A 70,605-nucleotide genomic window follows, 5' to 3' on the forward strand; every position below is an offset into this window, starting at 1 on the left:
GGAGTTTCTACTGAACCAGACAGAACTAGAACTATTTCCTTCTCCAGATTGCTTGTGCATGTCCAGTCAAGCTCAGCTGAATTAATAGCAACCGGCTTGTTTCCCCCACACACCCCTTCCCATTCACCTCTTGCAGCGGAGATACGGGAAGTATGTGATAATTTTGCTGCCAGGGCAAGTGCCTCAGGAGCTGGGATGGTCCCACAACCTTGGGCAAGTCCCGTTCTTTCTCTGGTCCACCTCTTGTATTCTGGAGAAAGGATGTCCTAACAACCAGCCTCCTGCCCTACCGATTTCCTACATGACCCTGGGAAAGTCACTTAACCTTTGCCTGCCTCCGCTTTTCATGAAATGGAGAGGAAACTAGCAGGAGGTTTGCTCACCCTCCTGCCACCAGCACTATTAAACCAGGGCCCATGAGGACAGAAAGCAAGAATCTCTCCAGTTTAAACTTAAAGACCAGTTACTATTACCTCCTGGAACAGTGCAGACCTGTGCTGGATCACAAGAAGTAAGGGAAAAACAGCCCTGCTACCTCCCACACTCCCACTGCCAATTGATTTATTAATCCCTTGCCTGCAACATCCCAGGAACCACGAGTTTCCTTCACACCCGTCGCTGAATGCAACCAAAGCTCCTTGGGAAGGCCAATGCTTCTCCAGGCTCTTGTTTTTCTACCAAAATTCTAGGTTTCACCAAAGTGGTCTAAGCTAAACCCCAGAAAGGTGTTTTCATCTATAATAAGAGCATCCACATAGGGATGAATGTATGTCTAGCTAAGTGAGATCCTATAGATCTCATCAAGAACAAATCAGAGCTGGGGGCAGAGATCTACCCCACATACGGCTTCTGGATTTCCTGGCTTCCAGTGGTGCCAGGTCAAGTTGTTTGAGGTTCAGCTGGTAATCCAGAGGCTTCATGGTCAAGGTTCAGACGAAGGTGGGCAAGCTGCCTTCCCTCAGTCGATTTTCAGCAGCACCTTTCGAAAATCCTTCCCAGGTTAAACAGCAAAGTCACTCCAGCCAAAAGAATTGAAGAATTAGGGGGGTGGGGGGATGTTTGTTGGATGTTTGTTTGCTGTTGTTGTTGTTTAAGGTTGTTTTGGTTGGTTTATTCTCATGAAACCAAGAAGGAAACTCCTCTGAGGCACAGAGACACTTCTGAGTTCCGTGTTTCTCACCTTTTTCCGATTGCTGTCTCCACATCAGCCTGTCAGTCACAGTGCTTTGCTGGGTACCTGTGTCACACCCTCTCCCCTCCAACACTGATAGTATCATGTCCTCAGGATGTGTCTACGCTCCCAGGTAGAGCTGGTTAGGCAGAATAGTCCTTTCCTTAGGCCTGGCTAAGTCTGGAGGCCTGGGTGTGAGATAGAAAGTAGGCACTGCTTCTTATCATACAAGGGAGATTATGCAAGTATGTCCTTTAATGAGGCTCTTTGAATAGGTATGTGGGGTTGGCTGCAGGTAAATTCTGGCAAGGAACAGGGTTCTTGCAGCATGTACTGGCCCAGGTTCCCAGTGCCAGATGAAACGGGGCAACGTGGCACCCTCCACCAACCTCCTTCATCAAAAAGAACAAAACTTGAGGACCATAGTGTCACTGAATGAACTATCAACAGAACATAAAACTCAAAATATTTACCTATTACTGTTATTTAACCTCCTTTCTGATTGCTGGCTTGCAGGTGTGGCAATGCACTGTGTATAGTTTCATTTTTTTGTATTATAATTGCAATAATTTTGCAGACCACCTTCAGGCAGGCTGGGGACCACCAGTAGTGCATGGACCGCATGTGAAGAAGCCCTGCCCTAGGAGACCCATCCTGCCTTCCCTGATGTGGTTAAAATACCATTCCACGTTGCGGTGCCTGCGAGGATTTAATCATGTTCTCAGCCCAGAAGAAAGCCCTGGACTGCGCCATGTGCCTGAGAAAGCTTCAGCTGTGTAGGAGGGCAGCTGGAAGAAGTATCTACAGTATCTACAGCACTTGGTAGTGATCCTTTTATAACCTCCCCCCTCTCTCTTACATGCAAATGCAACCTCTTAGTCTCCGGGCACAGTTCTTTCTGTTCTGAAGTCTCTTCGGTGGCTATTAATACCTGGGGAATCTGTGTAGTAGGCAAACAAGGTTTTGATGAGTGTGGGAAAAAGCAAGGCGTTACCACGTATGAGTGAACTTCAGTTTCGCTCATGTGCTGAATTAGTCAGTGCCTTCAAGTGAATTCCAAGTGCTGGTCCAGGTATTAAATGACTCTTCTTGAAGGGGTAAGTGCTCCATTTTGAGCCTTTCCTGGAGGAAAAGCTAACTTGATAAATAAAATCTGAATCAGAAGTATTGCATAGATTTTTTTAAATATCTTTTTTCAATTTATCTCTCCCAGAAAGAAAATGTATCCACTAATCAATGCACAGCAGCTTCTGGGGCCGCTGCAAGCTGGAGAAACCCAGGTCACTTGTAGTGCAGGTGAACGCGATGCCGGTGACTGGAAAACTCATCCAGATGTTGAAGCCCCAAAGGAACATATTGTGATGACCGCTACACCAAAGGAACACGTGCACATAGTCAAGACACAAACTCCAGCGGCTGAGAATTTGGTGAAGTTGTTCAGTTTAAACAGTCAGTGGATGGGAAGGAGGCATGGGGGTACTAATGGACAGGAAGCTCAACATGAGCCACCAGTGTGCCCAGGTGGCCAAGAAGGCCAATAGTATCCTGTCCTGTATCCAAACTAGCGTGGTCAGCAGGACAAGGGCAGTGATCCTTCCCCTGTACTCTGCATTGGGGAGGCCACACCTGGAGTATTGTGTTCAGTTCTGGGCCCCTCAGTTCAGGAAAGAGATTGAAGTGCTGGAGCGGGTCCAGAGAAGAGCAACAAGACTGGGGAAGGAACTTGAACACAAGCCCTATGGGGAGAGGCTGAGGGAGCTGGGCTTGTTTAGTCTGGAGAAGAGGAGGCTTAGAGCTGAGCTCAGCGCTCTCTAGAACTACCTGAAGGGCAGTTCTAGCCAGGTGGGGATTGGGCTCTTCTCCCAGGCAGTCAGCAATAGGACAAGGGGCCATGGGCTTCAACTCTGCCAGGGGAAATTGAGGCTGGAGATTAGAAAGAAATTCTGTGCAGAGAGAGTGGTCAGGCATTGGAATGGCTGCCCAGGGAGGTGCTGGACTCACCGGCCCTGGAGGTTTTTAAACTGAGATTGGCCATGGCACTTAGTGCCATGATCTAGTCAATGGACTGGAGTTGGACCAAGGGTTGGACTGGATGATCTCTGAGGTCTTTTCAAACCCAGTTGATTCTGTGTTTCTGTGTGATTATTCTGCAACATTTACACTTGAAATACCAAGAATCCTTTTTTTCACTTCCTACCCTGGAGGAGTGATTCCTCCTGCAACATTTCCAGCCCAGAATTATCGCTTGTCTGCTGCTTTCCTCTCTAACACAGCAGCCGTGAGAAGCATTGTCTGCAGGTGGCAAAAAAGGAGGGTAATTTTTTCCATGAGTTCGGTGTTAATGGTGTCCTGGCTGGAAGAAAGCTGCATTTGGCTGAAATAGAAATGACAGAGGGGGTAGGAAAGGATCATGAAAAAAAAAAAAAATATACAGAAATTCAGACAAAGCAGTTGCATGTGTTGCGTTTTCATCCTTTCTGCAAACATGAAAGCTGCGTGGGCTTGATCCAGGAAAGCGTCCTAGCTGCAACACAAGCACTTTGACAAGCGCACATTAAAACATGGCCAGGCCTCCCACTAAAGCAAATACAGCCCTCTGGGATTAGTGTCTGCACAGAGGTTACCATCCTTCCACATTGCTTTTCAGTGCATTTTGCTGGAAAACATGCTCGAGGATGCTAACATGCACAAGAGATTGTCAATATTTGTGCTGAAAATCCATTCAAATTGGGGAAATTGCAGCTAACATGAAGCTTATTTGATCCTCTTAAGGCAGTGACCTGATTGTTGAAACACTCCTCTCTGCCTGTTTCTCTAAAATACAGAGAAGTGAGGTTAGGGCTTGACTTGGAGATGGATTCAGGCTTGCCGGGAGACCTGAAGGTGTTCCCCAGTTGCGTCGCGCATCAATTTTTAATGACTCCGTTTTCCCTCCCGCTTACAACAGACAGAAGTTCCCCTCCCAAACAGCAGCAGCAGAACTGGTACGAATTTACACCCTCAGCTGAGAAGCGATGCCCTGAGGCACCACAAGCCTTCGGCCTCACCCATGCAAGCAGGATCAAGCTGGGTTTGTCGGCACTTTGTCGGCGGAGCCTCACGCTGTTGCCCCTTTTTCTGTTGCCAGAGCTGTCAAGCTGAGATGGTGCTCCAGCGCTGGAATTCGCCGTGTGACATTTCGAATGGTAAGCAAAGCGCGGCTTGCCAACCACTGCTCTCAGGTTCTCGGCTAAATAAAAACAGATTACTGGCATTCGCTGCATCTGGGAGAAAGGCGGGTCTATCATGTTCACAAACAGAGAAGGATACAGAAAAACAAACGTCTTCCCCCAGAGCCAAATGCGGTTCCCCATCATGCCTGGGAATCCCCGTGGAAGGAAAAGGGGTCATGCTGTTTTAACGAGAAAGGATTTGACCGAAAATACCCAACCAACTAGAGAAGCTGCGAAGTTGTTTTTTTTCCTTCATGGTGGATTTTTTTGTTTGTTTCTTTCAGTTTTCAATTTTTTGCTTTTAAAGAAAGCATTCACAGACGGGTTTCTCACTCGGTCCTACCATCACCAGCAATAGCAGGAGGGCTTCTGCCCTCCAAAGCTTTCCCTAAGATTTGTCAGACTGATTCTAGCACTACCAAAGGTCACACCCTGAGTATTTAATTAAAAATGTTAATTTGAGTAGCAGGTAATTTCCTCACTTCTAAAAAGTAGCAGGGAGTCGAGCGGCAAAACCTAAATGTCAATAGCAAGGGAAGTAACAGTTTTCTTTCTGCTTTCAGCCAACATCTATTGCAAGGTGTGAATTTGCTGGTGTCTAACCAAGCTTGTGCTATGCCATAGAAAGAGGAGAGGGAAGGAGAAAGTCCCTTTTATCCTGCTGCCTGCTCTCAAACTTGCAGGAATAGAATGCCCCTAATATCCTTCGAAATTGGTCAACAGATTCAAAAGGTTTAGCAAAGGATCCACTTTATGTATTTACACGTATACACTGTGTAATGTTCATCGTATTAAGAAAATACGGTAAAATTGACTTGTTCCCTTTACTATTTTTGCACGATGCATTAAGAAGTTCCAAACTTTTCTTTCCTTTTTTTTTTGCTCCTCTTCCGTTTTCTCTTGGAAACACTCACTATGCCAAATCGACCTTTCTAAACTTCTGCTGGAGGACTTGCTGTAGGTCATGACAGGTCAGCTGGTAACCAAAGACGAGGCCTCACGGTCCTTTTAACAAAGTATGTTCTCAGAAACATAAAGCACTGTCAGATGGTCCTGGTGTAGAGGGTAATGATTTAGCGCCTTTCAGAAAAGACGAAAAACAATCCTTGAAATGCAAACACATCCGAGGATTTCCCGATATTCATCTGCCGTCCCTTCATTTCTACGTATTTGTGCACAACTCCTGAGGAATCGCCTCATCCTTGTCACCCCCAACAGCTCTATCCTACTATATCTTTAATGTCTGTGAAGCTCTTGGCTGCCTCCACAGTGATTTCTGCTGAAAAAGTCCTCAATAAATCAGAAATAAATGGAAAGAGGCAGCTCGTGCTGATGTCAGGTGCTCTGTTCCTATTCCTTTGAATTTATGGCAGTTCTTTATGCTGCAGATCTAGACAGGGATTTATAGCCGCAAAGGTCAACGACACATGGTGTGGCCCTTGGCCAAAAAGGCTGAGGAACGGCAGGTCCCGAATCGTGCCAACCCCTGGGGCAGCGACCTGCTGGGTGACACCGCTGCTCCTCGCACGTACCCAGCTCTCCTAATGGCAAAATGTTGTTAAATATGTCCCTTATATCGCTTCGGGAATGAGCGGCCTCCTCCCTGCACCCAGCAGGTTTAGGTTGGAAGGGACATTCAAAGCTCACCCAGTGCCACCCCTGCCATGAGCAGGGACATCTTCACCAGCTCAGGTTGCTCAGAGCCCTGTCCAGCCTGGCCTGGGATGTCTCCCCAGTCTGTCCCCATCTTTCTTATTGGCCCCTTTTAAGCACTGAAAGGCCACAATAAGGTCTCCCCAGAGCCTTCTCTTCTCCAGGCTGAACACCCCAACTCTCTCAGCCTGTCCTCCCAGCAGAGCTGTTCCAGCCTCGGGTCATTTCTGTGGCTCCTCTAGCCCCTCTCCAGCAGGTCCATGTCTGTCCTGTGCTGAGGAACCAGAGCTGGACCAGCACTGCAGGGGGGTCTCACCAGAGCAGAGCAGAGGGGCAGAATCACCTCCCTGACCTGCTGTCCACGCTCCTTGTGATGCAGCCCAGGACACAATTGGCTTCTGGGCTGCAAGTTCACATCACCGGCTCATGTCCAACCTTTCACCCACCAGTGTACCCAAGTCCTTCTCCACAGGGTTGCTCTCCAGCCCTTCATCCCCAGTATGGGTTGATACCGGGGGCTGCCCCGACCCAGGTCATCTTTGTCATCTTTTTCTTTTTCTTCTTCTTTTTATTTTTCTTCTTCTTTTTTTCTTATTTTTCTTCTTCTTCTTTCTTATTTTTCTTATCCTTCTTCTACTTCTCCACCCACCTCACCCCCTGAGCCCCCACCTCATACTCGCTCCTTACCTCGCCCCCTCCCCTGACCCTGCCCAATACCCGCCTGGACACGCCCACCCATAGCCCCGCCCACCACATAGCTCCTCCCCTCTCCCCTTATCCCCGCCCCTTTCCCCGCCCCACGCTTCGCTCCTCATCGGGGAGACTCCTCCTCATTGGCTCCCCGGCGCTACGTGCCGGAGCGCGGGGGGCGTGGCTCGACGTGGGCGGGGCCGGGGCGGGGGGCGCGGGCGGGCGCGGAGCGGCGGCGGCGGCGGCTGCATGTGCGGGGCGGGGAGCGGAGCGGAGCGGGGCTGGGCGGGCGGCGCGGAGCGGAGCGGAGCGGGGCGGCACGGCCGGAACCGGCGAGCAGGTCAGTGCACCGGACGGGCGCGGCGGCGGCGGCGGGGGGTGGAGGGGGAGGCGGAGGCGGCGGCACGTGGGGCCGCCCGCGCAACAATGCGGACGGGGTAGGGGGGGGAACCGTGTGCCGCTCATCCGCGGAGCGGGGTGATCCCCTTCCCCGGGATCGCGGCGGAGGGAGGCCGTGCGAGGAACGATCGCGGCGGCGTGCGGGGGAGGCCGCGCAGCTGCACGCTGCCGGCGCGGCGGGGGTGGGCGCCGTGCGCCGCCCTGCGCGGTGCGATGCCCCCGGAAGCCGGCGGTCCGTGCGGGGAGCTGGACGGTGCGATTAGCCCGGGAGCTGCATGGGGGCCCGTGCACGGGGTGCCCGGTGCAGTGACCCCCGTAGGTGCCTGGGGAGGGGGCTGTGCGCGGGGTCGCCGGTGCAAGAGCCCCGGGAGCTGCAGGGGCGGCCATGCCCGGTGCGAGAGTCCCGGGAGCTGCAGGGGCTGCTGTACGCGGGGTGCACGGTGCGATAACCCCGGTAGCAGCACGGGAGGGTCATGCACAACCTCGCACAGCGCCTTTACCCTGGTAGCAGCAGTGGGGCTCAAGCGAGGCTTTGCAGAGTAGCAGTGGAGGACGGGGTGGGTCATGCACGGTGCAATAACCCCGTGGAGGGGGCCGTGTGCGATGCTGCAGCCACCCACCCCATCGCGACACTGTGCAGGGTGCTGCAGGGCAGCTCTGAGCAGCCGAGCACCCACCAGGCACACAACCCCTGCTCTGGGTGCGACACAGGGTGCAAATCAGCGGGCATGAGCACTTGGAGGCTCTAAGGGGCCTCACCACCCTCCCCAGCCGGACGTAGGGGCCCAGGGGGGAAACACATACTCTGTGCTGTCCGGTCTTGCCATCCCAATGGACGTTTCCCACCTCTTTGCAAGGAAATAATGTTGAATGCATGGGGCTGCGCTCGCTGCATCAGCGGTTGCAGCGGTGACGGCCTGTCCTGGGCCATATTTGAGCGTGTTTCTGTTAAACTAATGAGCTTTTTGCTGGCCTGGCCATAGCGGGAGAGCTTTGGGAGGGTGATGGGCACCAGTACGCAAGCAGGGGGGTCCCATAGCAGGAGGGCACCCCATGTAATGCCTTCCTCTGCCATAGGTAAGGTGGATTTTGCACGCGGCTGGAATTACTAATCCGAGCAATTAGCTGGAATCTGGCAAGTTTGTGCTGCTGCCAATTTCCAGTTAATTCAGTTATGGCTTCAGCTTTCTGCTCAAAGGAACTGAAATGTAAATGGGATGACTGAGTGTCTGGAGCTGCTGGGTTGGTTTTAAGTGCATCCTTCTTGCTAAAGGAGGATCAGCAAGAAAACAGAGCTTTAATGAAGCCGTGTATTTATTGATAGCACTGGAAAAAGACTAACGTGGATTAATGGGGCTGGTGACTTGTTGTATACTCAATATCATTAATCTCCCTATCCTGTTGTGAGCTTGATTTAAATTCCACTCTTATCATGATTTCTAATTTTTTGGTCATATTGTTGCTAATAGCATATGTTGAAAATACTGCAGGTTGATTAAAAGCTGGAGGGGTTTGTACACGCACAAATATTCTGCACCGATATTTATATACATCCAGGAACTTAATAGCACGTTGTCACTAGGCTTCAGAGTTAACCAGGTGCCAGCTGGCCGGGACTTTTGCAGCACAGCCCCTGACACAGCTGCTTTTTGGGGGATGTCAGATGCTCATAGCAGCCGCCGTATTTGACACATGGGCAAGCGGAGGAAGAGACTTTTAACCTTTGGTATATGCTTCAACCTGAAATTCATTCCTTGGGGAAAGCGATACTTCTGGTAACTTTTCACGGGGCTGAAAATAGTCGAGTCACCGGAGCCCCACGTGTGGTTGCCCCATTGGCTCTGCTTACAGCCTGGTTGCTTGCAGGAGCAACAATCTTTTGTTGAAGCTATTTTCATTTTATTTTAATGTGTGTCTTGATAGCTCAACAAAATCACTCGCCTCCTTCCAGTCAAGGCCGGTCCCTGATGAGAAGCATCCGCTGGGTTCGGCCCCTTAAGTGCATTTCTTTGATTTGACGGCAGAAGCACTCACAGAAACGTCAAAAAAAACCTGGCATTTTAGGCGCATTTCCAGCTTAATCATCCCCTGCGAGCGATGGAAATCAGCGGCTTGAAACCCAACAGCGCTTGATATTAAAATAGCAAACAGTAAACATTGGCTCCTATCAATAACTTTAATTATGGTTTGGGTTTTGTTTTAAATAGACACACGTTGCCATAGGGAAATGGAAGTTTAGCATCCAGACGTGCTCAGCGGGGTGGTAGCGTCTTTGGACGTGGCGTAACGTGCTTTTGTAGCAGAAATTAGAATAAAACCGGGTTTTAGCAGCGCAGCGTGCTGTTGTCTGAGGAAAACTGCGAATATTTTGGGCTGAGAGCGCGTGGTTTCTGGGCACCGTGTGCCGCAGCGTGTTGGCGGACGCCGTTCTTCGGACAGGGAGAGCGAGTTTTACCGCTCCGGAGCTGAAACCCGCTGGGGTTTCCAACCATAAAACAAAGTGCAGAGGAGGCACTGTGTGTGCCAGTGGTAGCCAAACTGAAAGCAAAAATAAACACCCACGAAAGCTTTTTTATGTTTTCTGATCATTGACAGAAAAAGTGCTGATCTGCGGGTGTGAAGTCCCATGTTCGCTACACGCCGAACCTAGAAAATGCAGATTACAGCGTATGATAAGAGCGTGCATGGCTCCCCTGCACATTTCACATCGTTTTCCCCTCTGATTTTATTTTAAATGAGAGGGACGCAGCACCCCTCGCTCCATTAAATGTTCATTTTTTGCCTCGTTATGCCACTTTGTGAACACAAGATTCCTGTGGCCAGGAGCCCTTAAAATTTCAACAGCTCTACCTATAAATATAGTCGCTGTGAAAGGCAATCTGGCTTAAAAAACCATAAAATAAATAAAAAGCCAGGCTCTTTTTTTAGTCCCGCTGTATCTACCAAACTTTAGTGCAATGCGTCTTTGGCCAGGCAGTGAAGGCAAGGCAGCGTGGAGCACTGAGTATCTTAATTTTTGTTAATTTATGTGAAGAATGGGTGCAAGCAGATTAAAAGAATATCATTTTTGTTGTCTCAAAGGTTGTAGGGGGTGGGATGATGAGTATGGCTCTGCACAGCTTTTTCAGAGGGACTTTTGCTTGGTCTCTCCACAAGGCAATGCGGGAATAAACCTGAAGCATCCCTTGTGTGCGAAGTGGTGTCCCGGGTGAAAATTAAAGCAAAAAATTAAATTAAATGAAGAAAGGGGAAAAAAAAAGCCAGCTGCCACCTTGCCCTGGAGGTGTCTGGGCTCACCTGGCTGCTCTGATGCAACTGGGAAGCTCAGGGGCTGGTTTGGGACGTGCCCAGGGTTGCCCGGGGACAACCCGGCCCCAGGAACACGTATGGTGTGTTCTCCACGCCAATGGGAACCCCCCCCACCACCAGCCCCACATGATAGTGGGGTGATGGCCACCGTGCACATCATGGAGAAGACACCTGTGCTCGCAGGGTCGGAATTTAGGTGGAAAACCTAAAACGAAGGGTGGTTTTGCGGCTCAGCGTGCCCCGCGCTCGCACGGCAGAAAATCCACCTTTGCGTCCCGAGCGGCTTTGACACTAAGCCCTTGGTGCAGTGCAAAAAATAAACCCACTGGGGGGGCTTTGGGGATGGGGAAACGGGCGAGGACAGGGTGGGAGGTCTTGACGCGGGGAATTGCTGCGTGTGCAGTTGGGCGAAGCGCTGAGCCGGGGCTGCAGACAGGATCCGCACGTGACCGTCTGAATTTCAGATCATTGCTGGACCACTTTGCCAACAGCCTTCTGGCGGCTCATCAGCTGCAATATCGCTTCTCTTTCTCCCCCCCGCCTTTTTTGCTTCTTTTCTTTCTTTCTTCCCCACCCTGCCTGATCTCCGAGGGATGGATACGACACTGAGGGTGGCTGCAGCTGCGCGGGGTCTGTAACTAAATGAAAGGCAAGTTTTTTTTGTCCTTTTTTTCTTTAATCTTAAAAACATTTTTCCTGCGAGTCTCTTGTATCTGAGCAGTTTGCATGTCAGGTTTGTTTTCCCATGACACAGAGTGATTACAGGAGGTGGGGGAAAAAGGAGGGGCTGGATGTTTTGGGGTTTTTTTTAAGTGCAGATCTCTGCAGAGGTATCGTAGCCGATCGATGGTAAACGTTGCTCCCTCTCATCTTGGTGATAGTTCTCGGCGATTTCCTCTTTTACGTCACTGCAGTTAATAAGATGTTTAACTGGAGAGCTGGGGGCGATGTGGCGCGTTATCGTGTTGCAAGGAAGGCGGGGGGATGACGAGTTCCCGCACAGACTTGTGCTGGGGGAGATCGTATCGATGCAACCAGAACAGCTGGGTTTGGAGTTAAACGGTTGCCCTTCACCCTTAATGAACCTGACCTGGCTGCATCTAATTTTTTTTTCCTATTATTTTATTATGACTATGATTATTTTTCCTTAGAACACTGAGAGCAGCAACTCAGTCCTCCCGATCAGCTGCATTGCCAGAGTCAAGGGTGCACCCCTTGACATTTTGAAGCAGGTTGTACATGCCTGGCTGGACTTTGATTTTTTTCTTTCCTCCCCCGCCCTGCCCTTTTATTTTTCTTTTATCATAAAATAGTTTGGATTGGAAGGGACCTTCAAAGCTTATCCAGTCCAACCACCCCTGCCATGAGCAGGGACATTTTCACCAGCTCAGGTTGCTCAGAGCCCCGTCCAACCTGGCCTGGGATGTCCCCAGGGATGGGGCATCCACCACGTCTCTGGCCAACCTATTTTGATCCCCTGAAGCATTGCACAAGACCACTTGATGGCTTTTTTCGTGGTGATGTTGGGTGAGGTGCCTGTGGAGCCAGGAGGATCACTGCCTGCATGTTTTGAGTCCCGTGCATGTCTCCAGTTGATTATAGAGTTAATAAAGCATCGCCGTCGAATGTGCCTTGACCAGAAATAGCGTCCCTCCCCGCCGCGGTTTGCAAGGCCAGCTCGTCGAGAGCGGGTGAGTTGGTCAATAAATGCTCCAAGCTGCACCCTTGGGAATTTTGCACCAAAATGGAAACGCCTGTGTCCTTCAGCCCTTCTCTCCTTGCCAAGTTGTTTTCTTCCCCCTTTCCTTCTCCAGCCTGCCACTCAAACCCTCTTCTTTCTGCTGTGTTTTTCCACAAGTGTCTTTCAAGCGTGACAGCAGGGAGAAGAAAGCCACAGGTGCCGTGACGTGGGGGTTGATGCCTATCAACCCAACCTTTGCTTGTGGCTCTGGGGCCCCCTTGGCTTCAGGTGACTTGGCTGGTGGTGTGGCACAGGTGGATTCCCATCCAGCAGCGGTTGGGGCCACCTCTACCTGTCGCCAGACCCGTTCCACCCGCCTGCACCTCTTTCAGGGCTACCAGCTCATCTCTAGGGTTTGAGTCCACGTGGCCAGGGTGACCAAGATGTCCCCGTGCAGGTGTGGAGTGGAGAAGGGCTCCTTAACCCTTTCAGGGCAACAGGGTGGGCAGAGTGATGCTGAGGTTTTGCAAGAGAAACAACCACAAGCTCTGGTGGTGGCATCTTCCAATCTTCAAACAGGACCTATCACTTGTAGTCATAGGATCGTTTCAGTTGGAAGAGACCCTCAGGATCATCAGGTCCAACCATAACCTAACTCTGGCACTAAACCATGTCCCTAAGAACCTCATCTAAACATCTGTTAAACCCCTCCAGGGAGGGTGATTCTAGCACTCCCCTGGGCAGCCTGTTCAAACACCTGACAACCCTTTCCGTGAAGAATTTTTTCCTAATATCCAATCTAAACATAGTCCTGCCAGCACTGCAGGCTTCCATTGGTGATTTTGCTCTATAATCCTTTTTGTTCTTAAGAACAAAATACTTCTTAAAAAGCAACGTGCCACCACCACGTTGGGACATTGGCTTGTTGTTTTTGGAGGGTCGCAGCCTCCCAGCTCCGCTCTTGCTCCAAGGAAGAAGCAACACGTTTGGGTGCAGTTTTCAGCCCTGGTGGGAACAGGGTCTTAAATAACCCCACCGCATCCAAGCTGAGCAAGCTCATGCCCTTAATGCTGAATTATTAATTTTTCTTGCTTCTGCCGTGCACAACAACCCTGTCCATGCCGCTCCTGCAGCCTGGGGTGAGGGAAAATTAGGGTGCAACGCTGGGCATTGCCAGCCCGGCACATGTCCCCGAATTGGGCAACCGCTTGGGGCCCCCTTCATGTGAACGCGGTCAGCAGCTGGGAAATCGCAAAGTGCCTCCCTGGTAATTCCCAGCTGCTGTTAAAGCGGCTTTAAAATAAATTCCCTCAAAGAGCAATTCCAAGTATTTGAGGGTTTGAACTTTTTCCGGAGAAGGGTTTTGGGAGCTGCCGGCTACCGCGCTGCGCCCTGGCACGCCGGGGAAAGGCACCGAGAGAATTGCCCTGACCATCCCAACCTCTAGAAAACACTTTTTTGATGTATATGTTATATTTACTAGCTGCGTGTGCAACACAGCGATCAGAAACGGGGTGCTGCTGGAAGCAAAGCTTGCCTTAAATTGGGAAAAGATGGGTTTGAGGAACAGTGTCCTGGGTCCAGGTAGTGCCAAGGCTCGGTGACCATCGCCGTGGTGTCGCACCTGGTCACCAGCTCTTACCCCAGCCCGGCGCCCCTTGCCGAACATTCCTCGGCCGGCTCTGCTTGGTAACACGGGCACAACAGAAAATAAACTGCAGTGAGCTTTGCCCTCGCAGAGCCCCTGACTTGCTTAAAAAAACCCAACAAAACACTTTGGAGCAATGTGGTCTTTTTCATTTTTTTCTCATGCTTATGAAAATTCTCATACCAAACCAATAACCTCCCCTGCCCCTGGTTCATTATTTTTTAAGGTGGCGTTAGCGGGCATTTAAGGGGAGGATTGTCCGGCTCAGATTCTCAGCCTCTGCGTCCCCTCCTTTCCTGCACCCTATCAGTGCCAAATTACAACTTATGTGGCAGGCGGATTTTGGTCAACAACCAGGAAAATTTATGTCATCCCCACTGTTGCCCAGAGAGGTGGTGGATGCCCCATCCCTGGAGACATCCCAGGCCAGGCTGGACGGGGCTCTGAGCAACCTGAGCTGGTGAAGACGTCCCTGCTCATGGCAGGGCAGTTGGACTAGATGACCTTTGATAGGGATGCTGATATCAGGACCACATCCAGGTGGGGAGCTTGCACCTCTGAGTGCGCATTCAACAGGTTTGGGGATGAGCGGAGCTGGTTTGGGGGTAAAACCAGCCTAGAAACCCCTTTTTGCAGCAGGGCTTTCCTCCCTGTGCACCTTTTATTGCCGTAGCACATCTGCTTCCAGCTTTAATCGATTTTGTTCATGGGCCGTCCTTTACTCTGTCACCTTCTTATTTAACTTTCTATCATGTATGTAATTTTTTTAATGTATTTCTTTCTGTGTGGACGTGGCAGAGCTGTCTCCTGAGGTGGGAGAAAACACATCTTGCTTCTTAAGGACAAGTTTCACGTTGCATAGGGAGGTTTGCCATGCATGGGACACCAATGGGTGCAGTCCCAGCACAAAGTCGCATCCACTGGACCACACACTTAGGTTTTTTTTCTCTCCAAAACTAATCCCTGCAGCCCCTCAGGCTTTTTTGTTGTCGTTGTTTTTGTTGTTGTTGCTCCTCTCTGAATTCCTTCTAATTTGCAGGCTCGCTGCCAGCATACAACGCTCTATAAAAAGGGGACTTGTTCTTCAAGCTTCCCTCCGGTACAGAGCATTTGCACAAATAGCAACACGCTTGACAAGTAGGTCTGATTCCCCCTGCTATTACCGAAATGCTCGTTAGGGCGCTTGGGGAGTAGAGCCGCTGTCTTAAGGCAAGCCAAGCTGAATTACACGGAGGGCCCCGAGCCCAAATCCCAGCCAGCGTTTAAGCTCCTGTCAGCTGGAAAAACAGAGCCGTGCCTTTTTATTTTTCTCCGTGTGTAGCTTCCCTGTCTCCAAGAGCAAGCTGATGCGATTTGCATCCCTCCATACCCCACCGATGCAGGTACAGTGGGCAAGATGCAGCTGGAGGAGAATACCCACATCCTGCCGAACCCTGGGGTCACCACTGATTTTTGGCTGGTCTGGAGACTGGTTTCCCCCACCATTACAGGCAGCAGCGATGCAAACCCCGTGCCAGCTTCCTTCTTAAAACTAATGAGCCGTTTGACCCTGGTGAGTCCTCTGGGAAAGCCGCTGCCGGAGTCTTGCTGCTTGCACGGATACAAACTGCTCTCGTTTCCAGCTTATATTTATTTGTGGATGACTTGTACCCATTTGGCCTTGTTCTTCTTGTACCCACGCTGGCTTTTAGCTCAGATGGCTCTTTTCCCTGCTCTGGTATTTCTCCTCTGGCAGGCTGTACCGAGTGCCGTGGGTCTGCCAACCCAAATAAGCCCAGTGCTCCTGGTTGAGAAGGGATGGAGGTGGCATGAGGGCATCCATGTTTCCCCATCCTGGTGGTGGAGACAGCCCCAGTGACTTTAATTTGCAGCTCATCTTCCCAATAACAGAGGACAATCCACTGACATCCTCACTAGGGATGGTCCCAACCTGCAGAAGGACACCCAGACCCTCCTCCCATAACAAAGGCTTTTGGATTCAAAGCCATCACCTAATGAGCACACTCCTCTTTTGCAACGCAAAAATCATTTGGTGGAGGTTGAGGGTGTTTTTTTTCGTAATACAGCCTTCAGTAACACACTTCTGGTTGGCAACCTCGGGTAGCGGCACGACCGCCGTGCTAATCTCGTGCTAATCTCAGCCCCGCTCTTCTGAAGCAGAAGTTGCCCGTGCCAGGTGCTTTGCTCAAAGGCTGAAGTGGATTTACAACACTTAAGTTCATCAGAGCTAAATATGCAAGCGGCTCCTCACTGCAGGTCCCCTTGCAGATGTGCTGGACTGTCCGGGATGCAGTATATTTTAATTCAAACCGTACTGAGGGGGTTTGAGGCTTTGTGCATGAAACCTTGCGAAATTCTGCACTCTGGGTGATGGCTGAGAGCCTGCTTGGGTCTAGGAAGAGCTGCAAGGTGTTGACTTTCCCCACACCCCGGTTATGATAATTTTACAGTCACATTTCCCCCACCCGTTCTTGTCCATACCACGTTCAACATTTTTGCTGAGGGTTTCCTTTGCATCTGGATTCTTTTGTGCACCTTCTTTGGAATCTCTGTGCTTATTCCAGGTGATGCTGAGATTCTGGTTTGCCTGTCCCCATTCGGACCCCTGTCTTCTCCTGGTCAGGCGGAGCTTGGCTGGTACCATCGTTGGAAAGAAAGATGCTCTGGGTGTCTTCAGTCACCAGCTCCTTACTTCCTCCAAATTTTCCTTTAGTTCAGAACCTATTTTTGTTTATTTTGTTTTCATCCTACCTAATCTAATCTGCATCAGCGTGTGTCTGTTTGAGGCAGGATTTTATATTCCCCTGCAGGGTGCTTCCATCACGCTGCGCCCTCATTAAACCACCTGTAAACTGGTATCATCACGGAGGAGCTGGGCTCTGTGGTTATTAGTGGGATTATTCTCGTCTCTCGTGGTTCTCAGCGAAGCTGCTTGGCTGGTCTAACACAATTCCCCCGAACACTCGTCTCTGCTGTCGGGGAGGGCGATGCCAATACTGCGCATCAGCAGCAGCTACTTGGAGGAAACCAGCCGCCTCCATCTCATCTTTCCACATTAAGTGATTTTTAACCCTGAGCTCCTCTTCTTCAAACCGTGGTTGTCTAGTACATCAGGTTGGGCATTAACTTTCCACCCCGATACACGGGTGGGCATCGCATCCCACGCTCGTCTGCGCTACAGCTGGTTTTGCTTTCTCCATCCTGTTTCTTTACTACCTAAACCAGCATCCACAGCTTCCAGCACTCATGGTGGGTGCAGCGGGGCGTTTTCTCCATGCAGTTGATCTTCCACGTCCCTCTGTCCCCGTTTATTTGATTTCTTGCTGTATTTAAAGCCGGTGGTGGTCAGTCTGTGTTTTGCACCCTCCTGGTCCTGTTGTTTATTTCTTAGAAACGAAGGGGAAGGAGCCACAAGGAATAAAGAGCCTGAGGTTTGAGGAGTGCCTGTTTATTTGCCAAAGTTAGAAATGCAGTGGCTGAAGAGGACAAGAGGAAATCCTCAGTGCAAATGTACCTCAATTAAATTCAGGCTTGCGTAAGTCAAAACCTGGGGGGGCCATAGCCACAGCAGCTGGAGGAGGGATTTCCTCCTGCTGCAGTTTGAGGTGGGAGTGTTACCACTGCCATTAGTACAAGTAACATCTTAATTTCACCTTTTGCATCTCATTTTTGCACCCTCTGGGCTGGCACTGGGTCCACAGTGGTGCCCACCTCAGTTTTTACAGTGAGGGTGGTGAGAGCCTGGCCCAGGTTGCCCAGAGAGGTGGTGGATGAACCATCCCTGGAGACATCCCAGGCCAGGCTGGACGGGGCTCTGAGCAACCTGAGCTGCTGAAGATGTCCCCGCTCATGGCACGGGTGGCACTGGATGAGCTTTGAAGGTCCCTTCCAACCCAAACTGTTCTGTGGTGAGGTGGCTCAGGTGCCAAAGCCAAAGATGTTTTGAAGCTCAGAAAGGACAAAAATAGGTGTCTGGATCATTCGACAGGGTTTGAGAACCCCTTAAGATTTTCTCCCTTGGAAGGAGCAATTGCCAGATGAAAGGGAATGTCTTTGACCAGGAGTTTTGGAACATCTGTTTTGAATTTCGCGCCTGCATTTGGGGAAGCAAGGAAGGCTGCTGGCCGGGTTAATGGTTGGGCAAGGCGGAGAGTGTGCCTCAGGGGATACGGCTGGTTGCTTACGAAATGCGTTGTGACACCAGGGGCAATTTCCACATCTCCTCCTTGTATTTTCAATAAGTTTTCCAGAGCCCCATCGCTGGGCACGAGCTGGATTTCAGCTCACGGGAGAGCAAAGGGCTGTCTCTGCACAAACCAGCAAGCCGGGGGATGCACATGCGGTTTTCTTTTTCTGTTTTGCCCTTCCTCGCTACAGAGGAGGCATTGGCATGTAATTACCGCCAGTTTTAACCCAGCCAGACCAAATGTCTTTCTGGCAAAGGCACATACAACAGGAGCCAAAGGTTATTGCATGCCCTAAATAAAACCATTGCAGCCCTGGGGCCTCACCCAAGCCCAGTCTGCAAAGCATCCAGGACCAGCCCAGTTCAGTTTTCCTGAGCCAGGAAGCCTTGGTTTGATGGCAACGACCCGTAACTTCATTTTTTTTTCATAGTTTCCCCCTGCAAAACCACCTGCGTGCTTGCGGCCACCGTGGCACCTGCCAGCAGCAGCACATCTGGCCGGCGTTAGCAAGCCCGCCCTGGGATGCGCTTGGTTCAGGGTTTTCTTGCTAAAATGATTAGCAGCTCTAATTGAAAGCAGAGGCGGGCGAAGGCACGTCACACGGACGCACACCCTGGCGGGCGTGCAGGGCTCGGTCTGGCGCGTGGCTGTCACCGGCGTCACCGCGAACCGCTGCCAGATGCAACCCAGTGTCCTGGTGGGGCGGATGGAGATGTCAGGCAGCACGCAAGGTCCCGCTTGGCTTGGAGGAGCCACCTGGTAGCCAGTACACCCCACCGGGCTTTTCTTCCAGCTACTGAAGTGGGATTTACTCCGAAACGCGGAAGATTTAACTTTCTGTCCCTGAGCAAATACAACCCAAAGTGATGCAAATGTATGACCTCACCCAAATCTCAAGAAGAGGTAAATATTGCATCACTGAGCTGGCTGTACCCTTTGCCCCAGTCTGAGACACTCTACCAGAGTCCATCCTGCTGCAGGGACAGGCCAGGGAGGAGGTACATGATGGGAAAGGCTTTCTCCTTGCCATCCAGTTTAATTATCGGTGTCTCAGCATTTGCAATGTGACGGACTCTTGTCCATCCCCCGTCCAAGGCCACTGGCGTCCCCGCAGAGCTGCCAGCAGGGAGGAACTAGGTTTCACAATCCATCTTTCCACACTCCCACAAGATTACTGGAGGGAGAGGAATGCGCCGGAGAAAATATCCCAACTGCTGCTAAAAGGCACAGCTTTCTCTGTTCCTTTCTGGGACAGCCATTCCTAGCAGTGCCCACTGGAGCCCTGTGTCACCTCCCCGTGTCACCCTGGGGTGCCTTTGCCCTCCTGGCCTCCCTTGTGTGTGCAAATAATTACAATTGTGATAAGCAGGAGCAGGGTGGTTTTTTTTTTTATGAAGAAACTCTTTGCTTTTCCCTCCTGGTGTTCCTGAGACAGAGCTCAGTCACTTTATATCTGGACAATAAATCTCCAGGCTCTCCAGAACACACCCTCCACGCAAGGCAGTAATGTCTCTGAAATAATGGGCCTGCCAGATGCTTGTTCTGTCTGGGTGAAGAACACGCCAGCCGCTTGCAGCATCTGTAAATCATTTTCCAGGAGGGCCCAGGCAGTGCAGGAGTCTGGGTCAAATCGCTTTTTTTCCCCAACCCTTTTGAATCCCGGTGAAGGTTTCTGGGCTGCCCGGAGCAGAAACTTCTGTGAGCTGTGTCAGCCCGTGGTGAAAGATGCATCCCACACGTCTCGGGAGGAAGGTGGAGAAATCTCCTCCACAGTCTTTCGGCTTCTGTAAGGCGTGAAATCCTCGCCAGCAAAGGTTAAGATAGTCCATTTTTTCTTGGCCTCACGCTTCAAGATGCTGGGAGCATCAGATGATGAGATGTGGTCCTGGGTGGTGGAGCTTGGTCTGATTTGGTGTTGGGTCATCTCTTCTTGGGTGATGGGACAACGAAGCTGGTGAGAGGTCTGGAGCACAAGTATTATGAGGAACAGCTGAGGAAACTGGGTTTTTTTAGTCTGGAGAACAGGAGGCTGAGGACAGACCTCATCACTCTCTGCAACTACCTGAAAGGAGGTTGGAGCATGGAGGGGGTTGGTCTTTTCTCCTAAGTAACAAGTGACAGGATGAGAGGAAGTGGCCTCAAGTTGCGCTGGGGAGGTTCAGATTGGATATTAGGAAAAATTTATTTCAGCAAAGGGTTGTCAGGCATTGGAACAGGCTGCTTAGGGAGGTGGTGGAGTTACCGTCCCTGAAGGTGTTTAAAAGATGTCTAGATGAGGTTCTTAGGGACATGGTTTAGTGCTGGACTTGGCAGTGTTAGGTTAATGGTTGGACTGGATGATCTTAGAGGTCTTTTCCAACCAAAACGTTCCTGTGATGTGGAAAGGGCAGAAAGTGGGGATCACTTTCTCCAATATGCCTTCTCTGTTGGGTCTTGTGATGCTTCCACAACCCCAGTCCACGTGTTTTGCTTCCGGCGAGAACACCTACAAGTTGTCTGGAGCAGATCTTGTTGCAACTGGGGGTGATGGCTGGGCCATTGTACTCACCCTGGTTTCTCTCCCAGGCTAATTACAAACCTCTTGGATTCTCTTAGGCGGCTTTGGCAGGTGCTCTGCTTTTCTAATTCCGGTGCTGGGGAGCCCCAGCCACAGCCATAAAGTTTTCCCGGGCTATTAGAAAGCGGTTATGCTCCTTGCGTGTCTTTTCATTACCGGAAGCTGGTAAGTGGACGGGTCCTATACAAATAAACTTCTCAAGGGCAGGGAGTAAAAATATCCCTGGGCTTGTTTGGTGGAAAAAGATTAACTAGCGTGAGCTCTATGAATTGCTGCTGACCCGACTTTGTTGACAAAATACGGTGTTATTAATTGGAGTTGCAGGCAAACCGCCTGGGGATGTTTAAAGGAGCTCATCCATCACAAGGGCTGAGATCTCCCTGGGAGAAGATGTGGCTGTGATCTTTGGAGACACACCTGGGGTCTTGGTTGTGGCTCTGGGTTGGGGTTTTGTTGGTGAGAACAAGGTGTGGAGGGTTTTCAGTCTCCTACAGTGGCCACAGGAGCACGGGAATTCACCGATGGTGGAGCTGCGGCAGTCAGAGAAGGACAGGAGAAGCCCACTGAGAAACCAGGCCCTAGGTCACTGCTTTAGGGCGAGGTGAAATGGTCTCTGTTGACTATAATGAGAGTCCTGAGCCCCTAAATCCAGATTTCTGCTCTTAAGCTGGATCCTACCCATGGCATCACTGCCTGGGTAGGAGCAACAGCTTTGTGGTGAAGGTGAAGTTCAGGAGTGTGACCTGTGCTGCTCCCAGTGTGGTCCCAAACCTCAGCAGCTGCTGGGTGCTGTGTTGCTGTTGGAGATGCTTGGTGTCACCATGGCGTTTCTCTGGCCCAGTGGTTTATTGTGGACCACAGTGGCTGGTACCTGGCCCTGGGTGCCATCGCAGCAGGAAACCATAGAATCATAGAATGTCCTGAGTTGGAGGGGACCCACAAGGATCATCGAGTCCAACTCCTGTCCCTGCACAGGACAACCCCACAGTTCACACCGTGTATCTGAGGGCATTGTCCAGTCTCTTCTTGAACACTGTCAGGCTTGGGGCTGTGACACCTCCCTGGGGAGCCTGTTCAGTGTCCAGCACCCTCTGGGTGAAGAACCTTTTCCTCATGTCCAACCTGAATCTCCCCTGGCACATCTTCCTGCCATTCCCTCAGGTTCTGTCGTTGGTCACTAAAGAGAAGAGTTCGGTGCCTGCTCCTCCTCCTCCCCTTGTGAGGAAGCTGTAACTGCACTGAGCTCTCCCCTCATCCACCATGGCGGCAGCCTCGCCGGCAAACTCCAGAGCCAGCTGCTCCTATCGCGGCCGGCGAGTCTGTTCGCAGTATCTCACGGCAGCACATGACGAGCAGCTTGCTTCCCTCGGCCTGGAAGCGAGCAGAAAACCCGTGCTGGCGCCGGCCCAAGACAGAAGCAATGGGAATCCTCCTCGACAGCGTGACAGCGAACGCTCGTCTCAAGCGGGGCCGGCACTGGGAGGCTCTCGCCCGACGATCCCGTGGCAAAGCTCATTCTTGTTGCTGGAAGAACTCGCCTTGGGCTGCAAGGTTTCCTGCGTCTGTGTGACTAAGGGCTGGAAAGCACCTCTGGTGCATGCCAGGGTGTTGGAAACAGGGCTGCCAGCAAAATAAACGTGTCAGTGCATGTCTGCTGTGATTTGAGGAGGTGGGTGGCACCTAGTGGAGGTGGGCAAAGGGGCTGTACCCTCTCCTCAATTTCCTTAGAGGGCTGAAGGTGAACCTGCTTTAGCAGGTGGGTTGGGCTGGATGATCTCCAGAGGTCCCTACCAACCCCAGCCATTCTGTGAATCTGTCACAAATGCGTCCAAGGTATGGTTGGACACGTCTCATACAGGTGGAAAGTGCTTCTCAAGGTTTGCCAGGTCCTTGTACACCCACGGACGAAGCCTCCTCTCCTGGGATGCTCAGCCTTGCCAAATTCAAGTTGTGCCAAGCGAACATGAGCCAGTAGAGCCAACAAGAGCAAAATCCATACACCCGGTCCTCTTGTGCAGCCTCTCAGCTCGGTCTTGCCAGGGGTGAAGTGGCCGCAGGGGTGGAGAAGTCCATGGGGCAGGAATTCGGATCAGCTTGACCGTTCTCTGTAGAGGAACCGTGTGGCAAGCGGCCCACATTTCGCAAGTGGGGTTTTCCCATCAGGCTCTCCAGCTGCTATAAATAACAGGAAACGTTTTGTCATTTTCTGCTCTGGAGAAGGTCAGGAGCTGGATTCTGTGGTCTTTGGAGCTTGAATGAGGTTGGAGATTTATGCGGTGTACCCAGAAGTCCCCCAGGGCAGCCTGCCTGGGGCTGTCTGGTTCCTTAGGTGGAGAAGTCTTGAATGCTGGCCTTTCACAAAGTTACCTTAGCCACCCTTTATGAGATGTCAGGTCCTGCTAAATCTTTCATGTGCTCTTCATCTCCACGACCAGATGTTAACTCTTGGATTGCTGCAGAGCCTGTGCATGAGAGGTTTGAATCATCCTCCATCCACAGTAAGAAAATCTTCTACCATGGATCCCGGGATGGACACGGGGACACCAGCCGCTGGTCTCCTGAGCTCACTGGGAGCTCATCTTGCAGCTTCCCTGACTCATCAGCACTTGGTATTTTACTCATCGTGGGCAAATTCCCAAAATTTTTGCTTTTGCTCCTCCATCAAGGAAGCTGGTCCTTCCTGAATCTGCCCTGGGATTGATGGACCAGCCGTTTGACTCCTGGGTGACCGGTCTGTGATGGCCAGACCGTTGCACTTGCCACAGGGACACAAAGAGTCCCCAACAAATGGTAGAAGACTCTAAGCAGCCCTCAGTGCAAACTGATTTTCTAGCTTTTATTCAAATTAGAGTATTCGCCTTACAGTATCCCCTCAAACCAATACTCAGTCAAGCTCTACTCTAGGTGTACCCGCTTTAGCGGGTGGGTTGGACTAGATGATCCCCAGAGGTCCCTTCCAACCCCAACCATTCTGTGATTCTGTGAAACTCCCCATGCAGTGCTCTACCGTTATCGGGGTGTGCTCCTTGTGCCTGTCTCCTTCAGCCTGTAGGATCCTACAAAAGCCCTGGTTCTTCAAGGTTATCATCCTCCATCCTTGTAGCTAGGACTTTGGTTGGCACCATGGTGCCAAGGGGTGGTTGGAAAGGTCCTAAGGTGTAAGAATAGTCACATGAGAAACAGATCAAAATAATCAATTTCCAGTGCAATGGATGTACGCACACCAATGCTACGGGTTATCCTACCACATCTTTTAAATTAGGGACGTGCCTGTACCATAAGTGATGGGGAGATACCTCCAGAAGTTGGTTTGCTCCACAGACGTAGCAACTGCCCTTTCTCTATCTGTTAATTAAAGAGGGAATGAAGTGCAAAGCCTGAAGGGTGCTTGGCTGGGTCTACCTGTCACGGAAGAAAGTCACACATGTATTCTCTAGCTGGTGCCAGTGTTGAGTCTCCATTGCGGTCATATTATTGCGTTGCGCATCTCCTCATGGTTTACCTGGCTTGTGGCAGGATGGAAACCCAAAAAGCAAGCAGGACAATCCGGTCCCAAGAGTTTGCTCAGACATCTCGACAGCTTCCCTGGGTCATGGAGAGCTGCAAGCGTCAGGTCTGCGCCCGCCTGTCACCCCATGAGCCGGGCAGGGAGGAGGCAAAGCTGCTTTCTGCCGCCTCTCCCATTTCCCCAGCAGATGCAGGAATGCTTTGATGTCCTCTCCCTCGGCCCCGAGCGCCCAGCGCCGGGATTAACCACCAGTCAGACCCCTCTGCCACCTCCAAATAAATCTCCTAAACTCAGGCAAGCCCCGCACAGCGGGATGCCGGCGTCCCCCTCTTGCAGAATGAGACTTAAAAATAGTTTCTGCCCTTGCACCTGCTCCATCCGAAGCCAAGACTGTGTTTTATTTTTACAGCCTAGATTTCCTGATGGTCAGCTCCTCTCCTGGAGCGTAGACAACAGGGACAAGAAGAAAAATTACCTGTTGCAGCGGTGCAAAGAAGGTGGGCAGCGTGGAAAGTGCTCACGTACGCATGGGTTGGAAGGAACCATTCCCACCCTAACTTCTCCATCTGTAACCTCATGCCTTGAAACCAAGGCAAAAATGCAGCTCCAGAGATGGTCTTTAGGAAAAATACAGAATCACAGAATCGACTGGGTTGGAAAAGACCTCAGAGATCATCCAGTCCAACCCTTGGTCCAACTCCAGTCCATTGACTAGATCATGGCACTAAGTGCCATGGCCAATCTCAGTTAAAAACCTCCAGGGCCGGTGAGTCCAGCACCTCCCTGGGCAGCCATTCCAATGCCTGACCACTCTCTCTGCACAGAATTGCTTTCTAATCTCCAGCCTCAATTTCCCCTGGCAGAGTTGAAGCCCATGGCCCCTTGTCCTATTGCTGACTGCCTGGGAGAAGAGACCAATCCCCACCTGGCTAGAACTGCCCTTCAGGTAGTTCTAGAGAGTGCTGAGCTCCCCTCTAAGCCTCCTCTTCTCCAGACTAAACAAGCCCAGCTCCCTCAGCCTCTCCCCATAGGGCTTGTGTTCAAGTCCCTTCCCCAGTCTTGTTGCTCTTCTCTGGACCCTCCAGCACTTCAATCTCTTTCCTGAGCTGAGGGGCCCAGAACTGAACACAATACTCCAGGTGTGGCCTCCCCAATGCAGAGTACAGGGGAAGGATCACTGCCCTTGTCCTGCTGACCACGCTCTTTTTGATACAGGATATTTTGATCCTTTTGGTACGATATTTTGATCCTTTTTGCATTTTTTTAGACATCCCTTCAAAGGATGGGACGGCTGAGAAAATTTCAAATGTAATTGCCTGTTTGTGAGAGTGTTATATCTGTCTCTAAGGGGTTTTTTGGGACTAAGTTATCATCCCCTGCGCAGATCTCTGTCTCAGCCCTGATTAAATGGTTTCAGCACAGCTGAATTATTTTTTGTGAAAGCCTGTGTGCTTACATTTCATAAGCTTATTTTAAAACACGCGTATACAAGAGCAGGCTTATTTATAAGGCAGAATAGCCTGCTGTGTCCTTACCTGACTTAAGTGTCAAGGAAGCAGCTCTTTTTTACTTTTTACAAGTGCAGTTTAAAATAAAATACTGTTTTGACAGTGAATCTGCCCAGGAGGAGGTCAGGGCAAGGTCTTGTTTTCTGACTGTAAAAAGCTATTTTGCTTGTTTATGGAGCTTCCTCTTGCCAGCCGTCATTTTAGGTTAATCTGTTAATGACAGCTATAGGTAAAAAAAATCTTAATTTCTATTCCCCAGAGTCCTAGTGAGCCTGCATTGCCAAAATCCCGAAGTAGCCAGGATTCCCAGTAAATAGCTTTTGGGAACTTTCCATAAGTAAAGCAGGATTTGTTGGGTGACCCAACAAGATTTCTGACTTCAAATCCCCCAGGGAAATACATAAGAAAGCCTTTTTGGGGGGTTCTTGGCATTTTCTGGTACTACCAGGAGGAGGGTTTTTATTCTTTATTCCTGGTTTTAACCATATGAACTGACAACGCACCAGCCCGGTGGTGGGAAGGTGAGGAGCACCTCGTAGTGGTGAAGAAAGGCTGCAGGTGGATGTTGAAGTATGGGGAGTTGTAAAATATAGAATCATAGAATAGTTTGGGTTGGAAGCTCACCCAGTGCCCCCCCTGCCATGAACAGGGACATCTTCACCAGCTCAGGTTGCTCAGAGCCCCGTCCAGCCTGGCCTGGGATGTCCCCAGGCATGGGGCATCCACCACCTCTCTGGGCAACCTGGGCCTGTATTTTACCATCCTCAGTGTCAAATATTTCTTCCTTAATGGACCTTAATGACAAGACAGGGAGGGCGAGGAGAACCTCAAGGAGCTGCTAATTTACACAAAAGCAAAGTGAAGCTTTGACTGTGGGACATACAATTCATCTTGCAGAAGCGAGGAAAAGCCCAAGTATGTATTTATGCTTATGCTTGGACATATTTTTCTGCTTCTAGCAAGCTTCCATGAAGCACCTAGGACTGGTGGATATGAAGATGAAGACCTAGGAGGTAGAGCGGTGAGCAGATGCTATTTACACTCAGGAAAGAGCAGAAGAAGACATGGTGTGAGGAATGGTTTTCCGTCCGGCAGAGCTGTAAACCAAAGCCCTGACCAGTGGTGGTTATTTAAAGACTCCCTCCTGCGATGGGAAGGTGCTTGGCCTACGTTCAGGCTGGGCGACTGCTCTCTGCAAAGCCAAATAAACAGCAGTCACTTGAACTTTCCACCTTGTGGGCTCGGCCGGATGCCTCATCCTGGGCCACGACCGAGCGTCTCGCCTCGGATGGGCTTTGCGGACAAACCTCTGTGGGGGACTTGGGGTGATGACCACGTTTTGGGGTTGAGGGCTGCTTTTCCCATCATGTGAGGGACCTCAAGGGAGCATTTTGGTGCTGCTTGGAGCTGAGAGGAAACATCTGGGAAGGGAGGTCTGTGTCTCCAGGATGGGCTGGGATGCCCTACGTGTGGGTTCGTGTCCTCTGGTGACCTTGGGCAGGGCAGAGAGGGAGGAAATTATATCCTTTAATGCTAGATGTGTACTTTAGAAGCTAAATTTCCAGAGAGGAGTACAATCCAAGTAGCCGGGACCAGGAATCTCATCTGTCCATCAAGACATGTTGGGGACGCGTGAGTGTGGTGACCATCTCATCTGCAGGGTGTCCATGAAGGCATCAGTGGTGAGATGCCCATGGTGGTGCTTCCAACACTTTGGGAGGTTGGAGGTGGTCTCGCCTGTATGTATTTTGATGCTTTTACCGAGTTGTATTTAAGTGGTGCTCGTCTCTCCTCACTTTTGACCTTTCCCTGGCAACCTGAGATGTTTCAGCAACTCACATGAACCCTGTGATGGATGCTCCTTCCTCCCATCCAGCGACAGCCCCTCAAGCCTGGGAACTTTTGCAAGACTTGGCAGCGGGGCTTTTGCAGGAGTATTTCACACAGGACCCAAAAATATTGCTGTCGGTGCAGCGTCGGTCAGCCTGAATGCAGGGTCAGGTCCCTAAGAAATCAGACTGTTGACGAACAAGCTTGAGCGCATTCAAATGTTTCGTCTGATTTTCTTGGACTGCAAAGCTTCCGAGAGAGCCAAACAGTTGGCTTCTCTTCTTATTGACTTTGCAGAGCAGAAATACAGCTGGGTTCAGTGAAATAAAGAAGCTCTAATTCTTGTATCGGTGTAGCAGAGGAGAAGAGGCTCAATTTGGAAAAGCTCAAATAAGATAAAAGTAAAAAGTCCAAAGTGGTGTGCCCTGGCTCTGCTGCTTGTGCTCAGCATCAAGGATGATCGCGCAGGTGTGGAACAGCCCACAAGGACCAAAACCCTTGCTTGACATCCCTCTGAATTTCTAGCAAAGGAGCAAATCCAGCATTTCTCCTGATCAAGATCAACAAGGGGGGTCCACGTGGGCATTGGGGAGCGCAGATACAAGCCGTGCCAGTACGCACCAGTGCTGAGCTGGGACGAGAGCGCAGGAGACGTCGGACAGGAGCGGAGCGTCGCTTTAAACTGCAAATGAACTCTGAAACGACAGCGAGCTTGAAGCAAACCCACGTTTCAGGCCATGAATCAGCCCTGGAAAGTGAAAGACGAAACTTTCCAACTTCAGTTCAAGTTATGAACTTATAAACTCCCAATTATCTGATTTAATGGATGCAAGCCAGAGACAAACATTTTTTTGAGGCGAGTGTGTAGGACAGCTTCCTGAAAATGAACTCATTGAAAAAGGCATGGTTTGGAGACCAAAAGTTTCACTTAAAGTCTGGTATTATAAAGCTGGATTCATCCCACATGAACATGTCTTGTGGATCCCTGAGCTGCTCTTGAGCATCCTCCGTCTCGTTGACCTTTGCTAAAACATAAGGTCTCGATAACTCACTTCCAAAAATCAAAGTTGAAAAAAATAGCGCATTTTAAGCCTGTCTGAATGATGGCAAACGTGCAATACATTTTGCACAGGACAGCCACATAAGCTTACTCCTTTCTCCGAGTTAACAAGGCGGCAGCTGGAGTGTCCCAAACGTGGGTGCAGATTTTGCCAGCCAGTCTTTTTACTGCAGAATTTGGGGGGGAGACGGTTGCAGAATAAGGCTATTTTCCCCTGTATCCCTTTAAAATACTGATTTCTTTCCTCTATTACTTTAAAAATCACTGTCTTCAGGCATTACAAAAAATCAGAATATATGCCTGAAGTGCTGCTAGGGTTAAAATGGTATCGTACCACACAACTGAGCAGCAGTTCCTCCAGTGAGCTGCTAAAATTATCATCTGCTAAAGTTAGCAGAGATTTCACCGAGCTCTTGTTTGTTTTATTGAAATGGACGGGTCAAGGACCGGGGTTTTATCGGTGCCCTGGCATCAAAGGGATTGCACCTATAGTTCCAGCTGCTGGGAATTCTCCTGGTCCTTGGGGCTGTGGCCACAATCCAGGGGGATGTCCAGGACGAGCTGCTGGTGAGGAGGTGGTGATGCTGGCACCCATGATGATGCTCCTGTCCAGCTCCTGCCTGCAGTTGTGCTGGCAAAGCGGGCGAGCTCAGAGTTAATCCTCGGCATTAACCAAAATCTCGTATTCTTACCCCAGCGGAAGATTCGTGTGCTGTACTGGTCACCTGTGAGTAGATTTGGGGCAGGTCCTCCTTTGCGGTCGAGTTAGATGAAGGCTTCATGGGTTCATCCATCCAAATCCAGCTCACCACTGTTCTATAGGCTCCTGGAGGTTCAGCTGGAGAGTCTGTGCATCCAGCTTCACAGGAGAGGTCAGTCGGTCTTTCCAGTCCCCAAAGTCCTTCAGATGCCACCATCAACTGGAGCTCAGGGGAAGTCCTGCTGTGTTTCTAGTAAATGCCAGCCCAGGGCCAGCTAATGACAGTGGGGAGGATGTTCTCCATCTGTTTAACAAACGACGCTTACGGTAGATGTGGGAACGAGGTGGGAAGTGTTTTATCGACCAGCTGATAAAAGAAAATTGACAGGGGAAATTCCCTCCTGGGAATGTGCGGCGGGGGAGTTTCGCACCGTAGCTCGGCGTTTAATTACAGCGTTCATTTAGCAGCCCTTGGCTGCCCGTCCCTGTCCATGTGCCGTCCCAGTACAGCTGCCTGTTTGCAGGGAGATGGGGTGGGAATGGATCTAGATGAAAATCAACCTTTTTTTAAGTTATATATAATTCCCACCCAAGATGGGATCAGTTCCTGGGTGCCTTCTCCGAAGTAGCCATTGACATCTCAGTGTCCTTGGGCTGAAAGGACTGAGCCCAAGCCAGGGACAGTGGCTGGAGGAGACATGCTTGGGGACATCTCTCTGCTCCCTCAGGCTGAACAGCGGTGGGACAGCCCATCCCTGGGCTGGTTTTGCCGTCAGTTGTCATGTGCAATGCCAAATTTAAATTATTTGTAAAATGGCAAAGCATCCTTTGTGCTGGCTGCTGTGTGTACTCTGTGCACCGCTCCTGTAGGGTGCTGTAGTGTGTTTTTTTCTATAGTTAAAATAGTACAAATTTCAGCGTGGAGCCAGGTATATTAATAGGAATGCCCTCATTTAGCTGCTTCTCCATACAGCAGGAGCTTATAATGGGGGAATTGATCCACCACTGAGTCAGCGCTGGGTGTTTCTGCAGTTCTGCAAGGTCTCTGCCGATTTTCCTCGATGCTGCGTTTTCTGTTTGCTGCAGCCCGGCTCTTTAGGAGCGGCATGAAAAAGGAGATGGAGAAAATCCCTCCCCAGGGTGCAGCTGTGACGGTCGGGGTTGGGAATGGCTGGCTGCCTCCCTCCCAGGCTGAAACGAGCTCGTGTGCCCCTGGGAGCGGGGAGGCTGGGACCACCCTGGCCTCCTCTGGCCGCATCTCAAAGCAAGAATTTAACCCGGTCAGCCGAGTCATTCCTGACAACCTCTGTTTCCAGCAGACCAGGAACACACAAGATAGGTCCCACAGCTCTCCTATAGAGCCTTTATGTGTCCCTCATATGTGTGGACAGACTTTTTGGCAGGGCCTGTTGTGATAGGACAAGGGGTGATGGTTTTAAACTAAAGGAGGGGAGATTCAGGATGGACATGAGGAAGAAATTTTTTACAGTGAGGGTGGTGAGAGCCTGGGCCAGGTTGCCCAGAGAGGTGGTGGATGAACCATCCCTGGAGACATCCCAGGCCAGGCTGGACGGGGCTCTGAGCAACCTGAGCTGGTGAAGATGTCCCTGCTCATGGCAGGAGTGGCACTGGATGAGCTTTGAAGGTCCCTTCCAACCCAAACTATTCTATGATTCTGTGATTAGCACCCAGTGCCACTGAGCAAGGAGTCCAGGTAAGGGATCAGTGGTACCTGGTGAGCACAGTGGGGCCGGAGGGGACAAAGGATGGTGGTGGGGCAGACATCCAGGCACAGTCCCATTTTGCTTGTGGCCCATGCAGCTGGTGATGTTGAGGGAATGCTGCCCTGTGCTCTTGCTTCCAGCAGCAATGCCCCATGGTGAGGCAGGGCTGGTCCCACCGGCTTTGCAGAGCTCGGTCTCCAGGAGCTTCCAGTGGGATGGGTGCCAGAGCCTGGACCAGGCTGCCCAGAGAGGTTGTGGAGTCTCCTTCTCTGGAGACATTCAAACCCACCTGGACACATTCCTGTGTGATCTGCTCTGGTGAACCTGCTTTAGCAGGTGAGTTGGACTGGATGATCTCCAGAGGTCCCTTCCAACCCCAGTTCTGTGGTTGGACCATCACCGGGATGAGGCTCCCTGGGTTTGCCTCTCCCTCAGGTTTTATATGAAGAGCCTTTCCCCCGCAAAGCAGCTTTGGCTTTTTGTTTGTTATTGGGGTTACTTTTTCATTCACCTCCTTTGCCTTTCCTTGTGCTGAGAGTCAGAGCCATGTGCACCTCCAAAAACATTTACTATTATCAATAGCTGCCTGTTGGCTTCATCATAAATGCTGAACATGGGGTTGCAGCTTGATTTATCCAGGGAAACTCATTTGCTTGCAGCTTGGTTAGAGCCTGCTCCAGCACAGCAAGGGTGGCCAGGAAATGCCACCCACGCCGGGGTGTCAAAACGCCTCTGAAACCATCCGGGAGCGGAGCAGCGCGGAGCAGCTTGCGTGTCTCCAGGCCATTAAAGCTTACCCCTGGGGCTGGGGAGGATGTGCAAAGCAGGGATGAAACGTCGCGTCCTGCCTGTCCCATCCCTGCTGGATCCGGCCGTAGGAGCTGGGGAAGTTTTCCTGCCGAGCAGGCTGGGGAGGCTTCACATCTCAGCCTTTATTTAATTTTCAAGTGATAAAAGCGTCGCTTCCCTGCCCGGCGCGTCTGAGCAGCCAGCGCATTCAAACGCTTCCCTTTCTGTAGGGAATTTGCATTTCTCTAAAGGCAACGCTGGTTTTATGCAAATACCCTGATGAAAGAAAGTCAAAGCCCAAGTGTGCTCATGAGTAAGCGTCGAGCAGTCAGACACTCTCTTGCAAACCTGTCGGTGTTTCGGGGAGGAGAAGCACAGCGTTGCTGTCTGCGGGTTCCTCTGACCCAAAAAGCGCCATGCAATGACTATTTCACGTCCACGTTGTCCAGAAAGGTGCTTTGGGGGTGCAATGTCCGGCTGTTTTATTTGTTTTTCCTGGGTGTACCATTCTGGTGGGACGTGGCATTGCCGCTTGTTGCGGTGTTCACATGATGCTTGGCAGCGACATGTGATAGGATTCCTGCGTGTAAACCTTTAATCTCATTTTTTCTTCTCTTTCTGCCATTCCCCTGAGGACACGCTCCTTCTCCTTCAGTACTCTCCATCGTGGCCAGTTGAATTTTGCTGCACAACCTCCTCCTTGTTTTCCTTGCCGGGATGGGGAGAGGACCGTGTAGCAGCATCTCTGACATCTCCTATTTGGAGTAGTTTTTTGCTCATGCAAATTGTTGCAGTTTCTGAGACATTTAGAGTGTTTGCTGCTGGCTTCTAGAAAGCTGCTGCTAGAAATCCCTCCTGTGAATAAGAGGCATATGATTAGATGTCTATTCATCTCATGTATTCAAAAGACAGTTCATTTAAGGGACAAGAAGCACCAGGATCTCTGTAGTTTGCCATCAGTTCCTTTTTTAGCCAGTTTTGCCTCAAACAGTGGCCGGGAGCAGCCTTGGCGTGCCAGAGCATCACTGCGTTGCAAGTGAGGATGTGGTTTAAAACATGCTCATCTATAGTGCTGGTAACCTGTTTTCTGCTTATGGTTCATAGCCTGGAGGGAAACCGGCCTGACTGTAACGAAGGAACCCATTTTTGCAGCCTAAGACCATGTCCTAAGCTGCAGCGTTGTACGACTCCGGTCTAAGGAGTTTTCACCCCATTTCCCTAATGCTCAGAGAGTTCTGTTCCAGCAAGGTTTTTCAGTCCCTTGGTTAATCTCAAATCCAGTTTGGACCCCACTCGGTGAAGAGGCAAACTGGGAGCTGGTGGAAGCCAACATGAAGAACCCAGGGGAAGGTCCATGGTGCCACCTGGCCACTCTGGCCTTCGGGCAGTCATAGAATCAGAGAATGGTGTGGAATGGAAAGGACCTTTAAAGACCATCTAGTCCAACTCCTTTGCTGTGAGGAGAAACATCTTTCACTAGATCAGGTTGCTCAGAACCCTGTCCAGCCTGAGCTGGAGCAGGGATGGGGCTTCCACAGCTTCTCTGGGCAACCTTGTTCCAGTGTCTCACCACTCTCTTCATAACAAATTTCTTCCTTATGTCTAAACATACCTTCTTTCAATTTAAAACCATTGCTTCTTGTTCTACAGGCCCTGGTAAAAAGTCTTTCTTACAGGCTCCCTTTATATAATGAAAGGCTGCAATAAGGTCTCCCCAGAGCCTTCTGTTCTCCAGGCTGAACAAGCCCAACTCTCTCAACCTGTCTGATCAGCCCTCGGATCATTTTTGTGGCCACTCTGGACCCGCTCTAACAGGTCCGTGGGTTTTTATTGTGCTGGGAACCCCACAGTACTCATGAGAGCAGAGTAGATGACCTGCTCCTTTTGATGCAGCCCAGAGTACGGTTGGCTTTCTGGGCTACAAGCATATGTTGCTGGGTCAGGTCCCATTTTTCATCCAACACTACCCCCAAGTCTTTCTCCACAGGGCTGCTCTCAGTCCATTCGTGATACCGTGATACCTTCAAGCTTATCAGCTGCACCACTGAGTTTGTTGTCATCTGCAAATTTCCTGAGGGTGCACTTGATCCCGCTGTCTGTGTCATTAATAAAGACATTGAAGGCCATATTGAAGTACGAGTCCCAGTATGAACCCCTGATCGACACTGCTTGTTACTGATCTCCATTTAGACGTTGAGCTATTGACTGCAGGTCTTCAGATGTGATTGCCATCCAGCCAATTCCTTATCCATCAAATAGCCCATCCATCAAACCCATTTCTCCAAGTCCCTGATGGCCACTGATTACCAACCCAGAGGAAGAGCCACAGACACATTCTCTGCTTTTTATTTCCATGCAAGATGCACTTCCAGGGGACTTTGAGTTTCAGGAGCTCCCCAGTTTGCAGACTCTGAGCAGCCCGAGCTCTGCACTGGTCTAATGTCCTTCCTCCAAAGCAATGCTCGTTCCTCCCTTCTCCTCCTCCCACTTTGGCCTCCCATCTCCCATATTGACAAAGTGTGAATTGGGCTGAGGACAAGGGGCAACGCTTTACACACCAGGTGGGCTCTGCACAGCGAGTGGAGGCACCGACATCCCACCAGCAAGAACAGCTGCGACTTTCGGCATTTCATTCCCTTTGATCTTTTATTTGAAAGAAAACCACCTTTATTTGCTCTGCAAGCTCTTGCAGGCAGGGGACACCTCGGCGCCTGGTGACACAGTGTCCCTCGACACAGCTTTTGCGCAAGAGCAGCAGCGGCTCAGACCAAAGGATTTTGTCCCTGTTGCTGGTGGTGGCCGGGTGCATGGGGGTAGGAGAAGGTACAAGATCAAGCCTTTCCCATAGTTGTGCATCCAAAACTGGCAGCTCAGAGGTGCCCGCCTTTGTCCTTGGAGCTTTGTCGATGTGTCGCCTTCGCAGAGCAGTGGTCCCACGGCAACCAGGGAGCTGTGCCGTGGCTTTTTGCTGGAGGTAAGGAGGCTTCTGGAAGAGGTTTGCAGGGAAAACCTTCTCAGCAGGACTGGGACTGGGTGGGATGAGCCAGGAGCTGGGCGTGCAGGGGTCTGCAGACTGCCTGGACACCATTGGACCTTGCAGCATCCCATGCAGGAGCAGGGTGTTTTTCCCTCTCCTTTTGCTTGCTCCACGACTTTTCATTATCCTGACTGACACACATCATGTTTCCCGCAGCTTCTCTCCATATTATTAGTAGCCCTGGGTGGGGTGGCATGTATTACCTGCGTGCAGCGTCTCTATCCCATCCTGCTGGAAAGGGGACAGCCTTGGAAGGGCTGTTTCAAGACAGGGTTTCTGCTGGGAGGTGACCGCGGTCAGGGCTGGTGAGGACAAGGAGGAGCCATCCCAAGGTTTTCCATGCAGCACTGTCCCCATGGGCTGGTGGCTGCCTTCAAAAGTGCTTCAGTGCTCACCGCGAGGGAGAGGGATGGTGGTGTTTCCACCCCCCAGCAGCCTGTCACGATAGACGTGACCCTGTCTCCATGGGGTAAAATGTGTAGATGCAATACTGGGGAGCGAGGGTGAAATGGTTTGGGAGGACAACCCCTGAGAGCCCAGGGTCTGGATGGTAGAGGAAGCTCAAGAACCCACCAACCCCATCTCAGCCTGGTGCCATTGACTCGGAAGAGCTGTCGTTATTCAGAGCTTGGCTTCTCTGGTCAATGCTGCCTATAGCTTGATGCCACCAGAGACAACCTTTCCATGGGAGCAGTGGAACAGGCTGCTCAGGGAAGTGGTGGAGTCACCATCCCTGTAGGTGTTTAAAAGGCACATAGACAAGGTTCTTATGGACATGGTTCAGTGCTAGAGTTAGGTTATGGTTGAACTCGATGATCTTGAGGGTCTCTTCCAACCAAAATGATTCTATGAGGCTCATCGCAGGCAGAGCATTTTTTCTTGTCTTCCCTGTTGCCGTCCCCAGCATGTCATGGAGCACTATTTCAACACCATCTACAGGTCGATATCCACCTGTTGGGTAGATTGAGTCCCCTGGAGCCCCCTTCTTCATCAACAAATGTCCCATCAAAGCCACTGCGGCCACTTGGCGCTGGGCGTTGTGCAAGACACGCTGATGACACAAAAAGGGCTGCCGGTGGCCTTTGGTCAGGGCTGCCGTTGGCTTGATGAGGAGGTAGGACCAGGTGACATAGGGACATCTTTGCATCAGGTGGCCACCACTGAGCAGGGACATGCCAAATAGCAAAGTTCAGGTCCAGTAGAAAATGGGACGGTTGAAGGCCAGGGGCCAAAACACCGGTGGCTGGGGCAGTGGAAAAACTAAACGTGGGCTGCACCTCTCCCAAAAATAGGATCTCCAACATGGGCTCAAGCTCTGCTTTGAAGGAGAGGTCATGACAACCCCTCCGTGCCCTTCCTGGAGGGGTCCTGATGGTTACCCCATAAGAGGCATCACTCTCCCTCCCATGTTTTGCCATTCAGGCACTTGCCACAAGTATTAAATTCACTCAAAATGCTTTGAGAAACCACAAGAAAAGACAAACAGATGTTCAGCCACGCTGGAGATTTGGGGTGGGAGCAGCATGTGGTGGTGGCAGTTCTCTTGGGGGGGACCACTGGGTTTGACTCACTCCCTACGTGTGTTTTGGGGCAAGGATGCTACCTGGGGATTTATTTCTTTCCAAGGATGCTCTTGGGCAGGGAGAAGCCTGGAAATGCCCCATCAGAGGCAGAATTGCTTTTTTTTTTTCCTTATTCCTCTCAACAAAAGAAATCCATGAAGGATGGGGAGGGAGCTGACCCCCCATATTTGGGGTGCCTGACTTCCCTCTGCATTGAGTGCTGGCGCATGGGGAGCCCGAGCCTTTCACCCTACCCCAAAAAAGCCCCTCAAAGGCGCACCCTCTGCAGATTTGCGAGACAGCCATCCCAAACCATCCTATTACTTTGCCCTATGGAGTTTGCCTCTTTTCCACCGCCCTCTTATTTTTTTTTCCTCCTTTCCCTTCAAATCCCAGCCAGGAAAACCCTCTGACATTGGCGCGGATGCTGTGAGCTCCTTAGAGCTGCTGGGGGAAGGCAGCAGAGGGGATATCCCGGGTCATATAACTGAGATCTGGCTGCAAGCGGGGCTGCCATCGGCTGCCCGTGATCATCTGCTGCTGGGGACGGGTGGGAAGGATGGGCAGGGGGCTGCGTTTGATTGGGGAGGGTCTTTTTTCCCCCCAGTGCTGAACATTTGATACCTTGTCATGTTTTTTTTTTGATGAGCTTTTCCTAGCAGCTAAATGTCCTACAGTGCAAAGAAGTTCCAAATTCAGGCTGCTTGGGAGGGGTTGCATGTGGGGATAAAACCCAAAATCACAGCTAAAGGGTCCCTCGAGGGATGGCTGGAGCATCTTGTGCTGCCCCACACGCATGTGATGGGAGACCCATGGCCATCACCGACATGGGGTCCACATTGCGTCAGGATTGAGGGCCAGCTCCAAAGCCAGAAAAACAACTCCCAAAGGGCTGTTTTAGGCACTTTCCACGCTGCACCTCAGCCTTTCTTCAAAGAAAAAAGGTGCGAATAAAAGATAAAAGAGGTTGATCGTGTTTACGGGGATGTCTGGTGCATTCCCAGCTTACACAGCACTCGGAAGATTCTGCTCTTTGTTATCTGTCTGGCTCGCTGCCTCATGATCCCCATTTCTTCTTCTTTCCCAGTCTCCCAAGTGCCTCCTGCTTGTGAATCTCCATGCCAACATCATGCCGGCTTGTTTCTTCACTGCCTAACCACCAAACTCCTTAAATCTGACCAGGGCTATAAAATCAGGAGGCATACAGCAATTTTCCTTGAATTTACATGTGAGCCAGTGTTTACCACGCAGCAAAAATGATGTGGAGGAAGTTGCTTGAACTGGTTTCTCTTGCAGGTGCGTTTCGCTGGGCTGCCGAGAGCTCCCCATCGCTCTGCCTTTGCACCTGTGCGATTTTAACCCTTCTCGCTGTTTTGTTCCAAAAACATCCCCTGTGGCAAAAGAAGCAGAATAGAAAAATAACCCTGCAGAGGAAAAACCCCGCAGCGCATCCTCGTAGGTGGTGCTGGGTACTGCTCTGTCCCTGGTGGCAGATGCCCCTCAGCCTCCCCACGGTGTTTTCCCAGGACATCCTCATCTGCTCCTTCCACCCTGCACCTGGAGCAGGATGTGCCAGTGGCCGCTTAGACCTCTGTCCCCAGACACCAGCTCCTGCAGGGTGTTTTGTTTCCGTCGCTCTCCTCCCGGATCTTTCCTGTTTCCTTCCGCGCGGATGCGGCCGGAGGAAGTCTTGGTGTGTTGGCTTTCCTCTGGCTGGACCCCGGCTGTGGTCGTGGGCTGGGGACGGCGCCGTGGGTCTGTGCCTCTAGGGACCTCTGCTCCCTGGTGGTGGTGCTGGTGGCAATGGTTTTACTACTAGTGGTGGTGGCAGTGGTGGTGTTGCTGGTGATGGTGTTGCTCATGCTGGTGGTGGTGACAGTGTTGATGGTGATGCTGGTGGCAGCAGGGTGCTGCTTGTGCTGGTGGTGGTGGCGGCAATGGTTGTGCTGCTTGTCATGGTTGCAGTGGTGGTGCTGCTCGTTCTGGTGAATCATAGAGTCGTAGAATCAGTTTGGTTGGAAGAGACCCTCAGGATAATGGAGTCCAACCATAACCTGACTCTGGCACTAAACCATGTCCCTAAGAACCTCGTCTAAATGCCTTTTAAACTCCTCCAGGGATGGTGACTCCACCACTGCCCTTGGCAGCCAGTTCCAGTGCCTGACAATACTTTCCATGAAGGATTTTTTCCTAATATCCAATCTAAACCTCCCCTGGCACAACTTGAGGCCATTTCCTCTGGTCTTATCACTTGTTACTTGGTAGAAGAGACCAATCCCCTCCATGCTCCAAGCTCCTTTCAGGCAGTTCAGAGATCAGAAGGTCTCCCCTCAGCTCCTGTTCTCCAGGCTGACCCCCCCAGGTCCTTCAGCTGCTCCTCATAAGACTTGTGCTCCAGACCCCTCACCAGCTTCGTCTCCCTAAGTGAAGGTGGTGGCAGTGGTGGTGCTGGTGGTGCTGGTGGTGGTAGGTGTCCTTGTGTGTGACCAGGCCCCATAGACCTGCTTGCTGTGGTCACACACAGAACTGGTAGATGTGCACAAAACTCCTACATGGAAATAACTGTGACTCCTCAGGAACTCGTGGTTTTCATCAAGGTGATGGAAATGCTCGTCGTGGAGGTGGGATTAGAAGCAGGATGAGGACTTTTTCGGCCATGAAGGGAAAGGGTCAGTCGGTGTCTTGCTACGTGGGCTGAAACCAGGAGAGAGGTCAAACAAATGTAACACAGATGAGTGTGTTTTTAGATTTTTCTGAAGGTGAACTTTGAACGGGAGATGTGCTCACTCGGGAGATAGCTATATTTATATACGGGTGAGATACATATTGTTTGGGTGAGTAAGAGCCTTTGTTCTGAGTCCCGCTGCTAAAGCCCCCATGGAGCAACAATTTGGCTCTGCAGAGCTTCCTTTTCCTTTGCTGTGCACAGGAAAAGCTGAGTTCACCAGCTGCGTCCTACTGTCCTGAGTACCAGCAGTGTAGCTGTCAGGTCTGGCAGCTGCTCATGGGTTGAGCCAAGACCTGTCATTGGCCCCAGCAAGGAAGACCTGGCCTTTATTTTGACTGGAGGTGCTGGGAGGAAGAGCCGCCCCATCCCTGATGTCGCAAAGTCCATCCCTGGATGGCTGAGGCCAAAGGGTGCGATAATTCTACAAGGGCAAGTGTCGGGTCCTACACCTGGGGAGGAACAACCCCAGGCACCAGTCCAGGTTGGGGTGGACCTGCTGGAAAGCAGCTCTGCAGAGAAGGACCTGGAACTTGTGGTGGACAACAGGTTGACCATGAGCCAACAATGTGCCCTTGTGGCCAAGAGGCCAATGGTACCTGGGGTGCATTAGGAGGAGTGTGAGCAGCAGGTCAGGGAGGTTGTTTCTCCCCCTCTGCTCTGCCCTGGTGAGGCCACATCTGGAGTCCTGTGGCCAATTCTGGGCTCCCCAGTGTAAGAAGGGCAAGGAATTACTGGAGGGAGTCCAGTGGCTGCAAAGATGATGGGGGGTCTGGAGCAACTTTATGAGAGACTGAGAGCTGGGGCTGTTCAGCTGGAGAAGAGAAGCTGAGAGGGGATCTCATCAATGTTTATAAATATCTCCAGGGTGGGTGTCAAGAGGATGGACCAGACTCTGTTCAGTGGTGCCCAACGACAGGATGAGGGGCAACGGGCACAGACTGAAGCACAGGAGGTTCCATCTGAATATGAGGAGAAACTTCTTTCCTTTGAGGTGCCAGAGCCTGGAACAGGCTGCCCAGAGAGGTTGTGGAGTCTCCTTCTCCGGAGACATTCAAACCCACCTGGACACATTCCTGTGCAATTTACTCTGGATGGACCTGCTTTAGCAGGGAAGTTGGATCTCCAGAGGTCCCTTCTAACCCCAACCATTCTGTGATTCTGTAATGGAGCTGCTGCATTGCAAAGGAATAATTAGGAGAATCCCATGTTCCCCCGTGCTTTGGGGTGCAGTCAGGGAGGTGGTGGCTCAGTGGTTCCCATCCCCCAGAGCAGGATCCTCTTTTGCCCTCTTGCCACACCAGAGTGCATTCAGAGGAACTTCCACAATCATGGTGAAGAACATCACTGTGGCTCACATAGTGTGTGTGTTATTTGGGTGCTTCTCATGGAAACAGCCTACCATGTAATATTAGCCTTGTGGAAATTCAAAGGCAAATCATAGAATAGTTTGGGTTGGAAGGGGTATTCAAACTCATCTAATCCAACCCCTTGCCATGGGCAGGGACATCTTCACCAGATCAGGTTGCTCAGAGCCCCATCCAGCTTGGCCTGGGATGTCTCCAGGGATGGTTCATCCACCACCTCTCTGGCCGACCTGGGCCAGGCTCTCACCACTCTCAGTGTCAAAAATTTCTTCCTCATGTCCAACCTGAATCTCCCCTTTTTTAGTTTAAAACCATCCCTCCCCAGCCTTGGGCATGGCAGGGGGACAGTGACAGCAGGATACCCAGCTCTGCCAGTCATCCGTGCTGGATTTCCTTCCTTGGGCTTCATCCCAATGGGTTAGAGCCTGAAAGGCCAGTGCTGAGCATCCTCATCCAGGGCTTTCTGGTTGCATCCACACATGCTTCATCCATATCCCCTGTAGTACTCCAGTCAGAAGGATATTTATTCACTTGACAGGTTCTTAATATTAGCTGAAATACCCTTTTCTACATCTTTTCTGCCATGTTTAATATGATGATCAACATCGCAGCCTGTAGAGCTGGGGATGATTTGCAATTGAATATCCATTAGGGATTTATGGGCTTCGGGGCTGAATTGCTAGGATGTGCAATTGCCAAAATATTTATAATGCCTCCACTGGAGAGGAGACCTTGTGGAAAGGGAGCACTCGCTGTTCTCATACACAGGCTATTCCCACTGAACCTCTGTTACTGGCAGCAAGAATACCCAAAGGAATAAAATATTATATGGGATGCAGAGCACCAATGGAGCTTGGACCGTGTGTTGGGTAATGATGGGGAGCAAGTAGATGAGGTTGATGATGTTCTTAGGGACATGGTCTAGGGCCAGAGTTACTTTAACAGTTGGACTCGGTGTTCTGAGGATTTTTTCCTACCAAAATGATTCTCTGAGTCTAAGTTACCGCTCCCAGTGTGTGATGCTGGGGTTGGTGCTCACAGCAGCTCCCGGTCCCATGGGGTTGCTCAGTGGGTGGGTTTAATCCAAGGCACAATTAAATGTAGACGTGGTTTTTAGTAACACAACCCTGCGGTCCATTGCAATGGGGTATGAGGTTGTTTGGGGTGGGGAAAAAGTGATATTTTGCTGCTTTTCCTTGTGCACTGCAAACACCTCTCACAGTAGTGCATCAAGGCTGAAGGGGCAGAAGGCAAGACGTTGTTAAACACTGTGGAAGCTGAAAGAGCCAAGAACCAAAGGTGTTAAAAGGAAAAGCAGCAGGCCCTTGGGTCCTTTGCTTCAGAGAAATTGGATTTGCAAGGGGGTGATTTGGGGCAGTATCAGCTTTCCAGCTCAGTGCTGTTTGACCACGAGTCACCGTCACAAACCACAGAGCTGGTTTTGTCCCATGTCCTCACGGCTCTAGGGTAGCACTACCTGATATTTTACAGGAAAAAAGAGTCAGGAGTGATGGGATGTGATTGACAAGGGGGTTTGAGGCAACTCAGGGACAGGGACATAAGAGGGTCTGCAGAGGAGCTCAGTACCGAGATCTCTTTGAGTTTTGTCCCTTTTCCAGCTCGTAGCCCCCTCTGAGTTCCTTTCCAAAAATCCCAGCTGGAAACCTGTGGGCACAGGGATGCACAGTGCACCAAGGCAGTGCCAGGGCTCGCACATGCTGCCAATAATAAATAATCAGTGCCCTGCCAGTGGGGAAATTCACTATTTTAGCAGCCAAACTGGGCACATTGAGGAGAGCACAGCCCCGTGTCCCCCTGGCCTTTTTTCTCTTTTGCTGTTTGACTTTTTGCTATTTGATTTTTTCATTTCTGGGGACTGCTGGTGAAGCAGGAGCCAGGGAGTGGGTTGTAAATGGTGCTCAGCCACGGAGCAGCCCGGTGTGAGCACCCGGGCGCTGTGATGAGCTGGTCGGTGCTCAGCACACCTCCCTGCTCCCACTTTGTCTCATTGCGTCGGGGTAAAAACAACCCAGAGGGGAAGGTTTCTGGGTTCTGGAGCCTCGGGAGGAGAGGCGAGGGGGTGCATGCTGGCCCGGCTCGGGTTACTTATGTGCTTATGGTCTATTTTGAGGCTCTGACCACATGGCGCTAAGCAGCCGCTGACCCAGGGAAGGCACCAGTTTCAAAACAAGAGTCTGGCAGGTGATGACCCGGGGATGCGATGGGTTCCCTGAGCAGGGCTGGCAGCACCCTCACCGCCCCGCCCAGGCCCATCTTCTGCTGGGTTTTGGCATTTCCACAGCGGGAATTGATTTTTAATTCTTCCCATCGCCATCCTTGAAGGCAAAGATGCTGTGAGGTTGGGATGCTTTATGCAGAGCGATGCGCTGGCAGCGATGGGGATGCGGCTGAGCAATCAGGGGGACACATCCATCACCAGCATTGGCAAAATGCCCCTGGCCCCCTCCTCTGCTCCCCCCGCGCCACGAGAAAGCTCATTTGTGGGTGGCTTAGTTGCCTAAGAGCATTAGATGTGCATTTGGTGGACATGAGCTGCTCGGGCAGCGCTGGGAGCATGTGGCTGATTAGGAGCAGCAGCGGCTGTTTTCGGGCAGAACGCGGCATTCAGGCTGGAAATATTCACCCTGCCACCCCATGCGTTTTGGGGACACAAAGGTGAGGTCTGGGGGGAAGGGATGGGTGTGGGGGGGGTGAGCTTGTGGTGCTTAAATACACCAGCTGGGTGCTGGTGTTGGGTGGTGTGAGAGCAAAGCTCCTTCCCTGTTCATGTGCTTTTCCCTTTCACTGGGGGGAGTGCGTGTTGCCCCCACTACTTCCCAGTGCCATTGCAGCTTTTCAGACAGTATTTCAGATTTTTCAGTTCTTTTTTAAAACACTGGCCCAGGTTGGCCAGAGAGGTGGTGGATGCTCCATCCCTGGAGACATCCCAGGCCAGGCTGGACGGGGCTCTGAGCAACCTGAGCTGCTGAAGATGTCCCTGCTCATGGCAGGGGTGGCACTGGATGAGCTTTGAAGGTCCCATCCAACTAAAGCTATTCTGTGATTCTTTAAATACTGCCTTGCTTTCTAATCTGCTGCCTTCTGCAAAGATGAGCATGATCAAGGATGCTCATGCGGGATGCTTAAGGTCATGGCGAGCTTATTTATACTTGTAAATATCTCAAGGGTGGGTGTCAAGAGGATGGACCAGACTCCTTTCAGTGGTTCATAATGACAGGATGAGGGGCAACAGGCACAGACTGAAGCACGGGAGGTTCCATCTGAACATGAGGAGAAACTTCTTTCCTTTGAGGTGCCAGAGCCTGGACCAGGCTGCCCAGAGAGGTTGTGGAGTCTCCTTCTCTGGAGACATTCAAACCCACCTGGACACCTTCCTGTGTGATCTGCTCTGGTGACCCGGCTTTAGCAGGTGGGTTGGACTGGATGATCTCCAGAGATCCCTTCCAACCCCAACCATTCTCTGAGTCTGTGATGCTGCGGGTGCTGGTGCATTCACGGGCACCGTGTCCTCCCTACCCCGCCCCGGCCAGGGGCTTTTCCTCAGAGCCAGCCTGGGGAGGGAGAACACCCTCACCACCGCCTTTTCCTTTCTCTCCCCAACAGCCTCGCTCTCCGTTGGGATTTATGGAGGTGCTGAGGAGCAGCTCTGAGCCCCGCAGCCCCCGGCAGCCCGTCCCCTAAAGCAGCGCCCGCCCGCCTCGCCTCGTCTCGCCCGGCACCCCGACCCTCCGACTCAACCATTCAAGGCTTCCGTGCATGGATCGCCCGAGCGAGGGACCGCTGCCCAACGCCGCCGACGCCGCCCCGTAGCCTCCCGGCCCCCCGTGCCACCCCCAAGTACTCCACATACCCCGATGGGGTAACGTGACGGGGGTCACCCTCCCGCCACCGCCACCCCCCATATGCAGAGGCCTTTCTAGAGTGCCAGGGAGCGCACGGCACCGGAGGCGGCAGCCGCTCGCCGTCACACACACACACCGAGGACGCCAACACTACAGCAAAGGGATTTTTATTTTTTTTTTAATTATTATTATTATCATCATTAATATTATTTTGTTTTCCCTTCTGGCTTTTTCCCTGGGAGGGCTCGCGGTGTGTCAAGCAAGCCAGCGCGCACCCAGGAGCTGGGATTATTTGCACAACGTCTGTATATTGAGTTCTCAATCCTGTTTTATTTTTTAAGTACAGAGGGGTTGTTGCTTCTTTTGTTTCCCCCTCCACGCCACGCTTGTCTTGGATTTTTTTCCCCCCTCGCCGTCAGCACCACCTCACTCCTCCCGTCCCACCATGGCCCGGATGAACCGCCCCGCGCCAGTGGAGGTCTGCTACAAAAACATGAGGTTCCTCATCACGCACAACCCCACCAACGCCACGCTCAACACCTTCTTGGAGGTAAGGAGGGGAGGCTGGAAGGGGGAGACCACGGCCCAACTGCACATTTTGGGGCTAAAAGCTGGTGTTGTGATGCAACAGGGATCGGTCCTGTGTAGGATGAGGCAGCAGAACGTCCCCTTTGGTACCACAGCCCCCTGTGGCATCCCAGGGCGATGGGTCCAATCACTGCTGGCTTTTCAGGATGGGATGTTTTGGAGGACCCCAAGTGTGGTGGAGATGGAGCAGAATTGCCTAATTTCTCTTGCATCCAGCTCCACCAGCACATCACATCAAGGAGCTTTGCAGCAATGCAACCTCCCCTGCATCTCCTTAACAAGGACTTTTCATCCCAAATATCCCAGAGTCTTTCCAATGCCTGCAGGGGGTTGGGTGACGCACAAGGAGCCGGAGGACTTGGTGTTGTGTGGACCAGCAACAATGCCTTGCCTGGGTGTTAGGAGGGGATTTAATGGATGCATGTCCATTGTATGGGGTGAAAGGTGTCCTATTGCAGTTAGCAATAGGACAAGGGGCCATGGGCTTCAACTCTGCCAGGGGAAATTTAGGCTGGAGATTAGAAAGAAATTCTTTACAGAGAGAGTGGTCAGGCATTGGAATGGCTGCCCAGGGAGGTGCTGGACTCGCCGTCCCTGGAGGTTTTTAAACTGAGATTGGACATGGCACTTAGTGCCATGATCTAGTCAATGGACTGGAGTTGGACCAAGGGTTGGACTCGATGATCTCTGAGGTCTTTTCCAACCCAGTCGATTCTGTGATTCTGTGTGATTCCGTGACTTGCTCTTCTTATCAGTGCTTGGGGGAAAGGCATCATCCTACAGGTTCTGTTGAGCTGGCACAAGCAGGTTGTGCTTTAAAGGAGGGATTTGGGGATGATGCTGCATTCATGGGAGGACCTGGGGCTGCGCGTGAGCCTGGCAAAGAGTTTTTGGCCTTAGACCTAAACCTCTTTGAGGTCTGATGTGCTGGCACCAAAGGTGTCTTCTGAGCTCAAGGAAACCCTCCCAGTGCATACCGGAAAATAAAAAGTGAGAGCTGCAAGAGGGTGATTGGGATTTGGGAACGGCCACCCTATAGTCTGCATGCTGCACACAAGGCAATGGGGGCAGCACAGTGGAAAGAGGGAAAATTCGCCTTTCCTCTGGCGGATTTTTGGCTGAGCTGTCTCGTGTGCAGGGGTCTTGCCGTGGTCTGAAAAGTGCACACGAGGAAGGAAGGAGATGGATCACGGAAGGAGACGACCTCACACAGTGCCCGGCGGGGCCGTAACGCCGGCACATAATCCAGGGGCAATCTGTGCGGCGGGCGATAAGCCTTGCTGGAAACAGCCCAAATCCCACACCCAAGCCTGCAGCGCATTGGAGTGATGATGGGATACGGCAATGAGGTCAAGAAGGAGCCCCTGAGTAATCTTCAGGATGCTGAGTGTGGTCGGCAGGGTCTGCTATGAACCCCCCAGCCACCTCTGTGCATTTCTGCAACGGGAGCTACAACCTCACAGGGCACAAGTAATTTCTCTTTTTGGGGGATTAGCACCTGTGTCAGGGATGTTTCTTTGCCTGGGGTGTAAAATCTCTGCTGGTGCAGCCGTCGGGGCTTAAAAATAAAGGGCCACACTGGGGATGGACCTTTTAGCAGGGCCTGTTGCAGTAGGACAAGGGGTGATGGTTTTAAACTAAAAGGGGAGATTCAGGCTAAACACGAGGAAGAAATTTTTACAATGATGGTGGTGAAACGGTGCCCCACGTTGTCCAGAGAGGTGGTGGATGAACCATCCCTGGAGACATCCCAGGCCAGGCTGGACGGGGCTCTGAGCAACCTGAGCTGGTGAAGATGTCCCTGCTCATGGCAGGGGTGGCACTGGATGAGCTTTGAAGGTCCCTTCCAACCCAAACCATTCTATGAATCTGTGATTCTATGGTGCTTGCAACTCCAAGGAGCCAAGAAGATGCTGGGTAAAAATCCTACCGTGGCCACGCAGCTTTGGTGCCCTTGGATTTGACATTTCTTTGTGCTTCCCAGTCTGTATGGACCACAGAGGGGTTTGCTCAAGGGTCCAGAGATGGGCTGCAGTTCTGTTTGAGGGTCCATAGGGGGCAGTGTGGTTGTAGCAGGGTTTGGATATGTTGGGGTTAACTAGGCTGCCATTGGCAGGGTTTTTTCAGCCCACTTGTTCTCCTTCCCTCTCCAGGACCTGAAGAAATACGGTGCCACCACGGTTGTGCGAGTGTGCGAAGTGACCTACGACAAGACCCCCCTGGAGAAGGACGGCATCACCGTCATGGTAGGTGGGCAGCAGGGTGGGCAGAGGTGGGGGCTTAAATACCCCCATCCCTGGGGTCTGCTAAACACCTTCATTTTGGATAGACCAAAGCGACATTGCTCTGGCATGGGAGCAGGGTTTGAAGCCAAACTTCATCCCGGGGGCGAGACAGGAGAGCTCCCCGTGCTGAGCTGGGGCTGTGCTTTAAAAAAGGAAAGCGCTGCCCACGCACCCGAAACTGTGACTCACACGGTTGAGTCGGCAGCTGCCTCCCCTGCCTGTCACTCGGGCTTTAAAGCATCCAGGGGATGAGAGCGCTTCATGCCACGTGAAAGATGCTCGTGGTTCCTGTTACCCCCGACATTATCTTGGGGGATAAGTGGTGGTTTTGCTCTTCCAGCAGCCGGCTGGTGCAGCTGTGGGGGATGAAAGGGAGCAGGCAGCGAGCAGGAGAAGGCAAGAGGGCAGAGCAGGCAGCTGCCTGCGCTGCATCTTGGCTGATAAGTAATTGGAGATGATGTCAGGCGTGATTGCCCTGCCAGGGAGCTGGGCTCCAGCTGGAGAGTGAGGCTCTGCTCATTATTTAGAAAAGGGTTTGGAAGCGCCTCGTGTCTCCTGGGTGGTCCTCTGCGTGTGGGTCCTCTCTGTATAGCTCTCTCTGCATAATGTATATCCTAGAGAGAGCGCTATATCCTAGATATAGGGATGTAGGTAGATAATAGATCCTATATCTCTCTAGGTACAGATCCTCCTGATGCAGCTCTCTCTAGGTATAGATGCTATGTGTCTGTAGGCTGTATATTTTAAGGAAAGACAGCTGTATCCTACATATAGAATATGTATGTAGGATATCATATCTGTATGTATCATATCATATCGCCATCCAGAGGGACCTGGACAAGCTCAAGAAGTGGGCTCATGCAAACCTCATGAGGTTCAAGAAGGGCAAGCGTAAGGTCCTGCACCTGGGTCGGGGCAGCCGCCGGTATCAACCCAGTCTGGGGATGAAGGGCTGGAGAGCAGCCCTGTGGAGAAGGATGTGGGGACACTGGTGGGTGAAAGGTTGGACGTGAGCCGGTGATGTGAACTTGCAGCCCAGAAGCCAATTGTGTCCTGGGCTGCATCACAAGGAGCGTGGGCAGCAGGTCAGGGAGGTGATTCTGCCCCTCTGCTCTGCTCTGGTGAGACCCCCCTGCAGTGCTGGTCCAGCTCTGGGTCCTCGGCACAGGACACACATGGACCTTCTGGAGAGGGGCCAGAGGAGCCACAGAAATGACCTGAGGCTGGAACAGCTCTGCTGGGAGATCAGGCTGAGAGGGTTGGGGTGTTCAGCCTGGAGGAGAGAAGGCTCCAGGGAGACCTTATTGCAGCCTTTCAGTGCTTAAAAGGGGCCAATAAGAAAGATGGGGACAGACTTTTTACCGGGGCCTGTTACCACAGGAAAAGGGGAGACAGTTTTAAACTGAAAGAGGGCAGGTTGTGGATGCCCCATCATCACATTGCCTGTTCAAACACTGAAGTGACTCTCAGCAGCTTCTTTCACCATCTCACACCACGGATGAGTCCAGCAGAGCAGCCCAGTGACTCACTCCGCAAACACGAGGATTATGGCCCCATGTTTCCCACCACCACAGCTCACCATGCCATGTCCCCTCCAGGTGATGCTCCCCTGCCTGTCCCTCTCTCCCACTGCTGCCCTGCCAGTGGCCACCCTCCTCCTGCTGAATATATTTTTGGGAGAGAAATCCCCATTTTGGGAGAGACAAGCAGCTTCAACTGGCTGCAAGTGCCCATGGGGAGAGACCATCCTTTCCCCAAAATGCTGCAGCAATCGCAAGCAAGGAGTGGGTGTCACTTTTCCCCCTTAGCAGGTCGCAGGGCTGGGGGGTGCTTAATGCAGCACCTGTTTTACCCACTTCATCACCGAGCTCCGACGTTGAGTCCCTACAGCTTGAGGATGAAGCTCAGAAGATGGGCCTTGTTTCTTTGTCCCTTAAGAGCCTTTCCTGAAGGATGCTGTTTAAGTACCCCATTTGGAGGGGTCTCCATCCCTTCAGCTCTCTCTAGGGTGGTGTTTGGGCTTTCCCAGAGCATCCTTTCAGGACTTGTTTGTTCACCTTCCCTTCCATGTGTTGCAGAAAGCTAGAAAGCTTGAAAGTAGCTCTGCAGAGAAGGACCTGGGAGTTCTGGTGGACAACAGGTTGACCATTAATCAATAATGTGCCCTTGTGGCCAAGAGGCCAATGGTACCTGGGGTGCATTAGGAGGAGTGTGAGCAGCAGGTCAAAGGAGGTTGTTCCTCCCCCTCTGCTCTGCCCTGGTGAGGCCACATCTGGAGTTCTGGGTCCAGTTCTGGGCTCCCCAGCTTAAGAAGGGCATGGAATTACTGGAGGGAGTCCAATGGAGGGCTATGAAGATGATGAGCGGTCTGGAGCATCTTCCTTATGAGGAGAGACTGAGAGAGCTGGGGCTGTTCAGCCTGGAGAAGAGAAGCTGAGAGGGCATCTCATCAATGTCTATCTATACCTCCAGGATGGGTGTCAAGAGGATGGACCAGATTCTTTTCAGTGGTGCCCAGCGACAGGATGAGGGGCAACAGGCACAGACTGAAGCACGGGAGGTTCCATCTGAATATGAGGGGAAACTTCTTTCCTTTGAGGTGCCAGAGCCCTGGAACAGGCTGCCCAGAGAGGTTGTGGAGTCTCCTTCTCTGGACACATTCAAACCCACCTGGACACCTTCCTGTGTGATCTGCTCTGGTGAACCTGCTTTAGCAGGTGGGTTGGACTGGATGATCTCCAGAGGTCCCTTCCAACACCAACCGTTCTGTGGTTCTGTGAAATTTGGCACCACCTCAGGCCCTGAGCTTTCAGCCGTCTCTCCAAGCCACTTTTGCTCAAACTTCTTACAAAGTGGCTTTGTGCTCCCAAACTCTGTATTTAGACAGGACCTGCTGCGGGGGAGGATGAGGTGTTGCCAATCCAAATGGGGAGAAGACAGGCAATGGCCACCCTGAGCAACAAACAATCCCCATGAGTTTATCCCCAGGGTCTGACAGTGTTTTCTCCCACCTTGCAGGATTGGCCGTTCGATGATGGAGCGCCTCCTCCCAGCAAGATAGTGGAAGATTGGCTCAACTTGCTGAAGACCAAGTTCTGCGAAGACCCCGGTTGCTGCGTGGCCGTGCACTGCGTGGCTGGGCTGGGGCGGTAAGTCAGAGCCTGGCACCCCACCTGGAAAGGGAGAAGCGGGAAGACCATGTAAACCACCCCTGCTCTCCTCCTTCCACCTTAGAGCGGGGGTTTACACGCAGTAGAGACATTAGCGGGAATAGGCATTGACGGGGTGGGGAGCTATTGCCCCTAAAATTTTCCTGAAAATTTTTTAGGAGAAATTTCTTCGTGGAAAGGGTTGTCAGGCATTGGAACAGGCTGCCCAGGGCAGTGGTGGAGTCACCATCCCTGGAGGGGTTTAAAAAATGCATAGACAAGGTTCTTAGAGACATAGTTTAGTGCCAGTGTTAGGTTAACAGTTGGGCGTGATGATCTTGAGGATCTTTTCCAGCCAAAATAGTTCTATGATTCTATGAGCTCCTCCTTGCACTTCTCATGGCCAAATCCTGGGCACTGTGGGGGGGACCAAGGTTGCTTGGTGCTGTCCTACCTGTGTCACATGGGGATTTTGCTTTTGCTAAGAGCTCGTTGTGGAAATACTGCAAAATCACCTCCCTGGGCAGCCATTCCAATGCCTGACCACTCTCTCTGCACAGAATTGCTTTCTAATCTCCAGCCTCAATTTCCCCTGGCAGAGTTGAAGCCCATGTCCTGTTGTCCTATTGCTGACTGCCTGGGAGAAGAGACCAATCCCCACCTGGCTAGAACTGCCCTTCAGGTAGTTCTAGAGAGTGCTGAGCTCAGCTCTAAGCCTCCTCTTCTCCAGACTAAACAAGCCCAGCTCCCTCAGCCTCTCCCCATAGGGCTTGTGTTCAAGTCCCTTCCCTAGTCTTGTTGCTCTTCTCTGGACCCGCTCCAGCACTTCAATCTCTTTCCTGAGCTGAGGGGCCCAGAACTGAACACAATACTCCAGGTGTGGCCTCCCCAATGCAGAGCACAGGGGAAGGATCACTGCCCTTGTCCTGCTGACCACGCTGGTTTGGATACAGGATGCCTCCTGCTACAACTGGGAGCCAATGCTTTTTGAGAGCTGCTGCATTTGACTGCTCCCCCCACTGCAGGTCAGGTTTTGCATGTGGATTTACATCCACTTTTCCCATAGATTTGCCTCCAATGTCCTCATGCTCATTAGAAGACCAGCAAACAGCTCAGGAGTTGGACTCGATGATCCAGGAGTTGGACTCAATGAACCTTGTGGGTCCCTTCCAACTCAGGACATTCTACATAATAAACAGCTTCCAGTCCCATCCTGAGGGTTTCTCCCCTAAAATCAGCCGCTCCTTGGGACAGCGCTTGCAGCCAAATGGCAAGAAATTACAAATGAAAAGCCAGGGCTGGTGATTGCCCACAATGCCACCCATACAGCCCCATGACATGTCCCCTCCACCCCACGATGGAGTGTCAGCCCCTGGGCCACATGGCTGGGGAGTGACCACTGTTGCTGTTGCCTTTCAGTGCTCCCGTCCTCGTCGCGCTGGCCTTGATTGAGAGCGGGATGAAGTACGAAGACGCCATCCAGTTCATCCGACAGTAAGTCAAATGGTGTATCAGTGTTGGGGAATCTGGAATGGAGGGACCTGGTGTGCCTCTGGGTGTGTTTTGGGGCACCAGGGTTGCTTTTCTCTCATTATGGCACTGAAAAAAAGGGGGGGCAGCACCAAGCACCCTGTGCCTTTGCATCAGGGCTGTGGGATGCTGGGGAGGCATCTGGGAGCATCCTTGGGAAGATTTTGGCAGGCACCCCACTTTGGGCAACCTCTCCATGTGTTTCTTCCCTTTCTCTCCATCTTCTAAGACTTGTGGGGTGGATAAGCAAGAAAAGTTGCCGGGGTTGGTGCTTCTCTCCATTCCCAGAGGCTGCACACAGCTGCAGCATCCAAAATTCCTTCTTGCTCTAGGCAGGGGTGTTCAGCACCCCAACAAGGGTGGTTTTGGTGTGGGGAGGTCTTCTGCCACATCACTGACTCTACTGGCTCTTCTCTGTTCCTATAGGAAGCGCAGAGGAGCCATCAACAGCAAGCAGCTGACGTACTTGGAAAAATACCGACCAAAGCAGAGACTCCGATTTAAGGACCCTCATAACCACAAGAACAAATGCTGCATCATGTAACCTCAATGACCTCTTGCCAAAATCCGTGCACACAGACACCCCGGGCACTCGCGCGCATCCCACCCCTTCCACCCCCTCGGCCAGCCCCGTGCACCCCAAATGTCACCCCACTGACAGGGCTGGGATAGGGGGACATGGAGCACCACCAGGGTGTTCCAGCACCCACAGCACGGTCGTACCGGATCCCCAAAAAAACGCTGCTCTCTCCAGCTACATCCACGAGGTGTTAGCAGGCAATGAGCTCACGTGATGGTTCTTCATTGCCTTCTTCCTCCTCCTGCTCCTCCCTTTCCCGTCTCGTTGCACTGAGAGAGATGGTGCTTGGTTTGGGGTGATGCAGGCAGGGCTGTGCCAGCTGAGAAGGGATGGGGAGCAGGAGGGCTGGAGCACCCCCAGAAAAACCCTTTCCCACCTCTTCCCTATAAATAAGGGCTGCAGCAACGGGAACGAAGGTGGGGATGGCACAGTGGCCTCTTGGGGGAGGATGGTGATGGTAGGGAGAGGTGAAGGAGGCTTGTAGCTTGGTGCTGGTCCTGTGGCCATGGGAAGGGCTGAGCTAATTCCCTCCCAGCACCATTCCCTTTCTCCTGGCTCCTCTCCCACCTCCCCATCTCCCCGTTGCCTTGATGCCAACTGGGATGCTACAGGTGGGGCTCATTGGGGGCTCCCTGCAGCAAAGGCAGAGGCACTGGGAAATTTGGGGACCATGGTGGGGCTTTGGGGCACCCAGCTTTGCCAGGGTGCAGGGGCAGCACTTGGTCCCCCAAAGTGTGGGGTACTCTCTATTTATAGCTTCCAAATTCAATGCACAGGCTGGTGGGTTCTCTCCTGCCGTGTCCCCATCACCAAGCCATGGCACAACCCCCAGTTCTGGCTGCAGCACCCTGGGAATGCAATGTGCATCTTGGGGCACGTCCATGTCCTCCACCACTGCTTTTGCTGGCCAAGGGGCTGGGCTGCAGCTTTCCTGGGGGATTTTGGATGCTCATGGCAAGAGCACATCACCAAATTTTGCACCTGCCTTTCCCAAATCTATAACATGGCTCCTGGCACCCCAACCCCCCCCTGGCACGTGCCCTGGTGGGGTGGACTCAGAGCTGCCCCCAAGCCAGGACATTAAATATCTCACAACTTTCTGCCTTTTGAACGTTTGCAGCAGCTGGAGCGGTGGGCATGTAGGGGGTGTGGGGGTGTTTTTTTCTTTTGACAAGGATAAGAAGAAATTTGCTAATTAAAGAAAAAAAAAAACTTAAAAAAACCCACAAACCTGTTTGTCTTCTGCACGTCCTCTGAACTTTCTTTCTCCCATCCCTGCCCAGTGGAGCCGGGGAGATGACCCATGGACCCCATGGTCATAGCTGGTTGCCATCCATTGTCACCAGGGCGAACATGTGGCCCAAGGGATGCTCCAGGTATCCTTTGGGCTCGCTGCTGCTCACCTCCTCAGCTGCAGAGGATCACAGATGGTGGCACAAGGAAAAATTGTCATCCAGCATCTCATGGTCTTAGGCTACCCCACTTGAGATGCCTTCAGAGCACTGTGCTAGGTATCTCCAGAGGTTTGTGTGCCTTCCGAAACATAGTGTCCAGAGATATTTGCTTCAGAGGGTTCATCTCTTAGGATAAGTGGTGAGGAAGGCTGGTTAGACACCGTCAGTACCGGCAGAATGGTAGGGGGTGGCTTCATGCCACCACGCACAGGCAGAGGAGGAGCTCGGAGCCATTTGCAGCGCCATTCCTCCTCTCCTGATGGGAGCCAGTCCCACTGCACAGCAGGAATGGCCATCCCATGGGATGGGTTGTGGTTCCAAGCAAAGTGGAGATCCTCCATGCATGGCCCGTGCCTGTTCGAGCCCCCACGTGACAGCATGGCCTTCAATTCTTTGAGTTTCTCCTTCCCCATTCCAGGCTGTTGGTTCCTATGCCTCATGGGGAAGGTGGCGGTGGTTGAAGATTCTGTGTTGGTTTGGGAACAGTGAGAAACTGGGTTGATAAAAAGACCTGATCCGGTATTGCAGCAGTTCTCTTGGGTGTGCTCACCGTCCCCATCCTGTCCCGTTGTGTCCTCCTGCTGCTCAAACAGGTGCTGTTTCATCCCCAGGGGTGGTAGGAGGTGGCTCAGCATTGCGACGGGGACAACCCTAATCTCTCTTAGCCAGGAGACCTCATCCCATGTGCTCTCCGGTCACAACACGTTGTGCCACAACTTGCAGAGAGTTCAGGATAAAGCAGTGGGAATTGTTGCTTTGTAGGCTTGGAGATGTTTCTGCCCTGGCAAGAAGAGAAATATTTTCCTTGCCCATGCTTGTGGGAGCATCACATTGGCAGATTGCCCAGGGCAAGGGCTCCAGGGCTTCAGCCATGATGTTTTGGAGCTGGGATCAGGATGGGGACATTAGGGCTTGAATTCAAGCCTCCTTTGGCCACAGGAACGCGTCACCTTCTCCATGTAGGGTTTGATGGTGGAAATGCTTACAGAAGTGCTCGGTGCTGCGCTCTGCTGAGAGTACGCTCAAATCTCAGCTTGCTGGGCTTGTTCGGGGGCAACACGAGGAGTTTGCGGTGCTCCTTCACTTTATGTAGCATCAACCCAACCACCTTAAAAATAGAACTTCTAGTGTAAGAGAACTCCTTGACCTGGTACAATCCACGTGGCCAAATCCTCAGTGCGTCGGGCTGACAGAGCAGCATCTTGATACTCTTCAGTTTTGTGAGTCACTGCAAAAAAACCAAACCCAAATCATGCTGCTTGTCCTCAATTTCTTTCTTTTTTCTTGTTTTTATCTATGTCTTTCCACTCTCTAGAATTTGCTGTCATCTCCCATGTGCTGCTCCATGGATAGGACACCTCAACAGCCCAGGAGCTCCTGTCCTTGCATGGAGGGTTTGAACCCACTCCAAAGTTTATCTGGGTTGGACTGCCGAATATTTGGGATTTTTTTTATATAGACTTGGACTCCTCTGTCTGAGGTACCAGCTCCTTGATGTTTCAACCTAGAGATGGTTATGGAAACATAATGGGCTGGGGTCATCCAACTGGGTTTGGGGTTGGGAATTTCAAAAAAGAGCCCAGTTCCATCACAAAAATCTTGGGACAGTTGGGGAAGAGGGAAGGTTGGAACCCAGTAGGCACATAGCACCAGAGCAAGGCCTAAGCAGCCAAGGGTTTGGGCTGGTTTGGGGGTCTCTCCTTGTACAGTAATCCTCATTTCACCTTGGATGCCAAGATGTTGAAAGGAGAGCCTTATAAATCAGATGTATTTGCTGACTCTTACTGCTCCAGTTGTCTCCAGTGGGTCATAGGGAACAGACACCCCCATGGCTTTGGCTACAAACCAACCACCTTATCTGCAGAAGCAGAGGTACAAACTGTGTTTTATACCTTCTCACCCCTATCCATCTCACTCACCTCCTCTATGGAAACCCACCATCTCTCCATAGTTTGCAGGGACAGCGCTCCAAACTGGTAGAAAGAGCTTTGGAGACCCAAGAGATGGCAAAGAGAGATGCCCTAACCATCCAACCAAGAGCTTGTAGGTTTTGCCCAGGAACCAATCATGGCTGAACCTCATGTTGGGGAATAAATCTGAGCAGGAACTCATAGTTGTGTCCTCACACCCTTAGGCGGCTTTTGTGTCCCTTCTGTTCTCCATGTTTGCCAGTTGGATGGAGTGCGTGGTGGGGACAGCAGTGGGAGGAAGGAAATGAGACCCTTACATATGGCCAGGTTTTTATTGAAGAAAGGTCTGGTGATGCGTATTTAAAGACTTTACATTTTTAAATTCACATGAGGAGTCTTGCAATAAGGCTGACACTGTGGTGCTTGGGCTGAGAGCTGCAGATGAGGAGGATTATGAGTAACAGATTTCCCAAGGATGCTGAGAGTCTTGCTCGATCTACAATAGAAGTCGCTTTCTTCTTTCTTTCTTTTTTTTTTCTTTATTTTTAAATTTTCATTCGTTTTGTTCATTTTTCATTAGTCCCAGTGGGGCTTTTCATTAGTCCCAGTGACTTCCATGCAGTTTCCAGGATCTTATATCTCATTTGCTTCCCGCAGGCTGGGCAGGTGCAGTTCGGCGGGTGGATTTGGGTGGAATTCTGGCTGGTGGAATCAAAACGTAGCTGGTTTCTTTGCTCGGGGGGGGTTGTTTTGGGTTGTTTTGCTGCGCTGGTCTTCCCTTTAGATGCTGATCTCCCAATGAACTCTTGACTTCCCTTCTGTTCCTTTCTGTGCAACAAAGCATTGCGTATTTTCCTTTTTAACTCATCGTAGTATGTAGATTAAGCCCAGATTACTTTTTGTTGTTGTTTTTTTTGGTCTGAGCCATAGCTAAGTTATTATACCCAATGCTTTTTGTATCAGATGGCATCACTTTGAATATGCAGATGAGGTATAGGATCTTGACACTTTATAACCTTTTTAAAAAAAGAAACTTGTCTGTTTACTTACATCTTGTGTAAAAAGGAAAAAAAAATGTATGCCTTTTAGTAATCACTTTTTTTTTTGAGTTTTATGAGAAATTATGGCAGTTTCACTCCAGCAGCGAAATAAAAAGCGTTCACTGTTTTGTACATCCCTGTGTGCTGCGGTGCTGCTAATGGGGGTGTTAATCAGATGAAGGTGACAATGGCAGAGCCGAATTCTGGCCAAGGGACAGTGGAGGGTGCATGGGGGGGTGGTCAGGGTCCTGCTGCCTCCCCTTGGCTGGAGACCACAGCCCACTCCCGTCCCATCCCAAAGGTGTCCTGGCCACATTCCCCACCCATTCCCTGGGAGAACTGCATCCAGTTCTGGGCTCCCCGGTTTAAGAAGGACAAGGAATTACTGGAGGGAGTCCAGTGACTACAAAGATGATGAGGGTTCTGGAGCATCTTTATGAGGAGAGACTGAGAGAGCTGGGGCTGTTCAGCTGGAGAAGAGAAGCTGAGAGGGGATCTCATCAATGTTTATAAATAGCTCCAGGCTGGGTGTCAAGAGGATGGACCAGACTCTGTTCAGTGGTGCCCAACAATACGATGAGCAGCAACGGGCACAGACTGAAGCACAGGAGGTTCCATCTGAACATGAGGAGAAACTTCTTGCCTTTGAGGTGCCAGAGCCTGGCCCAGGCTGCCCAGAGAGGTTGTGGAGTCTCCTTCTCTGGACACATTCAAACCCACCTGGACACCTTCCTGTGTGATCTGCTCTGGTGAACCTGCTTTAGCAGGTGGGTTGGACTGGATGATCTCCAGAGGTCCCTTCCAACCCCAACCATTCTGGGATTCTGTTTTCCTCCTCTCATTGCATTCCTCTTTCCTGGGAACTCCCAGGACAGATAACAGAAGTGGCTGGGAAAGGGCTGGACCTACTGCATTTAGATAGAATCACAGAATCATTTTTGCTGGAAGAGACCCTCAAGATCATTGAGTCCAACCATTAGCCCAACACTGGCACTAAAACATGTCCCTAAGAACCTCATCTATGCATCTTTTAAACCCCTCCAGGGACAGTGACTCCACCACTGCCCTGGGCAGCCTGTTCTAACACCTGACAACCCTTTCCATGAAAAAGTTTTTTCCTAATATCCAGTCTATGATGTTGGGCTACAGCCAAGTTATATAAAGTAGAGCCCAAGGCAGAGAGAATTGATTTGCCCAGTGCCAAGGCAGGTGCTAGGGGTGCACCCAGGGCTCCATGCATTCGCATAAAGCCCTATTCCCCATGGGCTGCTCTTTGCCCCATCCAACATAATTGCTTCACGATCCATCTCCAGCCCTTCCTTAGCAAAACATCGTGCAGATCTTCAGTAGTGACTGCCAGGCTGGGCAGCCCTCACTTCTAGCATCCCTCCAGCATAGTCACCATAATCACAGCACGGTCAGGAGCCAGCGCTTTGCCAGAGAAAGTCCAACCAACAAGAGCCCAAGCAAGGTCGTGTCCAGAGTAGGGTCTGGCAGCAAAGGGACCCCAGAGCTGATTTGCAGCAGCAAACTTTCCTTGGCTGAGCGAACTAATTGCATTGCTCACTTACCAAAGTGCGTCATGGTTTTTAAGTACCCACTTCATCATGAAATCGTTGGTGCAAGCAGAGCCCACACACACCCTGATCCTGTGTCTAGCATGTCTCAACCGATGCAGTTCGAGGTGTTGTAAGGCTCAGAGATGCCTTTTATCCTGCATGGAAAGAGCTGACCCCATAGCAAGGCTGTAGGGTGCCGTTGGACAACCTGCTCAACTGAGGGTCCCAGTTGGGTCCCCAGGGGGCCATGGCTAATAAATCGCAGCATGTAAGAGCCTGACCACTCCGGGACGTTTGTACAGTGGGCAGCCCTTGCACCAGAAACACACCAAATTCCTGGATCGACTGTGACCAGCAGGTCTGGGCTTTGGAATGAAGCAGCAGTGTGAGGAACCAGCTCCTAAATATTCATGATCTACCAGCACGAACACACCTGCCAGGGTCATCTGGGTTAGGAAGATCTTGCAGCTGGGGATCTGATGGCTGGTTCTTCCTCTCTTGCTGCTGCTTCTATTATAGACCAGTTTAATAGCTAAATCTACTGGGTGGAGAGCAGCTGCTCAGCGACGGAGGTCTTGGGGTAGCATCTCCCAGCTGAGCAACACATGACATGTAAAGACTGGGTGGACTGGTCAGCATACCAGCGAGGAGGAGGATTAGGATAGGATAGGATAGGATAGGATAGGATAGGATAGGATAGGATAGGATAGGATAGGATAGGATAGAAGGATCAATATTAGGATACACTTTCTGCTGGCAAAGTGGACTTTTAGAGGAAGGACATGGTGTTCAAGCCCTTGAAGGACTTCTAGGAACAGGACAGATGTTTTGTTCCATCCAAAGTCAGAATGGATGGCTTCTGTAATGTATTTTTTATCCCAAACCCCACTGATGCTTTGTGGTCAGCTGTGATCCAGCCTAGCTCTTCTCCAGGCTCAGGACCAACTGAGCAAGTTAAAACAGTGGAGACAACTGAGCTGGGCTGGACATGGGACACTCAAAGACATGGCAGATATCACAGTATTTCTGCAGTAACTGGCATATGTTATCTACGGGAAAATACCTTCCCTCGTCTGGATGAGGATGAAGGCTGAAATTACCTGGACTCAATATTTTCTGCAGGAAGGGCCTGCTAGGAAAAGAAGTCTGATCTGGAAGACATGAGATGGGTTAATTACCCATTCTCACCATCTAGTTCCAACTTCAGACCCCTCAGTCCTGCCCTGTAGCTGAGACTCCTGGAGGAACCAGGCACTATAAGGTACCAGCCAGGCTGCTGAAGAGGTAAGCCCTTGGGAACCACCACAACTCAACAGAGCCAGCAGAGCTTGTGACCCTCTTCCAGTGAGTGAGTGTTGTCCATAGCAAAGCTCTTCTAGGGGAAAACATTCAACCAGCTCAGCTCTGGGTTAGGGCAGGGGGGCACAGGCCAGTGGGTTGCTGCATGGGAAGCTGCTGCAAGGATGCTGCAAGGTGGGCACTGACATTTCAGCTTCTAATTCAAGAGTATGGTCAGGTTTCCTTATGCTTCCACTGCCAGAGTGATGGTTCAGTATTAGTCTTGATGATGAAAAAATTTGCAACAGGTCCTGTAAGGCCCATTTGTCCATCTCTCTATCTCAAGAATTTAAATCCAAGGACTGATTTAATTCCACAGGGCGTGAGAGCTCCTAAAGACACCTACAAAGATTCCTACAAGACCCACAAAAATAGCAGATAAAGACTTACGTTGTATGTCCAGCAGAGCATGGCTTAACTTTGATTAGACACCCAAGAGTCCACCCAGAGGAGACATCACACACACCTCACCCATTGAAGATCTGCTCAGTGCTTCACCACTGGCACAGACCACCCATAGGGCATGAAAACAGGCTTTGTTCATCAAACCAGTTGGGTTTTTAACTCTGGCCCCCATGACCAAGGCAGGAAGGCAAAGACCAGAGGCTCCATGGAGGCTGAGGAGCAGGAGCCTGCATGAACAGGCTGGTTAGCAAGGGAAGCTGATACTAATTGTGTGAGCTCCTGAGTAATTACAAGGGGCCGGGTGGAGAAAGGGAGAGGAAACTCCCCTTGTGCTGCTGTAGGCTCGGGAAGGCTTTTTGTCAAGATGCCGGCTCGGAAGGTCTGCAGGTCAGATCACAGTGGGGAAGCACGGACAGAGCTGTCCTTGGATTGCCCCAGCACTTCTTGAGCGCTCTGCAACGCAGATCTTTATCTCCTGGAAGGCTTTGAACCACATGTCTGCAAGGGTCACTGCCTGCGGGGTTGTGCAACAAGCAACTGGGCCTTCAATCAGGTTAATTACTGCCTCACCTCCCAACCAGGAGGGCCAGGGGGACTTCTGAACACGGTCGCGTGTGCTGAAGAAACATCTGCCCGCGCTCCTGCCCATACATGCTGTCTCCCACCTGCCTGCATTCCTCCTCACCCTCCATCACCTAAAAACGTGCACTCCATTGCAGACCAGGCCCCGACTCTCTGTGCTAGGCTGTTAACGCTCCATGCACAGGTTCCTGCCCTGCCCAAGAGGAGCAGTATGGAAGCCAATCGAATTGGGGTTGTCTGGAAAGGTCTGAATTGGTCACTCACAGGTCCTAGGATCTTAGAATCACAGAATAGTTTAGGTTGGAAGGGACTTTCCAAGCTCACCCAGTGCCACCCCTGCCATGAGCAGGGACATCTTCAACAACTCAGGTTGCTCAGAGCCCCGTCCAGCCTGGCCTGGGTTGTCTCCAGAGATGGTTCATCAACCACCTCTCTGGGCAACCTGGGCCATGGTCTCACTACCCTCAGTGTCAAAAATTTCTTCCTTACACCTAGCCTGAATCTCCTCTTCTTTAGTTTTAAACCATTGTCCCTTGTCCTGTCGCTACAGACCCTTCTAAAAAGTCTGTCACCATCTTTCTTACCAGCCCCTTTTAATTACTGCAAGGCCATAATAATGTTTCTGTGAATAATTACATAATAAGGTCTGCAGTGCCTTAGTCCCCTTCTCAGAAGAGGACATGGGTACCCACATCCCCATCACAGCCACGTATTTCAGTGACTTCAGTCTTGCCAACACCAGAATTAGTGAGATCCACCCAGATCAAGGTGGGTGTCCGTAGTGTGGTCTCATCCCTGGATGACTTTCCACTCAGCAGGGATCAAGGCAAGGGTCAATACTGGAGATTCAGGAGGGATTGATCTCATACTGGCATGGACAATTCTTTCAGAGCTCCACCAATGCAAAGGGTCCTCAAATGTCCAGCTCACACAGAGACATCCACACTGGAGACACCCAAAGCCTTGGGAGAAGACCCATGTCTCAGATGTTAACATGATGTCAGTGTTACTAAACCACCTCAGAAAGTCAGCTCTATGCAGAACCATGGAGGCAAAGGTTGCAGAGTGTTCAGTGAAGTTTAGACGAGGCATGGTCCAGGCTTACGAGACTGGGTAAAAAACATTCTGTGAGGGCCACCATTCTCCCTGTTTGCTACTTGCTGAGCCATGATGAAATGTCTCCTTGCTTGTTTTGGACTCCTGCTGGCTGCCAGAGCAAACACTGGCTCTTCTTGGGCACAGTGTGGCTCTCATCACTGAGCCTGTCATCTTGCTTGGGATCAACCCTTTTGCAACATCTCCAGCTGAGGACATTGTGTGATCAGAAAGGGTTCTACCAACTTCCCTCTGTGCCCAGGGAGATGTCCATGATAGATTTTCCATACTTGGAGACATCCCAGGCCAGGCTGACCAGGGCTCTGAGCAACCTGATCTGGGTGAAGATGTCCCTGCTCATAGCAGAGGTTGCACTAGATGAGCTTTGAAGGTCCCTTCCAACCCAAAACATTCTATCATTCTATGCACCACCAGGTAGAGCCTGTGCAGTGATGGGAGGCTGAAGGGGTTAACATCTCACCTCTTCCCAGGACCTGGGGGACCCTGTGGGTCTGGGCACGAGGCACAGGAGGCTGGGAGGTGCTGCCATGCTTGCACTGCGTTATCTGGGAACTCCTATGCTCGTAGGTATGAAAATGTAGGGCAGAGCTTGGGAAGAAAATTAAGCTGTTCACAGCAGTTGTAGCTTAAAAGTCAAGTGGAGAATTAGGCACTGCTTGGCACAGGTACAGGAACGTGGATCGCCAAGGGTGAGTTTTGCCCTGGGAGCTTTCCCTGTGAACAGAGCAAGCAGGGGAAGGAGAAACTCTCTGCCCAGACTTACACAACCGCACACATGGCTCAGAAAGGGGGTTCTGCAAATCACCGCTCCGTGCCCTGACCGCAGCAGGGAGCTGTGCTGCCCTGCCTGAGCAGCTCACCGGGCAGCACCTCGGGGCAGAACTGGTTTTAACTGTCGGAGAGAGCAAACGTTTGAGTGGCAGGAGAGGAAAAGGCTTGCACAGAGCCTGGAAAGGGCTGAGTCACCCGCTGTTGGCGTCAGCAGCCAAGGAGAAAGCGCGGCTGCCGAACAGACACCTGGAGCTTCGTCAGCGCATCCTTAATTAAAAAAATAATAATAATTAAAAAAAAAAAAGGAATGAAGCTCAATTGATGGTCTCTCCTGCATCCCAACGGAGAGCTACGCGCGCTGCACGCAGCCAGGGAGTTCCCTGCAAAATGGAAAATGCCCTTCCCTGGCTGCAGGTGCTGGTTTCTGTTGCGACATCTCCCTTGGGGCTCGCGGAGCTGCGTGGTTCTCCCACAGCAACCGGGCAGCCTCCGGGGACGTGTCACGGCCAAGCCGGGGCTAAGTCCAAGGACCGTGGGCGGGAGATGATTAGAGACCTGATGGCTCAGCGCTGGGAGAAGCACGACAGACGCAAGAGCTGCCTCCTCCTCGCAGAGATAACTGTGAGGATGACAGCGCTGCTGACTTCAGCCAGGGGCTGACTCACCTGCGCCAGGGCATCTCGTCTGGATATCAGGTGGAGACAGGGGAAGCAATGCATTTAAATGAGCTCTGAGCTTCAAGGCAAACAGCACCAGCTTGTTTTGCAGCGCTCAGACAGTTGTGGGTGACAGAGAAGGTTTCAGGGTGCCTGGTTCAAGGCATTTGTTTTCAATGGGTGGATGCTCAGCACTCAAAACCAGGGCTGTGGTAAAGGGCTATCATGAAAATTCGCTTGGTGCTGCCAAATACCAGGGCCAAATATATTGGGCTCTTCCTGTGTTGCAGATCTGCTAGGCTGAGACAACACAGCTTGTAGTGTAGAGACACCTGTAACTACCCCAGCTGTAGCCAAGTGACACACCTGGGAAGCAAATTTCATAGAATCATAGAATAATTTGGGTCGGAAGGGACCTTGAAAACTCACCTAGAGCAACCCCCTGCCATGAGCAGGGACATCTTCACCCAGATCAGGTTGCTCAGAGCCCCATCCAGCCTGGCCTTGGAAACAGCTGCTGACCAAGCGGGGCTGACCAGGGCTGTCCCTATGGCTGTCTGTCCTCATCCACTTCATTCCAGTAATTTTTCTTCCCCCTCAGCTTCCTCAGGAGTAATTTTGCCTTTATTTCCAGCTCACTGGTGGAGAAGGCTGCATGGCTTTGGGCCTAGGATTCTCCTCCAAAGAAATGGATCCAGTCACTAGTGATTCACCATTGATCACTGCTTTTTCAGATCTATCAGTTATCCAGTGCTTAGGTCATTTAACATGTGCTCTACTGATGTGTGGTGCTTTTTTTCCCCACTGGAATGCCACACTGTACAAATCCGAAATTTTGCAAGCATCTTGCATATACAGTTATGTTTATGAATCAACCTTACGACCTAAAAGAATGAAATCAAATTTATACAAGACCCCTTTTCCATAAAACCACATTGACTGGCATTTATTATGTTTCTATTCTTTCTGTTTTCATGAATCAAATTCTAGTTCAGACACTTATTATTAACAATCAACCTGTTATTATGAGCCTGACGTCACTCCTGGATGTGACTGACCCATAAAGGCAGTTGAGCTGCTCAGCAGGCTCCTGAGGCTCAGCACCACCTTAGTACAGGTACTGGAGACCGGGAGAAGATATTGGTCCATGCATCAAAGCCTTTGCATCTTCCAAGGAGCCAAGCTCCAGTCTTGCTTGAGTTGAGCTTGAAGCAGCTGCTCCTCATCCAAGAACTGGTTTCTTTATTGCATCCTGAAGATTTTAGGAAATCTCAGTTATAAGATAGGTGTAATGGCATCATCTAAGCTCACAGGGCATCTTGCTGTGGCCTTGTAAAGTGTCTACGAAGAGGAGGTGTTTGTGTGGAGCCTGGTAGGATACCCCTGGTGAGAGCTTAACTGACCCCTCTGAGCTGTTGAAGATGTGGAGCCAGGGTGATCTGCAAAGGCCCCTCTGTGTGTGTGGTGGTCTCTGACCCTCAGGATGGCAGGGATCAGGCTGGATGCGATCACAGTATCACAGTATCACAGTATGTTTGGGATTGGAAGGGACCTCAAAAGGTCCTCTAGTCCAATCCCCCTGCTGGAGCAGGAACGCCTAGGTAAGGTCACACAGGAACATGTCCAGGCGGGTTTTGAATGTCTCCAGAGAAGGAGACTCCACAACCTCCCTGGGCAGCCTGGTCCAGTGCTCTGTCACCCTTACTGAGAAGAAGTTTCTTCTCAAATTTAAGTGGAACCTCTTGTGTTCCAGCTTGATCCCATTACCCCTTGTCCTATCGTTTGCCACCAAGAAGAGCCTGGCTTCATCCTCATGGCACTCACCCTTTATATATTTATAAACATTAATAAGGTCACCCCTCAGTCTCCTCTTCTCCAAACTAAAGAGCCCCAGCTCCCTCAGCCTTTCTTCATAAGGGAGGTGCTCCACTCCCTTAATCATCTTTGTTGCCCTACGCTGGACCCTCTCCAGCAGTTCCCTGTCCTAATACATAGGTCCTAATACATAGGTCCTATCCTGTGATACATAGCTGTAGGAAGCTGTCTCTGCCCTGAGAAGTTTAGGAAGCAACAGCACCATTTCTAAAACCTCAAATCCAGCAGCTGACCCACTGAGACCACAGCAGAGAACCCCACTTGACCATTTCCAGAAGGACCCTCCTGTTGCTTCATCTCAGGCTCTGCTTTGGGCTGTTTGGCAAGAACCTGCCCTCATTTTATTCCACATGTGCAGCTTCCTCCACAATATGTGTCTTCTTCCACAAATTCCTGCTCCACCAGGTTCCCTGGTAGCCCCCAAAACCTCAGTGAAAAGAAAAAATGCCTCATATTTTGGACCTGGGGTCAAGACAGACCCAAAGCTCAGTTCCACCACCATCTCACCCTGTCTCACATGCACCCCAGCCTTCTGTTGCAGGCTGTGCTTGAGCGAAATCCTTTGCACGCTAAAAAAACAACCAGCACAAGCAGCCAGCCGCCCACCCATGCTCTCAGCCTGCCACCGGGGTAGAGAATCCCCATCCTTAAGGACGCAGCCTTGAACAAAAGCCAGGGAAATTAAAAAACACCAGGCTTCTCCGCAGCCTGACCTTTTATTGTCTGTAAGAGGCTGCCAAACCAAACCCCGCCACGGGTGCATCCCACTCCTTGCATCTCATCTGAGATTCCTCCCCGCCCTGCCACAGCTCACACAGTCACAGCCCCAGCTGTGTCATCGGGTCTCCCCAGGAGAGAGGAAGACAATGGGGGTCTCCTCGGGGTGGGGTGGGCGGTTTACTCTGCCTCCATCCAGTGGGGGTGGTCCTGGGGAGGATGAGTTGGTGGAAGGTGGGTTCTGCAGTTCCTGGCAGGTGGGACAGCGAGCAAAGGTGGAAGAGCATCTGCAGCCTTTCGGGGTTGACCACATTGGAAAGACGTAAGGGAACATGTCAGGTTTAAATAATCTTCTCCCCTCTATTTGGGACACTTTGGGGAGGAAAAAGAAGAAAAAGAAATAATAATCCCGCTGCAAATGTCTGGTGCCAGCTGCCAAAAAGTCTGGGCTGCGCTTGCCCCGGCAGAGCCCGCCTCACTTTTGCTGCCCTCCACATTCCCCCACCACCCCACCCCGGCTCGGTTCGCGAGCTCCTGAGGACACGAGCTGAGCTCAAGCGTCTGAGAGCCCTTCTCCTGGATGTGGTAAGCCATGCTCTCCCTGCCTGCGAGCAGCCAGCCAGGGCTTGTCCACATTAGACGGAGTCGGCTGCCTCTAATTAGCAGCGGGTGATAAATCCAGGGGGGAGATGACAACGTGTCAGGATGAATCCAAGCATCGTGCCCTTTCAATTCTCTTCCTCCTGTCACACACAGCTGGGCTTGCCTGGTCCTATCGTCTCCTGTGGCAATAAGCCATCACCCCAGGCAGAGGAATTCAGTACATGTGTGTGCAGCCCCATCTGATGGACTAACCAAATGGGGCATTTGCTTTGTGTCCTCCTATTGGGAAGCAGAGGCCATCCCAGCCTCCCTGTCCCACTGGTGGTGGAAGAAGATGCCATGAGGTCTCCTCTGTGAGACCACAGAGGGGCTCAGCTGCATCCAGCATGGATGGGCAGTGCCAAGCTGGCCTGGAACCCTACACCAAACACCCCTAAGAGGTAGGGGACAAAAGTTGGAAGCAGGACAATGGCAATATGGAGTTGTATGGGGTTTCTACAAGCCCTCTCCTCCACGACAGGAAGGGACGGTCCATGCCAACAGATTGATGCATTGGCTGAGTGGCACCTCACCCCAAAACCACAATTCCGTGTTGCCACCTGCCCCACTCTCAACCCACCCCAATGTCTCCTGCTCACCATATATCCATGCCTCTCCACCAGCCTCCACTCTCCTCAGCCAGGGCAGGACCCTGCTCTCCTGAAAAGCCACCTCGGTGTGTTTCCAGCTGGGAGATCAGCTGGTGTAGGACAGGCTTCCAAACAACACATTTCACACCTGAGGCTGCTGCAGTGGCCAGGCAGAGGTGGATGCCAGGGTTGAGGGGCTCCTGTGGATGGAGGGGCACAGCTCCCCCCATTTTTTTTTGTGTGGTTTCAGTGAGGTTCTGCCAAGCACAGGGAGGGCCCCCTTGGTGCCAGGCTCCTCAGGGGCAGTGGCTGCTTTTCCCCTGCAAATCTGGAAGGAAAAAAATCTCCTCGAGGGCTCTTCAGCTCAACGTCGTTTGGGTTGAAGCTGCCCGGGATGATTCACATAAATCTTGTTTCTTTAGGAAAACAAGGGAAAAAATGCTGGGGTGTGGTATAAAAGAAGCTTGGTGTGCCAAGAGCATCCCTGCTGGGTTTGGAAAGCTTTCCCTGGTGGCTTGCAGTCCGGCCTTGTGATCAGAGCTTTTGGGAGACCATAAACCATCACTGGGATTGGCATGGTTTTGGGGACCGCCAGCCCCGGGGGTGATGGAGACCAGCGTCTGCTCTGCAGACCTACACGAACTGCTCTGAGCCCAGCCCTGCTGTTGGCTGGGATGGACAAGATGGGAATTCAACCCCCTCCAAGAAAAAAATGGACTCAGGACGGTTTCTCAGCTCTGCCCCCCATGAGGAAAGCATGCACCTCACTGGGGAGTTTCCTCACAGTGTTGTACAGCCATGCTTTGGTTTATGATGCATTTCTCCTTGCACCAGGGGGAAATAAAAAGTAGAAGTGGATGTAGGAAGATGCAAGCCTTGGGTTTGGGCTCAGGCTGGGGTGGGATGCATGCTGGAGAGGGGAGGAAAGGAGAAGCCACAGGACATGGTTTCAAAGCAAGGCAGAGTTACATGTAGGAACATCTCATTCAGGGCTGAAGGTTTGTGGAGGCATCTCAGATCCTTTCAGCAACCTGAGGAGGGAAAAGTCACTTTTAGTTGGAGGAGGAGTCAGCAGATGAGGGTACGGATGCAGAGTAAGCGAAGCCTAGAGGTTTGAGGTGTAACCTCAACGCAACCACTGATCTGCTGGCCAATCAGTTCTCCTCTTTTGGAGCAGCCTGGGCCCTTTTTGGGGGGCACAATTTTGACCTGGCTGTGGTGGGGCAGCACATGGAATGGTAGGGATGGCTGGGGTGTAGGGCTGGGATGGGAAAACTGCAGGTCTAGCTGTAGTTAGCTCAACCCAACCGTGCATGGTGCATCAATGCCCTCTTCAGGAACTGTGCAGGCACCATCACACCCTGCACAGAAGGGACTGTGGACCACTGGGCTTCCCCACTCAAGACAGCCAGGGCACGGTCCTAAGGCAAAGCTCCCTGGACTGAAAGAGGCTGAGTTAAGAGAGCGAGGCAGAATGGACGTAATTCATGACAAGGCAGACTCATTTCCCTTTCTTGCCTCCCCCCCGACCTCCCTGCCAGCAAACAGTGAGGAAAATACAAGGATAAATGGAATAAAAAAGACTTAGAGCACCTGGGAGCAGGTGTTTGCAGCTGCAGTTGGAGTGGACTGTCCCTGAGCAGACCCTATAACACTTGGACAAGGACAACTTGACCACCACCCAAGTGGGCCAAGTGAATGGCAAGTACATTGGCAAAGTTGGAAGCTCTCTTTCATGAGTTTCTTTAAAAAGAAAAATGAGGGCATAAATTGCAGGCCAATTGAATACACCGAATAATCGTTGTTGAGAACTTCCATCATCCTGTGCTGTCATGAACTGTGAGAATGGTAAAACAGATCCAGCCCTCAGAGAGGGAATAACAACTGTGGTTTATCCAGCTCCAGCACCATAGATCCAGCTGGATTTTCATGGGTGCCCGGACACTGAAAAATGGTCCCACCACATGGTGAGGGAGATAGATGTGAGTAAAGACCTTTGAGTTTTTGGCCTTTATCTTAATTATATAATGCAAATGCTCATGGGGTTTTTCTCTGCTTTTTCCTTTGCAAATTGAATGGGTAATAATGCCTCCTGTTTATAGGTAGCCATATGATGTGCTTGCTTATTGGGCTAATAATTACTGGGAAAAGATTAACAAAGAACAGACATTTGAATAATTGTTTGAAGTCAAGTTTTTTTGGTTAAACAAAAGAAAGGGTCGAGTGCCTTGACTGGTGCACTAGCCATTCATTGGATCCATAAGATTTGTGTTCCCTGAGTTATTGGACTAAGTTAACAAATATTTACAGACTGAGGCACTGATTCAGCAAAGTGCTCAGCTGTGTTCTTAAATCTCCTTGGCCTCGGTGGCACTTAAATTCAACCTTGTGCAACTTGCTAAATGTGAGGACCCTGGATTTTTTTGATAACAGAGACAATGTGTCATTGCCAAAGGAAGGGTCACCAAGTCACATTGCTGGCTAGCACAAGGCCCATCATCCCTTTTGTTCTCTCTTAAATGGTGAAACAATAGCTGACTGGAGATTTTCACATGTTTTTTACTTTTTTGTCATAATGTTTTTGATTTCTAAATAACCCACACGAAAATCTTTAACCTGGATTCTGAGTTTGGAGAGTTTTTCTATTTGCTATTTTTTTGTTTCTCGCATCCACCAGATGAAAGAAAGGTTGATAAGAAACTCTGATGTCCCTTTCATGAGTGAAAACGCAGAAAGAGCCACTCAGAAGGTGGCCAGGAGGGTCCCTTCTCTACAGAGCTAGTTCATACCTGAGGCTTATAGAGCAGCTCAGGAGATCAAACCTCCCTTATATTCAGTGTGTGCGTTTTTTTCCTTGCTCTTGCACTCCCTCTGCTGATCGAAATTATTTATTAGAACACAGAAATACTGGTGCCAGAGATAAGCCAAGTGCAGGGAAAAACAGCCTTATAGCGAAAAATAAGCCAGCTCATTCCAGATGGAGTTTACCTGAAGTTCAGGGGGTGGAATGGAAAAAAACACATAGTGAGAAACGGAGATGTGGTAAATATAGTCCCAAAACAGGGGGCTCCTGGGAGTCCCAGCCTGAGGATGAACTTCTTCAGCTCTGGTGACCCTGCTTTAGCAGGTGGGTTGGACTAAATGATCTCCAGGGGTCCCTCCCAACCGCAACCATTCTATCATAGAATCATAGAATGCTAGGGATTGGAAGAGACCTCGAAAGATCATCTAGTCCAATCCCCCCGCCGGAGCAGGAACACCCAGATGAGGTTACACAGGAAGGTGTCCAGGCGGGTTGGAATGTCTGCACAGAAGGAGACTCCACAACCTCCCTGGGCAGCCTGGGCCAGTGCTCTGTTACCCTCACTGAGAAGAAGTTTCTTCTCAAATTTAAGTGGAACCTCTTGTGTTCCAGTTTAAACCCATTACCCCTTGTCCTATCATTGGTTGTCACCGAGAAGAGCCTGGCTCCATCCTCCTGACACTAACCCTTTATATATTTGTAAACATTAATAAGGTCACCCTTCAGTCTCCTCCAAACTAAAGAGACCCAGCTCCCTCAGTCTTTCCTCATAAGGGAGGTGCTCCACTCCCTTAATCATCTTGGTTGCCTTGTCATTCTTCAAAACCCCAAATTC

At 51.2% G+C, this 70,605-nt stretch overlaps 1 protein-coding gene across 1 annotated transcript; it reads left to right on the forward strand.

Annotated features, from left to right (window-relative positions):
* The first annotated feature begins 6,925 nt into the window (after positions 1–6,925).
* Positions 6,926–56,848, forward strand: PTP4A3 (protein tyrosine phosphatase 4A3). Its single transcript, XM_082044860.1, has 6 exons — positions 6,926–7,066; positions 43,942–44,730; positions 46,922–47,014; positions 50,072–50,202; positions 51,622–51,696; positions 52,159–56,848. The coding sequence occupies exons 2-6, from the start codon at positions 44,626–44,628 to the stop codon at positions 52,274–52,276; spliced, it is 522 nt and encodes a 173-aa protein (XP_081900986.1). The 5' UTR covers positions 6,926–7,066; positions 43,942–44,625; the 3' UTR covers positions 52,277–56,848.
* Positions 56,849–70,605: the final 13,757 nt, after the last annotated feature.

This window comes from Streptopelia decaocto, assembly GCF_964273445.1.
Source record: "Streptopelia decaocto genome assembly, chromosome: 2".
NCBI classification, from domain to species: domain Eukaryota; kingdom Metazoa; phylum Chordata; class Aves; order Columbiformes; family Columbidae; genus Streptopelia; species Streptopelia decaocto.

Coding starts and splice junctions, on each gene's coding strand:
- PTP4A3 (XM_082044860.1), top strand. CDS start 44,626: ATGGCCCGGATGAACCGCCCCGCGCCAGTGGAGGTCTGCTACAAAAAC. Junction 47,015..50,071: donor AGGACGGCATCACCGTCATG/GTAGGTGGGCAG, acceptor CCCACCTTGCAG/GATTGGCCGTTCGATGATGG. Junction 51,697..52,158: donor GCCATCCAGTTCATCCGACA/GTAAGTCAAATG, acceptor CTGTTCCTATAG/GAAGCGCAGAGGAGCCATCA.